General features: G+C 36.5%; 2 protein-coding genes across 2 annotated transcripts in view; both read right to left on the bottom strand.

Annotated features, from left to right (window-relative positions):
* Positions 1 to 36,508, bottom strand: part of dgkb (diacylglycerol kinase, beta) — a 53,972-nt gene extending 17,464 nt beyond the window's left edge. Inside the window, 22 exon segments of the mRNA XM_089120799.1 lie at positions 5,656 to 5,667; positions 11,256 to 11,317; positions 16,542 to 16,699; positions 16,966 to 17,040; positions 18,398 to 18,474; positions 23,447 to 23,522; positions 24,710 to 24,744; positions 24,746 to 24,774; positions 27,520 to 27,618; positions 27,716 to 27,768; positions 27,771 to 27,823; positions 28,065 to 28,110; positions 28,113 to 28,137; positions 28,401 to 28,468; positions 28,942 to 29,062; positions 29,815 to 29,840; positions 30,793 to 30,945; positions 31,960 to 32,114; positions 32,403 to 32,457; positions 32,460 to 32,492; positions 35,136 to 35,267; positions 36,310 to 36,508. Coding sequence (XP_088976925.1) covers positions 5,656 to 5,667; positions 11,256 to 11,317; positions 16,542 to 16,699; positions 16,966 to 17,040; positions 18,398 to 18,474; positions 23,447 to 23,522; positions 24,710 to 24,744; positions 24,746 to 24,774; positions 27,520 to 27,618; positions 27,716 to 27,768; positions 27,771 to 27,823; positions 28,065 to 28,110; positions 28,113 to 28,137; positions 28,401 to 28,468; positions 28,942 to 29,062; positions 29,815 to 29,840; positions 30,793 to 30,945; positions 31,960 to 32,114; positions 32,403 to 32,457; positions 32,460 to 32,492; positions 35,136 to 35,241 — 1,517 coding nt within the window. The 5' untranslated portion in view covers positions 35,242 to 35,267; positions 36,310 to 36,508.
* Positions 36,509 to 38,497: 1,989 nt separating this feature from the next.
* On the bottom strand, positions 38,498 to 71,283 carry agmo (alkylglycerol monooxygenase). The gene is made up of 13 exons (XM_039669670.2): positions 71,035 to 71,283; positions 68,599 to 68,729; positions 68,184 to 68,335; positions 56,297 to 56,400; positions 56,053 to 56,148; positions 53,652 to 53,718; positions 53,352 to 53,417; positions 51,436 to 51,515; positions 50,443 to 50,577; positions 46,311 to 46,427; positions 44,768 to 44,850; positions 44,346 to 44,451; positions 38,498 to 40,241 (listed from the first exon to the last, which is right to left on the bottom strand). The coding sequence occupies exons 1-13, from the start codon at positions 71,155 to 71,157 to the stop codon at positions 40,161 to 40,163; spliced, it is 1,341 nt and encodes a 446-aa protein (XP_039525604.1). The 5' UTR covers positions 71,158 to 71,283; the 3' UTR covers positions 38,498 to 40,160.
* Positions 71,284 to 72,089: the final 806 nt, after the last annotated feature.

Genomic DNA, 72,089 nt, shown 5'->3' with positions numbered 1-72,089 from the left:
AATACAAATAAGATGCATTATGTTTCTAACATCAATCTGTGCCTCTATAATTAAAAGGGAGGTGACGGGCATTCTTCACCAAATTTCACACAGAATGGATTAAATTTATATTAATGGCAACAGCACTTCTTAAATGCCCATAAACAGAATCCAACCAAAATCCTCGCATCAGTCGCAAATCCACAACAGATTATCAATCAGGGGTCGGCGGCAGGAAGACACGCTTTTAAAACACGCTGATGTGCAGAAACTGTGCAATAAAAAATGGCCCCCTCTTCACTGCATCCCAGCCCCAAAAACCTGGATCTATTAGTATAAGCAGGACAACAATCTCTGAATTATTGATTTCCTCATTAGACTTTTTGTCAGAACCATTTAGTGACGTTAAAAATGAGCTTTCATTAGCCACTTGCAGGAGAACCTCGCCGCCTTTGATTTATAATGTGCAACATGGTCAATATACGGCAGAACTGATGAGGAAAACACGGCGCACACGGAGAGATGGGCAATGCACACCTCAGAATAAACGGACACACACTTCTTCATTGTGACGGAGACTGCAAACTCTCCTCCCAGTGTGTACTTACAGTTACACATACATTCAGGACATACTGGATGCCTGGATTAACATATGCTTCGTTATATGTCCAATCAAAGCTGCATTAAAATAAAAAAAACGAATGTCGAATTGATTGGAACACTTACTAATAATTTGTTTCAAATTACCTCAAAGAAAACTTGGTTCTAAATAAATATCTATTCCAAATATGATGTAAGAAACTTCATACAGCTTTATATTACATGTACACTCAATTGGGCATTGTTTAAATGCCATGGCCTACATGAGCATTGTTTCTGACCATGTCTGATGGCTACTTCCAGCAGGATAATGCACCATGTCACAAAGCTCGATGCATCTTTGGGATGTGGTGTGAACGGGAGCTTCGTGCCCTGGATGTGCATCCCACAAATCTCCATCAACTGTGAGATGCTATCCTATCAATATGGGCCAACATTTCTAAAGAATGCTTTCAGCACCTTGTTGAATCAATGCCACGTAGAATTAAGGCAGTTCTGAAGATGAAAGGGGCTCAAACACAGTATTAGTATGGTGTTCCTAATAATCCTTTAGGTGAGTGTAGTTACGACTTAAATATAGTTTGCATACGAATGTAAATTTTATTATTCTTTATGATATACTGTATAGAACAGAAGTGGTCAAGGTAAACTGTTCTTGAATAAAAAGTAAAAGACCAAAAGTGTCTTTTTGTGAGAAAAGTAGAAAAAAACAAACAGGTTTGGAACAAACTAAATAATAAAAAAAAATAAAATAAAAAAATAAAAGCCAAATATGTTTAGCCAAAGATGATGACAATGAAGAAAAGACTAAAAATATGTAGTTCGCAAGACTTCACCTCTGAGTTCCTGTATTGCAAACATTTGAGCAAAAGATCAGGATAGATTGTGCCATGATGGCTCCTTAGTCGATTCCCTCCACTTAACCTAACAAGAGTGCTAAAGCGACAAATCAAGCCGATCCCTTTGCTCATTAGATAATTAGGAGCATCTCATCTCTTCAATCGGATTCCCATCTGTTCTGTTCCCTTTCACCGACGCACACAAGTAGGGCTGATAGACGGGTCACATCTGCACTAAAGACTGTAGGAAAGATCCATGCACACACTAGGAGGGCTGGAATGAAATTTTGGATTATTCTTACATTGAAACCAGTGTAAATGAGGTTACACAGTCAAACAAAGTACGAAAAATGTAGCCTATGATGCGAATCAACATTGTGTCAACTACCGTATGTGTCTTTGCAGTGGTACTGAATACGGACCTGAGGCAAAGTGTGATGGTTGTGCGTTGTCGACCCGAGGCTACTTTCTGCTGCGTCTGAGGAAGGCAAACATGGTCTTGTCATCGATTTTTCTTTTGACACCTAATCTAACCTGTAGTGATGTATGACCTCATTCTCACACTAATTTCTTCTTTATCTGAGGTGATAAATATCACATTGATATAACTACCTCTGTCAGGATTGCTCTGATGCTCTGTTTTGTAGAACATGACACTTCATGTGAAGAGAGAGAGAGAGGGGGGGGGGGTGGGCTTGACACGAGTTTGGGGTGATTCTGTGATACTCTTCAAACAATCTGATTTGGGTTTGTCATCAGTAACCAGATTACTGATTACTGGTTACATTGTACATTGTAAATCAGTAACCAGACAGTTTCTGTTCTCACTGACTTCCATAGTATTTTTTTTTTCCTACTATGGAAGTCAATGAGAACAGAAACTGTCTGGTTACTGATATTCTTCTAAATATCAGAAAAACGGCTGAATGGATTCGAAAACGGTAAAACCCAACAGTTTAACTCTGGGGGAGTTGTAAAATGAGCCTATTTCCCTTTAATAAAAAAATAAATAAAATAAAAAATAAATAATATATATATATATATATATATATATATATATATAGAGAGAGAGAGAGGGAGAGAGAGAGAGAGTATTTATTATTAAGTTTTGTACGTATTTTTTTTCTGAACAATTTCTTTACTGTATTATATACATATAGCATGTGCTGGGTATATTATATACAGACTGTAATCCATTACTGAAAAGTAATAAAATCTGATTACTTTTTGATTCCTTTTGACCCAACTCATTTGTCACATTGATTTGAATATATTAATCTTGTAGCATATTAGCATATAAAAATGCAGAGAAAAAAATATTTCACTCTTTGTTATTAAAAACGTGAAGTGCATTAAACATGTCAGACTTTTTCAAATTGGGGTTTGTGTAGGAACGGCAGTGGGTTCGGAAATTAACGAAAAGGTAATAATTAAGAAAAAATAATTATGTTAAAATGAAACAATTAAAATAAAACGATCATTAAAAATATTATACTATTATATATTGTTTATGCTGTGTGGCCTCTCAATTTTCTTATGCGTGCAATTCCACAAAACTGGAAGACTTTGCAAACATATACAAGCAATAGGCTTTTTTAGAAAGGAAAATGTAAAAAGTCAAATTGGGGAGAATCTTAAAAATGAGAAGAATTATGGAGAATCTGAATGTTTTTAATAATTTACTGCCTTTTTGTGAATATTAAGTATTCATGTAACTAAAAAGTAACCTGTATTTAGTATAGTCTGATTACAAGTATTTTAAAGTGTAATATAATTGAATTACAAATATTTAATATTAGGAATCTGATTACATAAACCAGATTATCCAAATCCATTATGTTGCCTCTTAAAATACCTTGCTTTGGACTAATTCTAAGGCAGGAATCCTTTGTGGAGAAACAATCCCAGAATCCATTGCAACAAGTTCAGTAAAAGAGTAATGCATTTAGCAGGTCGCTTTTTTAGTACTTAAAACCTACCAAAAAACTAAGCTTAAATAGTTTGGTGTGTGTGCTTTTTGGAGAGGTCTGTCATGCGAGTGGAGTAGGATCTCTCAACTCTGAGTGATGGTTAATAGCTGGAGTGTGTGAAGGAGGAGAGGTTCCCTGACAGCTGGCGGCCCTGCAGGAGTCAGTGGCTCCACATGGGGCTGCGGGTACTGAAGAGGTTGCCGGAGATCTCAGCAGGGAAAGGAGGCCTTTCTAGTGCCGCTGGGCTTTATCTGACTACTGGCCATACCACAGGGACCAAGTGCACATCGACACCTAAAACTCAACTACAGCTCTGTTGTGTACAAGTGATCTGTGATACACAACAGTCATCAGTGCACATGTATAACACTCATTCTCTTGTACAGTAAGGGCTTCCCTGTGGAATTCTGCTCCAGTAAGGATGGGGAATGTCTCACAGGCCCTGCAGATGGAGACCAGCATCTGCCAACTGAGTCTAAGAGATGCAACACAGGTAATCAGATGACAGCAAGCCCTGGCAAGTCTACAAACATGAATGAGACAAAACCATAGAGGATCTGGCGAATGGCCATCAAACTGAAATCAAACGCAATGGGGTCTTCCAATAAACCCACTAATGAAAGGGAGGTTGTTGTGATTTCTATATTTTATTAGACTTGTAGTCAAGACCCCCTAAACCGAGACCAATACACTACCAAGACCAGAGGGTATCGAGACCAAGACAAGACTAAGACCAAGACCAATGCACTACCAATACCAGAGGGTATTGAGACCAAGATAAAACCAAGACCAAGACAGACCAAGTCGAGACCAAGACCAAGACCATGACAGACCGAGACCAAGTCGAGACCGAGACCAAGACCGAGACCAAGACAGACCAAGTAGAGACCAAGACCGAGACCAAGACAGACTAAGTTGAGACCAAATCGAGATCAAGTCGAGACCAAGACCAAGACGAGACCAAGACCAAGACCAAGTTGAGACCAAGACCAAGACAAAGACAGACCAAGTCGAGACCGAGACCAAGTCGAGACCAAGTCCAAGACAGACCAGGTCGAGACCAAGACAGACCAAGTCGAGACCATGACAGACCAAGTCGAGACCAATACAGACCAAGTCGAGACCAAGACACACCAAGTCGAGACCAAGTCGAGATCAATTCGAGATCAAGTCGAGACCAAGACAGACCAAGTCGAGACCAAGGCCAAGTCGAGATCAAGTCGAGACCAAGACGAGACCAAGACCAAGACGAGACCAAGACCAAGACCAAGACCAAGACAAAGACAGACCAAGTCGAGACAGAGACCAAGTCAAGACAGAGACCAAGACCAAGACAGACCAAGACCAAGACCAAGACAAAGACAGACCAAGTTGAGACAGAGACCAAGACCAAGACAGACCAGGTCGAGACCAAGACAGACCAAGTCGAGACCAAGACAGACCAGGTCGAGACCAAGACGGACTGAGTCGAGACCAAGACACACCAAGTCGAGACCGAGACCAAGACCGAGACCAAGTTGAGACCGGAGAGGAAAAAAACAGACTAGTGTTGTTGAAGCTAAGCAATAACTTGTAAGATTTTGTTTTGCATTGCCTGCCTATCTCTGTTGATTTCGAAGTCTCCAAATGAATCCATTCTGCAACTTTAAAATAGATAATTACATTTTTAAAAACGAAATTAGAAGCTTGAGTGCAGTTGATAGTTTTGTCGTTATGGTTACACACACAAACACACACACACAACCTTGGCGGTGCGCTCAAAGTCATCTGTCAGTAGTCCACTGCAGTTACCCCAAATCTCCTGAATATCTGATATCGTCGTGGATATTGTAGTATTGTATTGCTAAATCCCCCGACCACTATGTCGGTCTGAGACAGCGAGACCTAGACAAGACCGAGAGGTCCGAAACCAAGACAAGACCAAGACCAAAGACAGTCAAGGCCATGACAAGACCGAGACCGTGTAAAAGTGGTCTCGAGACATACTTCGCTATATTTTATACGAATGTGTTCAAAAGTATGAAGTCAGAAATTTATTTTTAATATATGAAATTGATAAAAGTGACAGAAAAGACAATTATAATGATACATTTCACAATACACTTCCAATACTTCCAATGTTTCCAAATAAACAAAGCCTTGGTAAACATAATAAACTTCTTTGAAAAACATTTAGAAAACTTAACAACCCCATACTTTTGAACAGTACTGTAATTTATTTTGAAAGATGGCGGTCAAATCCAAAATGACAAAAAGCACCATAAAACTTGTCCATTTGACTTATAGGTCAATTAAAAAAAAAAAAAAAAAAACAATGAAATTGAAGTCCAAAACAACACTTGGACCCCATTGACATTCATTGTATGGAGAGAAAAAAAAAAAGTATACTTTTTTTTTTTTTTGAATGATTAAAGAATATCATTAAAGTTTGGAACAACATAAGCATATGTATATATTTTGAATGAACTGCGATCTGGTTGCAAAAATCAGCAGAGACCAATAAAGAAAACAAACTGGTCAAATAAATAAATAAAATAAAAAGAAACAAATTTATATATATATATATATATATATATATATATATATATATATGTGAATACAAGGCTGTAACCATCGTAAATACCGAGGGGGATAATAATGTTCTGTTTGATGATGCGGTTGTTGAAATGGTTGATTCTTAAAGATTTGTACTTGGTCTCTTCAAATTCAGAATCTGTGATTATAATGCTGTATGTGCAAATAACATAGAGTACATCACTTTTCCACGATTTTTATGGTTGTGCAACATGTGAGATCATCTTTTAATGTTATGTGAAGTGCAAAACATCAGGTGGAGTTGTCTGCTATTTCTGTGTGTAAGTAGTGTGTGAACATGAGGAGGTGGGTGGAGCTGGGAGGGGTTTGAAAGTCCAGCAGGGATGGGGACAGGGCCACAGGTGAGATCTCAATAAATTACACTCTGAAGTGGTCATTAATTATAGATGACATCCCAGTCAGACCAGCGATTTCATTTGAAATGAGGAGCAGTGTGCATAGCGCTGGTGCCCTGGGCCCTGGTGCGATGGCTTACATGTGTGTGTGTTTGAGTGTGAGAGAGAGAGAGCAGTGGGTCAAACAGTCATAGCTCCTGCATTAGCTTTTTGATGAGGACCCTCATTACGCTAAACGGCCCTCTATGGTTCAGCCTCCCTCCGACTTGAGGAAAGGTTAAACAGAATAATTAAAGATGACCGCCTCAGGCTGAGCATGTCACCCTTAAGGAGACACTGGTCAGCGGTAGGCTGTTTCAAAGACGCCTTAGTAGAGCTTAAGCGCTCCTCTCTCTGGTCAGTATCATACGGCTAAAATAAATCACTCATTAATAACACTTGGAGTGAATGTGGAAATGGCTACAATGCAATAATGAACAGCTAAAAGCCTTGAGCAAGTCTTTAAAAATTTGTAAGAAATAAAATTTTAGGGTCTTTTTTAAAAGTTTAGGGTCCGTAAGATTTTTTAAATGTTTTTGACGATGGCATTTATTTGATCAAATAGACGGTAAAATTGTAATACTGTGATATTATTACAATTTTAAATAACAGTTTTCTATTTCAATATATTTTAAAATGTAATGTATTCCAGTGATGGCAAAGCTGAAATTTGCTCAGACATTTCTTATTATTATCATTTTGGTGGATTCATTGAGGAATATACATTTTAAAAGAACAGCATTTGAAATAGAAGTACTAAATATAAAAATCTAAATATTTTGTTTTTAAGAATTTCCTTCTTAAAAACAGAAGAATCTTACTGACCCCAACATTTTGAACAGTTCTGATAAAAATAGTACTACATCTACTGTATGAACATGGAAAATCTACTTGTAGTATCCATGAAAAAGAAAAATCAAAAGATTTGCAACAAAAAATAAATAAACATAAATATTCTTTTAAAGTAAACTTATATGGAAAAATGTACTTTTTTCACCACAATACTATAGCTATTATTGTTAGTATTGTCAAATCTGAATTTAATATGGGATCTGCATTAAACATTGTAACATGCTTTCAAACGGCATTGTTTTTTTTGTATTTTTAGATGGCAGTGATGATTAAAACCAACTTAACAAATCACATGGTTATTTCTGAAGACAAGACCCCTCATTTAAAAAGATGGCACACGTAGTGTAATAATAAAGTTCCCAAAGCTGAAGACAACTGAGACACTTTCTTTTCTCCTTTTTCTCATCATCTTGAAGACAGAGATTATCTTGGAAGCGCATGAATGATCAGCGATGAGAGAGAAAGTGTACTTTAACGAGTCCACGCGACGCTGCCATACTGATTGTCTGCTTTTAATCCTCGACCTCATTATCACCCTCTGGTCTTACTCCAGCAGTAAATTAATCTATCTGCAAAGTGTCAAATCTTCTCACTTTCCTCCTGGTAATCACCCGAGGTGCAAATAAAACCAGGGAGCCGGGTTCGCTCAAGACCCCGCGTCCGTTATCAACAAGACGATGCCGTGTTATAATTAAAAACCAATTGGCCATTGTTGGGTTGCACATTAAGCCGATCAAATATTTGTGTCTTCGCTAAGGTCAATGCAATGACATTCAATAACAGGCGGTGTTAACAAGAAAAACATGTTAGAGATTGGAAAAGTTGCATGGAGAAAACAGCCAAAAAGTCATGAAAAAGATGCTAATTTCGGGGCTACGTTATATTATGTTAGACCAATGGCCAATGGCCTAACATGGATATAGACCTATGCTTTCTAGCCTAAAGCAATATACTTAATGGTCTAAAAACATTTAAATGAAGTAACCAGTAATGCACACTTGCACAGGCAAAAAACATTGATCAACTGGACGAAAAACGGGTGGCATTGTCTTACGCCGACTTTTATACTACAGACATTTTTAAAAGACAACATTTTGTAACTGGTTCTCTTAAACATACACACCACACACAAACATATATACATAACATGTACTTTAAAATCCACCTATCAAACTTGAAACAGCTCCCGTTTCATAGAACGGGATCAAAATCCATAAAAACCCTCCAGCGCCTTTAACTGTAAGCCAGATATGCATGTCCTTTGCTTCAGTAATATGATGATTTATTAAAATAGTTATTTGTAAAAGGTCCAAGAAAAATCCAACAAAAAAATCTACAATACCTTCCTAACTATGATCATACATTATTGAGGGAGAAAAGATACTATGAAATAGAGAGAGATCTAAACCCATTCTCCCATGTGAATTATTTATCAAATTCAAATAACAGATGGTATAATTTTCTTAAAATATCTTAATCATTATTCAAAAGACACAGTGGTAGAAAACGGTTCCTGTACACAGACTCTTGTGTGATCAGAATGCTGTTTGATTATTCCCACACAGATCTGAATCCACATCAACAGTCATGCCTTCTGTCTTCTGGCCAATCCTGATTTCCTCAAATTAAAATGTTATCTGCTCGCCAGGTTTGAAAAATAGTATCGCACGTAGAAAGTATAATTATCATTTGATTATTAAAAGACTCTCCTGAAGGTCTTGTGTCATCACGGTGATGGAAAAATGATGTCAAACTACCCAAGCAAATTCAATTACCCAACCAATTACTCGCCTGCGTTCGTACTGACTTATTGGGACATTAAATATTAATGGGAGCATGGATATCAAATTTGCTCATCATTAGAAGGTGCACACATTGTGGGCTAATCACAGATGTTCCACATCACTCAGATCCTTTCAGCAAAGGACGAAACACACAAAGGAGCACCTACAGTACATCTGTTGCTTGAAAGCTCTGCTAGTGCTAAAAGATTAGGAAATAGTACATCTATTTGCATTGAGTAAACCTGTGTCACTATATGTTACTCCAACACAGCAATATGATAAAATAAAAGTGAAGTGTATAATATCTGCCACACTGGCATCAGTAAATGCAGATGCAAAAGTAATGAATGTTTTCAAACAGGTTCCCTTCCAGTATTTCACGTTCGCTGTAGACGGCATGATCCCATTCAGTCGACGTTGACTACATTCATCCGCAATGGGGGGATTCATAAGCAATCGAGACGTTTCCAGGTCTACTATTGGTTTTAAATTTTACACCATTGGTTGAGAAGGGTGGCTTAAACAAACAAGACAAAGCATTAAAAACACCACAGAGAGACAAAATGTTTAGCCTCTTTAGGGAAATCATTTTATTTATAGTTGCCTCTCAATATTAAGCCTTAAAAATAATATTCAGATTAGGGGTGGTATTGGGTAGTAACTGATTACATGTAATCTGGATTAAGTAATCAGATCCCCTAAATTATGTACTTGTAATTAGATTATATTACCTTTTAAAAATACTTGTAATCAGACTACAATTGCTATGTCATACATGATTAAATATTATTCACACAATGGCTGTAAATCATTCAGAACTTATTGATTCTCCCTAATTCTTATTTTTCACATTTTAAATGTTCCTGTTGATGATAAAAAATTGAATATGTTTTATTTTTTTCTTATTTTTATATCACTATGGTAAAATAGTATTCTCTTCAATTCAATGTGATTAGGTCAAAAGTAATATAAAAGTATTCAAAAAGTAGTTTGATTATACCTTAAAATGTGTAATGTAATAGATTATTATACTAACAATTTTTGCCATGTAATTTGAAATCAGTACTGGACTTACATTGCAAGTAATGTACCCAGCACTATGTATATGTATACTTCTCACAATTAATTAATAGTTTGTTTTTTTTGTATTGTTGTTTTTTAAATCAGACTACATCTTATCCACTACTGATGCATTTAGGCCTTATAATCTTGAATGTTGTGGCCTTAAACAGTATTTCTCGATCTATAAGCACATATTAACTTCTAGTATCACATTAAAAACATTCATCTTTCAGACTAAGGGACAGCTTTATTAACAACTTGCTCCATCGCAAATCCGCTTTTGGCATTAAAAAGGGTAACACTTTATTTTGATAGTCCATTTTAGACCTTCTGCTTTATTTTGTTGGTCCTATAAGTAGGCCTAACTTGGTGACTACAAGTAAACTTATTCTCCTAACCAAAGGCCTAACACCTAACCATAACCTAACAGTCTACTATAATATACTAATACTCTAATGACAGTTAGTTGACATGTAGCTGAAAAGTTACTTATAGTTAGTAGAATGTCTAAAGTGACTATCGAAATAAAGAGTAACCAAAAAGAACTGCCAGGACTGTGACAAATAAGCGCAGAAGAGGCTTGGACACGGTTATTTTTGCGGATGACCTTATCTTACAGTATGCATTTTGTAGGAGTTTCCCTTTGAGATGCAAAATTAATGGGAGGAGTGTATTGAAAAGAATCACGCAAGGTGATTTCCTAAGGCTTACGCTAGTCAATTTGCTGCTATTTGCGCCATTATTTAACGCCCAAATATAGCATGTCTTATTCCAGATGCTAAATTGCACTGCTCTTGGAAGATTGTGTTGGTTATTATGGAAATGATCCGGCTGCGTCTGTGGTCTTTAATGTGTGCGTCATCATGCGCTGAACTTTCCACTCCCATTGGCACTTTTATGGGATTGCACTCTCACGCTAATTTGCCATGTTTAGTAAATATGGCTCTAAGAAGGTTATTCTGCTCAAGATCAGATTTTAGGATCCATAACAATACAATCCCACATCTTCATCTAATTTTAGGGAAGTAAAAGCTTGGCAGGAGTCTCAAAGACACACCTGAGGGGGGAGGAGGAGAGTTATCAGGGCATTACACCCGCTGGCGAGCTTACAGATCGAGATGACAGACAAAACAGTGGGAGAAAAGATGCAGTGTTGGAGAAGTGTTTGCTGTTAACACAGTGATAGATAAAGACCGGTACCTGCTGTTCAACTTTTCTCGTTTCTCTCTCATAATGTGGAATCGATGAGTGATGGATGCATCCTACAAAAGGAGAGAAAGGCAAATCAGATCAGTTTTTTATGCACACCGTTATGCCGCCATCAATGTTTCGTGAGCTTCTGACAATGCTTCGTTAGGGGCCTTTGACGTATTAAACTCGTGTGTCAGATTCTCTCATCATCCATCTGGGTCTTAAAATCTTGAATTTGACAAAACAGCTGTGTGAAGATGAAAAGACAACAGATTGAGGATTGCATTGAATGCTTTCATGATGGTTTTATCATGGGCCATTAGCTATAAACAAAAGCCCCGCGTCAGAGACGTCGCAGACAAGAGACGTGTTTATTTTAAAACCAGATGAATGTATTTTAAAACCCGACAAAAAACTAAATTCCTTTCCCCACACAACACCAATTACGGGCCTGATCTCCCTTCCACGTGACTGGGAACAAGTTTGGGTTCTTTGCATAGCATATGTATGCGTGTTAACAGATAAGGTGTTTGTGATTCTTTGCTGGGGTTCTAGCCAACGATGATGAATATTGACAAGAGGACTGAACACGTGGTTGGGCTAATTAATCGCACACATATACAGGATGCTACAGCTCTGCTGGCGCCGTCACAGATACTCTTCCAATCTGACATCTGCGGGTTAGAGGTTCAGATGCACTTGCATGCGATATGTGTACTGTAATGTTTTGTTGCTATGGTGATGTATAGAGACGGTGGTTGGATTGTAAACTGACTATATGTCCTGATTGAGAAATGTAGATTCCGATGGTCTGATCATTTGTAAGGACAAAAGGGAGAAGCAAGACAAACTTGGACATTTTATACACCTTATAGAAGATATGCAGATTTCATTTAGCAGGTGCTGAAGGTTTAAGACTATAGTTAATCGTTTTATAACCAGACAGTAAGTCAACGAGACCAGAAAATGTCTGGTCACTGATATTCCTCTAAATATCAGAAAATCGGTTGAAAGGATTCGAAAACGGTAAAACTCAACTGTTCAACTCTGGGGGAGTTGTAAAATGAGCCTATTTCCAAAAAAAGTGAAGTATCCCTTTAAAGGACAATAGAATACATTTTGATCTTTCTGATATAGAAAAACAATTGCATTCTTCAATTTCCCTCAAAAGGAAGATTTCTGTTTTTTTAGCCTATGTTATCTACGGTTTGGGCTGTACAATGCGTTTTAGGGGATTTTTTTTCTATTTTTTTTTTTTTTATTTCAAAAATCCTTACAAAGCCAATAGGTTTTCTGCACTTTGTGCTGGAACACCTAATAACAATGAGACCTTTTGACGATTATAGCACCACCTATTATCCGATCTTCAAGAAACTTTGCATGCTTCCCAACCATGGGTGCGTTTCCCGTACAACGACTCAGTTCGCTGATTCACTACCATAGTACGATGCATCGTTGGAAAAATCAACTAGAAGTCACGACTGTTTCCCGAAACCCACTGTCGCAAAGCATCGTTCAACCACGTTGGTTTCGCACGAGTAATAACTACTTTTAATGAAACTGTTTGAGATCCAATTAACGCTAGATTTGTTTTATATAAATTACAGACATGCCATCTGAGGACTATTTCTAATAGTTCTCAGTTGTTTTGCTTTATTACTAGACTCAATATTTGGCTCGTTCTTACATAGTAGAGCACGTTCGCACATGCCCACTCTTCGAACACGTTACTTCAAATCTTTTGAAAAACGTAAAGATGTAAATTCCATTTGTATGTATTCTAAATAAAAGACACCGGTTGTGATGTTCTGACTTTTCCTTTAGGATTTATTGGCTTTTGACTGTATTTTGCTACGGACTTGTGGACATGTTTTTTAAAGCGAAAACCATTATTTAATTATATTTAAGCATAAACGTACATCATTAAATAGATAATGAACATAATCTAGCTAACATTTATAATGTATTTCCAGCTGAAATGTTGGATCTATAAGTAAAAAGCAAAGTATTTATCATAATTTATTTAAATAACATTAAAAAATAATGTCGGAAGGATATCATCAGTTCTGCTGTTGTTCATAAATACCAGTAGTGATGATGAACAATGAGGACTGTTACCAGAAATAGAGTCATCAGTGTCCCAATGTGTAGTGAGTCAGGGTCCTTACTGTCCATGCCAGTGCCTGAATTAGTGTACATGATATACTGGTTGAGTTGATTGAGACGCACCCTGCGTCAACGGTGGGAAACTCTGTATATTTGTGCAGTGTGCGCATGTCCAAAGATCAATTCCAATGTGAAGCTTATGACAAATGTGCACATCAACCCGAACACTTTATTCAAAGTTCAGATTCATTTCCGAAAAGTGTCCATGCAAACGTGGCTAATGATACCAAAAATGTATGGAGGGAGATCACTGTACAAAACACAAAAGCCTGAGTGAACTTGGGTGTGCTCAGAGATAAAAGAAAAAAAAAAAAAACTTGCAGAAACTTTCTCCTTTACCTCCCTCTCTTTCCCCCCTAGACCCAAACACACTCATAGGACCATTTGTGAAGCAGCCCCTCCAATGAAACCACCTCCACACAGAAGACCCCCTGCTTGCTCACTGCTGAAAAATGTTTTAGTAGAAGCCAAAAAAATCAATTCCTTAACTGTTGACATCTCTTAAACCCGCTGTTAGTTGCAGAGCAAAGGGAGGCCCGGGGTCCCACCAGGCTCCGTTTTCTTCGACGCAGAAGAAGAAGAAAGGTAAAATGACAGGTGTATCTAAAAGATCGTATTGCTCTTTTCTTACAAACTGCACAATATGAAAACATGAGAGCAAAGGCACGATTTCCCCTCGGCCTGGCTCTGGTTTGATGCCCGGCGCTGAAACCAAGGAGCTTTCAGAGACGTCATCGCATCCGGCGTCCATGAAGGAGACGCCAGATTTCCTTTCATTGACTCGAAAGTTAAAGTTGCCGGCTTGCAGCAGTCAGTCACTCGCTATCTTTCATCTGCCGTTGTCCATCCCTCCCCGATAATTACCACTGCAAAACTCTCGTGACCAAATTAATAAAGGGACATGTGTAATGTTCTCTCATAGTTCACCATTTAGTCCAATTACGGCTTGTCCAGGCAGATGATGTGCCTTCACTGGGAGAGTAATGACTTTGACATGAGCGCAGGGTCATTAGGAAACAGACTACATTATCTTAGGCGATCCTGTGTGATTAGGGACTGTCTCTAGCTTCTGGCTCTGACCGAAATGATAACACCCCCTGTCTAACAGAGAGGGATATTTCAACTTTGGTATTTAAATGGTACCTAATTACCCAAAATATCACTTGACAGGGCAATCAGTCAATGAGACACGCGTTAATATGAAGAACAGCTTTGATTTGAGAGAGTTTTCGTTGATGCGTTGCAGATGAGAGACATTTCTTATACCAACCTTGTTAGACTTTGGATTTTACATTTTTTTATAAAAGAGTTTTTTTTTTGTTTTTTTTTTTGTATTTCTTATATTCATCAACACTTTCTTGTTTTGTTTTTAATTAATGTACTTGCTTACATTTCAATGTCCATTTTGTTTAGGGTCCAATTTAGGGTCTCACTATCAGCTATTAACTATGACTTTTGCCTCAATTAACTTCTAATTGTGGCTTATTAATACAGTAGTTGGTGAGGTAATTGTTAAATTTGGGTATTGGGTAAGATTAAGGGATGTAAAATATGTTTATGTATAATAAGGCATTAATATGTGCTTTATAAGTACTAATAAACAGCCAACATCCTAGTAATATGCATTTTAATAAGCAACTAGTAAATAGTGAGAACTGGACCCTAAATTGTTACCGGAATTTGGTAACTTAAACAACTTAAAAGTTAAAGAACTTGTTCAGATGCTGGGATACCCTTTTTTGGTTTGTTTCAAATGTCTTGACTTACCCCTTTTAGCTCAAATGTTCTTGCAATATATTGTCTGGCAACAGCTGCATTTGTTGGCTGTTTAGTTCCTACAGTTCATATACATAATTACGGAAGACATTGTTTTTCATTTGCATAATCTGCTAAGTAATTATGAGCACGACTTGCTCTGTAATCTCTATTGGTTTACAGTTGTTTTCAAAAGGAATTTGTGTTTTCATGTAAAATGTGATAGGAAAAATATCACTTGATCCCACTGAGATTTGCACTTCTCTTTAATCCAAACAAACAACTAAATTTGTCAACGCATTGAAATTTTAAATTCATAATCATAGTGTAGAATATAATTGTAGCCAAATGATTACTGAGTCTATCTATCTATCTATCTATCTATCTATCTATCTATCTATCTATCTATCTATCTATCTATCTATCTATCTATCTATCTATCTATCTATCTATCTATCTATCTATCTATCTATCTATCTATCTATCCATCCATCCATCCATCCATCCATCCATCCATCCATCCATCCATCCATCCATCCATCCATCCATCCATCCATCCACCCACCCACCTATCCATCCATCCATCCATCCATCCATCCATCCATCCATCCATCCATCCATCCATCCATCCATCCATCCATCCATCCATCCACCCACCCACCTATCCATCCATCCATCCATCCATCCATCACAGACTTGTTTTATGTAAATGTGAACACTGGACAGAATATTTTATAAATCAATACTGATTTATGAAATGACATCAATGACATTGACTAACATTTGTCCAAGCATGTCTCCCTCATTACAATTTCTTCTTTTTTTTTGAGATGTGTACAAATCTAAAATAAAACAGAGCCGTCAAACCTGTAAATGTCAATTACCGTATTTCCCTTGACATTTCTGGATAATGGCTGACATGCGGTCGCCGTAATAAGCATCATTAGATTTCAGACGGCCTGAGATGCATCAACACACGACGTGTTTGATCGCCGTTCGGCAAGACGAGAACCGTGTAGCGTCTGCGGCATATTTCATTCCCAATTGGCAAGCTTTGCTCTTCACTGCAGTGATGAGAGATGGCTTTGTTAATGTAATAGATGCTCTTGGCATTTCAAAAAGCACTCAGCCCTCTTGATTATCTCATTTAGTCTTATTACTTAGGGGCCTTATTCACTTCTTCATTCATAAACTCCACTCACAGTCATCACATACTGTATCATGGTTAATAGACTAGACCAGCACACCGGTCAGACGCGTATAAAGCGAGACCCTCTCTGTTTATTGGGAGGGAAAGAGTACAAGTATGCTGATTGTTAAGGGGTCACATGGGGTCTTCACATCCTCAAATACAACTTTAATTCATTCACTCACCACATCAATAGAGAGGTAATTGTTCACGATGCTGTACGGGACTGGATTTCCTCCTTCTTCTTTGTCTAGGGCAGTGATGTCAATCTTCCACCTGTCCAACATCACTGCAGTGCTGTTCTCAATGTCCGTGAGAATCTGCAGATGTTCTCCATCGTAGTCTGAAACCCAAAGGGTCACATTACAATTTAGGGTTTGGCTCTATTGAGCACCAGCTATTTAAAGACAAGGAACTGACAAAATAGTAATATTTTGATCTAATTAGTCATTAATGTGTAAAATATCTGTGAAAATATTACAGTGATAATATATGAGAGGTTTCCCAAGAACTGATTAGCTCATCAATCCACAGTGCGAATTTATGTTTAGGGATTCCCACAAAGTTTCATTCGTGCAGCAAATTAAAATATTGAAAAGTCTTAATTACCTCCACCCCAGAGCATGCCCCTTGCAAGGTCATTTTCTGTGCTGAGAGGAAGTACATGTTCATAGTTGGTGTGTTAGTTCATGTTCATGTAAAGTATGCCAAGAAAACATCCCCCACACCATTACACCACCACCACCAGCCTGCACAGTGGGAACAAGGCATGATGGATCCATGTTCTCATTCTGTTTACGCCAAACTATACCATCTGAATATCTCAACAGAAATCGAGACTCATCAGACCAGGCAACATTTTTCCAGTCTTCAACTGTCCAATTTTGGTGAGTTCTTGTAAATTGTAGCCTCTTTGTCCTATTTGTAGTGGAGATGAGTGGTACCCGGTGGGGTCTTCTGCTGTTGTAGCCCATCCGCCTCAAGGTTGTGCGTGTTGCGGCTTCACAAATGCTTTGCTGCATACCTCGGTTGTAACGAGTGGTTATTTCAGTCAAAGTTGCTCTTCTATCAGCTTGAATCAGTCGGCCCATTCTCCTCTGACCTCTAGCATCATCAAGGCATTTTCGCCCACAGGACTGCGTTTTTCCCTTTTCACACCATTCTTTGTAAACCCTAGAAATGGTTGTGTGTGAAAAGATGAAGATTTCTTTAAAAAAAAGTGTTGCTCTCATGAACCCAATATTGTGCATCATCTCGTCTTGTGTATCGTCATACCCCTAAAAAAATGTAACTTTCCAAAAACAAAATTGTGGCCAGTTAAAATGCTGAGTGGCTAGAAACTAGCTATATACTATACACACAAACAAACGGCTACACATATACATATAAAGTACACTATCTGAACTAACTAGAGTATATATGCATACAAATGTGTGTATGTATGAATAATGGAAAAAATGGCAATGTCAAAATACTGTGGTTCTTTTCTGATACACTCCTCTGAAAGCATCCAGTCTATTACTCTGTCTTTGTTTTGATTGATAAAAAATGGAGGCAATTTTCGACAAATAAAGGACTAAATGAGGAAACGGTCATCTAAAAAAAAAAAAAAAAATCACCTGCGGAGACTATTCTTCAGATGATATAAATAATATGCCATTTGTTGAAGAAAGATAATCATCCTATTTGCCCTGAAAATACAGATACGAATGTAATAGCTTTAGTTCTGTGAAAAATAAGTCTTTGACTATTTCGACAAATATAACAAAATCACTTCTGTATAAAAGAACCTCTGAAACAACAAGAAAAGCCTTTTTAGCAGCAGATGTCATTACGTTAAGATGTTTAACTTTAGCTTGCAGTTTTTATTATATCTATAATGAAAACTTCCTGGATTTAATTTACAATATGGTAACAGTATGGAAGCCCAGATCCACATGAATCCAGTGTTTAATTGCTCTAATGACCAAAGGCCAAAACAAACAATAAGTTGAAAAATTAGTGTGTTTTGGGTTTCAATTTTCACATCATCTGAACTCACCTATTACATCAAGAATCCATCCAATGGTAGCATCTCCACCACGGGCCAAGACTGAAACATCTCGAAAGAAAATTAATATTAATCAAAAATATTTAACCACAACTTTATACTTGTACAAGTATTGTATTTGAATTAATTTTAGAATTTTTTTTCTAACAATAAAGAAAAGTAAAACTAAAAATATAATACAAAGAATAATACAAAGTACATTTTATATTTAATAAAAGTATATCTAAAAATGGAATCCCTGACTAATATTTTCACTCTGACTAATAGTCTTTTGATGTGGAAGGATGTTAAGAAATATCTAGCTATTCCAAATAAGCTGTCTCCCAAATCTCCGATCGGACTCAATCCGGATCTTCCCGCACCCATACAGAACATACTCTTCTGACCTGGAGGTTGAGAGGAGTGTTGAAGTTTGGTCATTTATTTGATAATAGTCAATTGAAGTCATTTCAGTCGTTAAGGCAGGAATTTAACCTTCCCAGTAATGATTTTTTATAAATTTCTTCAAATTACGTCACTTTTTAGTGTCACACTTAAAAGAAGGCAATATATGATTTTACGCTTTTTCTTCATTTACACTTTGTGATTACACACACACTTTGTGATTACATACACAGCTACACTGTGTGATTTTTACCCCCATCTTGCGTTGAAAATGTATATGACCATCCAGGGAATATTAGTTTCTGTTCCTCTCAATTCCGATTTCGTTTTAACTCCTACAATGGCCAATGTAGTTCAAGATTAACATGGCTTCCAGTTCGACCTCGTCCATGAGTGTTAACTCAAATGTAAACGCAAAAGGCGAAGATTGAATTAACGGGTCTGTCCCTCTTTGGCTAATGTACTTTCAAGATGGAGGGGCAACATGGCGACCGACATTAGAACCCCTCACCCGTATGTATTATCAATGGCATATTATACACTCAAGAGAATACTTTATTACTGTCACGTTACACTAAATAGAACCCAAGCGCAGACAGAAACTTTCTCAAAAACACGGTTGAAATGCCAAAGACCCACGATGGGGCAAACAAACAGAAACTATAATAACAGGCTTGACAATATAACTGGGACATTCACAGACAGATCACAGTACTCACAGAACCAACTGTTAACAAGACGAACCAGCACTGAGGAACAAACACTGAAGGTTTACATAGAACACATAATCACAAAGGTACAGGTGACACTGATGAACATCAATACTAACAAGGGAACAAGGGGTGTGGTAAGGACACATGATGACTATCACAGGTGACACTGATACAACATTAACAAGGAAACGTGGGTAAAAGACAATGCAAACACATAGCCCAAAACAACCGGCCATGTGTTTGTACACAAAACAAGAGACAAATACATGACAATTACTTGAACGAAGTAAACATACATTAATGAGCACATTTTTGAAAGAACTAAGTGTTTTTAGCTAAGAATAAACTAAAAGAGTTACACAGCGTAGCTTTAAGAAGAAGATCTATGAGTTAAATACATTGCTATCTAAAGTTTGTCTTTCAACTTTTGACTCTTTGAGGGTGATATGGGAAAAGGACTTAGGTTCGAATTTTAGAGACGATGAGTGGTTATCTGTTTGTACATGTGTTTTCAATAAAGGTGTTTCAGTTTCAAATGCAGGGCCGACACTGGTACGGTGATGTGTTTTGGGATTGTGATCAAACTAAAGGTTACAGGAAGGAGATCCAGAAAATTATTATAAGATTTCTGGACAGATGTGTGTAGTGTTGTAGTACTCGAGACCAGTCTCAAGACCACTTTTTGATGGTCTCGGTCTCGGACTCGACCACTTTTGTCTTGGACATTGAGGATTCTGGATTTTTTTTTTCAAAGATCATAACTGTGAAAATATCACTAATTTGCCAGTATATTGACCTTTTTTTTGTTAACATCCTTGCTTTTATTGTATGTAAAACATACTGATTCAAATTCAAGCAATAACGTGACTCATTGGTCATTTCTAATTATGTATTTTTGTTACCACGGCCTGTCACCCATGTATTCATGTTCATATAAAAGGTTGGAGAAAAGTGAAGACTTGTTTTACATTTTGTACTAAATGATGGAAGTCACCCAGGAGTATTGAATAAAGATGGTTTATTTTAGCTTTGAGTGTTAAATATCTCTGTTTTTATGGAAATGTGGATCTTTTAGATCAATCTGAGATTTCCGATCAATCTCTTTTGATCATGTTTCACATTTTATTGTGTCATGTAGTGTGGGGTGCTGGTCTTGGTCTTGACTCGGTCTCGCCCTCCCTTGGTCATGGTCTTGGCCCCTTAAAGTATTGGTCTTGTCTTGTTCTCGATACACTCTGGTCTTGGTCTCAGGTTAGGTGATCTTACAACACTAGATGTTTGCATTGTCTCTAAATGTATATCTTCTGAACTGTAAAACTGGTCTGTGCCTTGATGATTTTTGTTTATATTTAGAAAGAAAATGTATATTACTACTATGGTCATCTCCTCAGATACCCTCAGTCAATATGTGGACGAGTTAAGCCGCTACTCTTCCACCGCTGGAGAAACTTACTTTTTTTTTGGTCTATATAATGTCTTTTTTTTAATTGTTTTTTAATACAAAATATTTTAAATTTTTTTTAGATATTTATTTTAAACATTTTTGATATTTAAATATTTTGTATTGTTTTTAAATCAGATACGCCCTGTTGTATCATAACTATTATTTCTATTTTTGTTTCATTTTATGTATATCCAAAGATTGTAAGGTAATATTTGGCTGTATGAGCTGTCATGAGATCCCAGTACCACTGTTGTGTTATTGTAAAAAAAAAAAAAAAAAAAAGTAAAAAAATAAAAGTATACATTATACATATACTAATTTTTCCACCATCTTTATTAACAAATGCAATGCAAATGCAAATCCATCTTTTGGAAAGCAAAGCCTGTTCGGAAGCTAATCAGATCTACCAAGACAATGTTCATTACCACGTCTTCCGTTCCTTCACAATAATAAAGCTGTAACCGCATGAAGGGACCTTACATGGTAGAGTGGCGTGCAATACAAGACTCTCAATTACTTTACTTATTAGGACATGCAGGCTTGGCAAATCATATTAGACAGCAAAAACAGACGACCAATCGCATGGAAAAAGCAACTTTGAGGATGTTTGAGTATGAAGAAACAAACACTCAGTTTGCTCTAATTGTGTTAGCCAGGCCTGTAATTGACAGTTACACCTGACAGTCACCTTGACAAAACAATGTCACATTCTCATCACGTGACTACACCAAGTGCATGTGTTATTTCAACAGATGTGACTGTCAATGCATAAAGTCAAAATCTATCTTTTCCACCAGTACAGAAACGTCAATACATAGCCTACACTTGACCTAGTCAGTAGGACTTCAAACACCATAATCAATTTCAAGTTCAAAAGCAAATTGCCTGACAAGGTCACTAAATGGTTTCTGGAAAGGATTGCTCAGTGGGGTGCATTTATAAAATCTGAAAAACCTGGCTAAAATGAATCAAAGGCTAAAAAAAAGGGGACAGAAATCAGCGTTTTCAAAATATCCTACACAATTTTTTTTAAAACCGTGAATCATTTGATTTGTACCACTGATATAAGATGCTAGAAATCAAGTTTTATTGAGAATTAGTACAATAGCAAAGATTTTTAATGTTTTTACAATAAGGTAATATTTGTTAACATTAGTTAATGTATTAACTAACATGAACTAACAATGAGAAATACATTTGTTACAATATTTATAAATGTATGCTCACCAGGGCTGCATTTACAGTATTTTTGTGAAAACCTTTATACAAAAAAAAAAAAAAACAGGATTCTTTGATGAACCGAAACAGCATTTGCAATAGAAATCTTTTGTAACATTATAAATGTCTTTACTGTCAGTGCAATGCATTCTTGTACAAAATAAATACATTTGCTTGTCACACTTTAGATTAGGGTCCCATTCTCACAATTAACTATGACTTTTGCCTCAAAGTCCTAATTATGCTCATATATTATGGTTGCCCTGTTTCTGCTAAATATAGTGTAATTTCACCTGTGCCATTAATATGTTAATAAGCAGCTTAAAAAAACACAGATGTCAGGGCATGTCAGAACATCTCAAGGACCCCAAATACACCTTGCTCCTCAAGAGGGTCAATAAGCATCTACGTAGTTAATAGTGAGAATTGGACCCTAAACTGAAGTGTGACCTTTTTCTTTATTTGCATATCAGAAATATCAAAATAAAATTATAAAATAATTATACAAAATATAGAAATATAAAATTAGTAGTATGACTTTTCCCTGCCAAAAAATATTTCAAGAATCATATACAGAACCAAATCACTCATTAAATCAAATCAAATTTCTTTGTAACTCATAATCAATTGTTCTGAATTCACACAAATTAATCGAAAACCTACAGTACGAACAGTGAATGAAATCGATTTTCTGTCTACCGAAATATTCACCCCTAGTTAATTTACATGGCAACACCCCACAATAACATTTCCACTTTCTTTATTGCTCTTTAAAATTTCATTTCCAAAATATAGTATCATTGAATATTGTCACAGCCCTCACGGCTGTGCACTTAACTCAAAAGTGACCACATCGCTGGCATACTAATAACAAATTCAGTCAGTGATCACAGAGTCCCACGGTAGCATGCATTTGATTGACACCACCGATGGTATGCGTGATCACACGAGGCCCTGAGAGCGGCAACACACTAACACTAACATGAATCTATTATGACCAGCTGACTGTCAGCACTGGACACTTCCACAGCCCGGCTTTGTTCTCTGCAGTGTTTGTGATGGTGGATCTAACCCTTTAATAATGTCTACATTTGCAACTAAGACACAGACAGAGATTGTCATGCATGAATTAGTGCACATTACCATCAAGCAGTGTCTGCATATACAATATACTGTTAACGTCTGGTTGTCGTAACTCTTATGTAGGATCATAAACTGAGAATGTCCTAGACAGGAGTGAGCATTACGCTTCTGTTAGAATGCTAAGATGTTGCCACTCACCCAGGCATGGGGCCGTTCTTGGCCAGGTTGTAGACTTGACGAGGGTTCAGCAGGTACTGGAACATTCGGAAGATCCCAGATAGGACAGAAGTTATAAACAAATCAATGACTAGGAAAAAATACATTAAATATCGATAAAATCACTTCCATCACCATGAAATCAAAATGGACAATTCTTTTTTTATTATTCTTTTTTTTTTGTTGTTATATTGGCGTATTTATTATAAATGTTTTTAATTTAATTATAATTTTTTTAACTCATGTGCCCTCATAATCTTAAATCAAAATAACTCCCCTCCCTCTTGCGATGACATGTCTTCTCTCTGATGACATGTGTACTACTGACAACCTGTCACTCACATGAGATCGAACAATAGCAAACCACAACCGTCCAACCATCCAATTAATTCCCGATGGACAAAATAATGTCCCACCCTACATTTTTTCTTGTTTGAGAAGCTGTTTCACTCAGATTTACATTCCAATAGGGGAGAAAAGACTATCGCAACTTACATTTTGTGCCGACTTTAAAGGGATGGTTCACTTTGAAATTCATTTGTTTCCGCAGTATTTTCAATTTTGATATTTTTAGGTCAAACCGTTCTTGTGTGTCAGTCATATAATGCAGGTCTATGGTCACCACCTCAAAGAGCATGCACAGAGAAGTCCAAATTAAACATGATTTAATGACTTGTAAATGTAAGTACACATTGATGGCCCAAGACACGAAACGAGCGGTTTGTGTGAGAAAACAAACAGTATTTATATCAATTTTACCTCATGTAACCACAGCCACGTCCAAGTGATCTGAGGGCGCGGGCGCTTTTTGGCTGTGGTTACAAGAGGTAAAAGCGATATAAATACTGTCCGTTTTCTCACACAAACCGCTTGTTTCGTGTCTTAGGCCATTTTGTCACCACCTAATAAGTATTAGACATCATTAGATCTCATTCAATGTGGTCCATCAAGAGGAAATGAGATTTTATCTGGATCTTTAGGATGCCAAAAATGGGTTGTGAATTGGAACTGATTTGATTAGATCATTAGATCCTCATTTAAGTTGCCAGAAATAGAATTGAAACTCAAACAAGTTCCATCAACAAATTGATGGAAATCAGAAAATCCATCATGCTCATTTGACAGAGGCTCCAAATTGACTCTATTGTCTAAATTAGAACAGTAAATTACAATTAGACAGTTGAAATGCTATATGAAAATACTGAGGCGTCAATTTCTTAAATGTATCTTTCACAGCTCTCACCTGTCACCCTTGTCTGCCTCCACTTTTAGGGTTGACATAGTGGATGAATTCCTTGTGATGACGTAATCTACAGAATAAATTGATGAAAAGAATTATTGCATATCCTAATTTAGATTTTAAGTGGATTTAGCTTTTAAATCAGTTGTTGTCAATACCATGTGCACCATTATCAACATCAATTAGAAACATGTCTTATCTACAAAACGTTTGCTTAACAAATCTCGCCAAATATCTCTCATTCAGCATTAAACCTGCAATTTTTAGTGAGCAATTTTATATTTCTCTCTCTTTTTTTCTTAATTATAAAAAGAGGCCTACTACATAAAGTATAACATAAATGTTGTTGAGCTCAGAATAATTATTTATTTATTTATTTTTTTTACAAAAAGTCTTAACATGTCCCAGCCGTGAAAACCCACGTCATAAGATGCATCTAGCAAACCTCAGTAATCAGCTCCATATTTAGTCATTAATGACAGTCTTTGACCATGAGTCACTTTTCTGCACGGATCGCATGATGATTGTGGGGTTTTGGAGCGGAACGCACAAACTAATCCAGAGAGTGTGAGTCGTCTTCCGGTGGACAGTGACTCAGATGAAGCGCTTAAAACAGACCCCATCGAAACAATCCCAGCAGGCCCAGGTGAATTAATGAGCCGCCCGTCCGGCGACGAGTGATCCATTACTTCCTCTAATTATAAATAATAATCCTGATTATTACACTGGTTAGCCGCCGCCAGCCAAGATGGATGGCCCAGGACATGATTCGTCTTTTTTGTTCTGTCATTACTATGCTCAGACAGCGGCTAAGTCACAGTGGGTCACTGTTGTCTCAACCAAGTTAAGATCTAAGAATGCAAACTAGCTTGCACAAAGTGGGATTTTGAGATATAATTGTCATTTTGGCTGAAACTTAAATAATAGTTAATGATTCTTCACTAGGAAGTTCATCATTAACATTATGGGTCACCCTTTATATTAAGTGTCTACAACTACAGTACTGAGTATTTACAGTATGTTAAAAAAAAGTATTGTTAGGTATAATGTACTCAGTGTTCGTATGGGTAAGTTTAAGGGTAAGGAAATGAATTACAGCAGGTAAAGGTCAATTCATGCAGGTATATTATTTTTATAAAAGTACAATGAAAAACATACATAAGTGCACAGTGATTCAAATATTAGTACATACTTAAAGGGATAGTTCACTTTGAAATTAATTTTTGATATGTTTTAGCTTACCTCAAGGGCATCCAAGATGTAGGTGTCTTTGTTTCCACAGTAGTTTCAATTTTGATATTTTTAGGTCAAACCGTTCTTGTCTGTCAGTCATATAATGCAGGTCTATGGTCACCACCTCAAAGAGCATGCACAGAGAAGTCAAATTAAACATGATTTAATGACTCGTAAATGTAAGTACACATTGATGGCCTAAGACACGAAACGAGCGGTTTGTGTGAGAAAACGAACAGTATTTATATCGTTTTTACCTCTTGTAACCACAGCCACGTCCAAGAGGTCTGAGGGTGCCGGCATTTACAAGTGGTTACTTACAAGAGGTAAAAACGATATAAATACTGTTTGTTTTCTCACACAAACCGCTCGTTTCGTGTCTTTGGCCATCAATGTGTACTTACATTTACGAGTCATTAAATCATGTTTAATTTGGACTTCTCTGTGCTTGCTCTTTGAGGTGGTGACCATAGACCTGCATTATATGACTGACAGACAAGAACGGTTTGACCTAAAAATATCAAAATTGAAACTACTGTGGAAACAAAGACACCTACATATTGGATGCCCTTGAGGTAAGCTACAACATACCAAAAATTAATTTCAAAGTGAACTATCCCTTTAAAGACACCTAATATAAAGTGGGTCCACCCTTTTTTATTTGTATGCATTTATCTTAGTTTCATTAGGGATGAATAATGCACAATATGTCACATATCTGTGGCATATCAGTTATCAAATTATTTTTTCAAATGTACTTGATATGTAATAAATGTATTTGTTTACCAATCTCAAAATGAATATCCATTCTGGGAAAACACCATATATTGTGTATTATAATGTTTTGATGCATAAATTCAACGAATGATTTTAGTTGTTACCTGTTTAACCGTTTATTTATTTAGAGAAAACAGCAAACTATCTGAATATACGCAATTTATCCAGTAGGATGTCATCCATATCATATAATTAATAATACATAAAAAATACAAAAAATAAAATATTTGTATATAAGCGCATCCTTAGTTAACATGTCCTTTTTAAGTGCCTTTTTGTCTTCACTTTAACCCTTAGGGGTCTAAGCTGTTTTCTGGGTCCTGGAGGTGTTCTGACATGCTCTGACATGTGTGCTTTTTTCTGTTCCTTGTGACATTTTCATAGCAAAAGTATTATTACACTGTATTCAGCACAAACTCAGCTACAATAATATGTCAGCAGCATGTATGTAACATTTTGTAGTTTTTAGATAATGACGTTTACGCGTGGTTTGTGAAAAAACAAAAAACAATTGTCCATGAAATAAGGTCATAAAACCCATACAGATTATTTATTCACAAGACTTTTGAAAATTGTATCACATAGCCTCAATAATGTCCCTAATTAATATGAGATCTTATAAGATGCATGCATAATAATTATAAAACAAATAGCTAAATAAAAAGTTTTAGATGGATGTTACCTCAGGACAACATTAGGGAAGCACAGTTTAACTTCAGTTTTGTTTGATATAATCTGCAGGAAATGGACACCCTGCTTTTAGTAACATCCCACTCTACAATACGTGTGAAAGTGTGTCATTCACCTGTAGCCCCTGTCCATCAACAGATACAGAATTGGTCCTTTGTGTTTCCCCTCGGCCTCCTGATTGGCTGGAGTCTTTTCTCACAGTAGACGGTCTCTCCTGCAGTTAAAGGTCACATGTAAAGGTCTAAAAGGGCTAAGCTTTCTATAACCATTGATTCCAAAAATAACACAGGAAAAGAAATATGAGATATTACCAGTATAACAGGACATATAGTGTATGGACAAAGAATGTGATCTCTCAGAGCGAGGTCCGCAGTCTGGGTTTGACGTGTGAAGCACACTTGTGTAGGAGGAGAACATACCTTTAACACACATCAGACTATTCAACAGTATTATTTTACGTTCAGACTTATGTTACCGAACAGGCCAACATGTTGAATTGATCAAATAAGTATGTCTACTACTATTATTAAATTGTGTGCAAGTTTCACAAAAATAACTTTAATAATTGGGTAACATGCCTTTAAACATGCCCCAAACATAAAAACTGTGATAATTATTTGTAATGAGAAAGAAAGTGATAAACTTACTTCAATCTAGCACCAGACACAATGAAGGCCCGTAAGACCCTGGTAACAGTTGATGGCTTTCCCTCAACCCAGAAATGATGGATAACCTATTCAAGAAAACATTCTGTTATAAACACAGAATAAAGAAAACAAGGAAAGAAAATACAGAGAAAGGAGTATGTGTTTTGATTAAGACTCATCATTGGTGTATTTGGGTCTCTTTTTAAACCAGGTTAATCATGTAATTAGCAATGCTTAGAGAGAGAATTTCTTTCTAATTTCATTAGCTGAAAAGAAGCCCTTGGTCTAAGCTCCGTGGAACATTGCTGATCCAAGCGTGCCGTTTTTTAAACACTACAATTCGACGCACCTCTGTGTTTTTCTTGGATTTGACGTATGTTTTGATGCAGAGCCACACGTGAACGGTGTACTTGCAGACTATAAACCAGACAGACAGAAAATTAATTCACAAAGTAATGTAGAAATGTTTGGATGATTTGTTACTGGTTCCTAATCTATCAATTTCTATAATTTGAAATATTTGAGTGTGTATTTTAATTATATTTGAATTGCTTATTTAATATCAAACATATTTTTATAGTTAATTTTGAATATATTATTTATTTAAATAAGATCTACTTCACAGAAGCACGAAAATATTTATTTTTTTAAATAATAGAAATTAAAAATATACATATAGTAAATTTAATATTATCATCTCACAACATCTTCAAATCTTTCATTGCATTGTTTAAAGATGAGATATTAAATATGCCAACTTATTTATATTTCAAATGAAAGTAATAACATGATTGTTTACTTGTATTTGTCAATTTGTACTCATCAAATACTGTAAGGCAAAAAAGAACAGAATCATCAAGTGATCAATGTAATAAATGTTGTGAACTAACAGGAACAGCACATGCCTTGCTTTCCCAATCCAATCAACATATTCAGACACAGGTTACAATATGCAGGTTTACTGAAGTCCTTCAGTCTCTACACATGCTGCACGTCACCCTTTACTTTCTGCTAGAGAGAGAGAGAATGAGAAAGACAAAGATGACAGTGAGAGAATGAGAATAAGACATCAACGAGGACTTGACAATGACAATACAACTGTAATGAAAAACATTCACATGAAGGCGATTCTGGAATCCTACTGGGATATGTCTTGAAAAGTGTCAAATATGCATCGTTAACAATTTGGAGGTCTTGCCAAATATCAGACACCAGACCACTAATGCATCTGTCAAAGCATTTAAAATGAGTGGAGGACTCCATCTAGTGGGTAAGGAGAGTGGAACATCAATTTATCAACTGATGAATCTGTTTTTCTGGCTTCTGGCTGGATGGTGGGTAGTTGGACAAATACTGTATGAACTGGTAATCAGCGTTAAACCACTAGATGGAGTATTCAGAGGTTTAAAAGACACTTAATATCCAATAATACTGCATTATTGATCTGACTGCACTGATACTGTTGGATGAGAATAAAACTTGAACTGAATTGAGAAGCTCAAATCGACTGCTTCATAATTGACAATTTTTGCAACATCAAAACGAGCTGAATTGAATCAACACTGACTCGAGCTGAACACTGACACTATTGTCTTCTATATAATTAAGCTTTTATTTAAAGAAATTTGCATCATTGATTGTTATTTTCCTGTTTATCACTGTGAAGCTGCTTTGAAACAATCTCTATTGTATAAAGTGCTGTATTAAGAGGGATTGACTTAAAACGGTAATAAACTGGAGGCACTGCTGGAAAGAGGACTCACCTTACTGTCTAAAAACCTGTTCCCATCTGAAACAAAGAGAGACTGAGAGAGGTTGAAAGAGAAAATACTGCAGTTTACATACAAGGATAATTTATGCATCTGATAGTGATAGGAGCCCTGTTTAGCAAATTCTCTATCCTTCAAAATAGGATAAAAAGGATATCTATGAAATGAACCTCACTGAAATCTAAGCTTTTCTAAGAGGCATCATAAAGTGGGTGTTGCCATAGCAACCAGCAGCTCAGCCAATAGCAAAATCTCTCAAGAAGTCGATTTAATCAGGTTTAGCAAAATTTAAACAAGACTAGCACGTCACAGACGTCCTTTGTGCAAGCCGATTGTTCTTTCTTTCATAATGACTCAGAGGTGCTATCAGCCAGAGGTTATTCGAATCTGAGCATTTCAGCAGTTTGAAATGTCTGTCTGTCCATAGCAACAGGTCTCTGAGCTAGCAGCCTAGAAATACAAATTACAAAAGCTGCCAATAGATGGCAGCACAGCCTCATGTTTTCTGCAATTACAGAACCAAATGGAAACCCAACACAATATAAAGAGTTTGTTCCACATCACAAAGAACTTGCAGGTGTTTAAATAATGGAATAGTTATAGTAGGTGATCCGGTTACACTTTATTTTGATAGTCACTTTAGACGTTCTACTAATTATAAGTAACTTTTCAACTACATGTCAACTAACTCTCATTAGAGTATTAGTATATTATAATAGGCTGTCTGTAGACTGTTAGGTTATGGTTAGGTGTTAGGCTTTGGGTTAGGAGAATAAGTTTACTTGTAGTCGCCAAGATACTTATAGTCAGGTGAATGTCTGTTGGGGGACCAACAAAATGATAGTGATATTTCAAAGCAGATATTAAGCTGACAGTCTACTAATACTCTAATGACAGTTAGTTGACATGTAGTTGAAAAGTTACTTATAGTGAGTAGAATGTCTAAAGTGGACTATCGAAATAAAGTGTTACCGGTGATCCTACATTCAAGTTTGCCTTCTGGTCGTCCACCCTCCAGGAGAGAGAACTAGCAAATCATATCCTTAAGCTGGATTGTGCCGAGAGGTTCGAACAAGGCTGTCACCTTTGGCAGAGTGCAGCTTTAGACCTTAAAGCACAATTTGAGTATGTTTAAAGCGCACTACAGTATGTATTTGCTATGTTTAGGCAAGAACTGAAACTAGAAATCACTGGAATCTCCATTTTTGGTGTTGTCCTGGAATTGTTGTCCTGGAATATTAGATGTTGTTCTGGAATATTGTTGCAGCTCTATTGCAAAGTTATTAAAACTGAATAAAAGAAATAAACGAAATATAGCTGCTTTGTGCAAATGTGGCCAACATTATCGGTTCTTACACTACCAGGTCAGTGAGATTTTTTACATTTTTAATTTGATCAAAAATACAGTAAAACAAAAACATTGTTAAATATTATTACAATGTAAAATTTAAATTTCCATTTTAATATATTATATAATATAATCATTTATTCCTGTGATCAAAGCTGTATTTTCAGCATCATTACTCCAGTCTTCAGTGTCACATGATCCTTCAGAAATCATTCTAATATGATGATTTGATGCTCAAACAATCATAATCAATGATGAAAACAGCTGTGCTGCTTAATGGAAAAGTTCAAAAGAACAGCACTTATTTGACACAGAAATGTTTTGTAACGATACAAATGTCTTTACAGTCACTTCCGATCATTTTTTTTTTTTTTTAATGAAATTATCTTTTATTTTTTTTTTGGTAAGGCAAATTTCCATCACATACATTAATTACAACTTTAGACGTTCCAGTACATAGGTAGGGATGGATGCAGTTTAGACGAGTTTGTCCATTTCGCCCTTCTGAGATTTTAATTTCTGATCCATTTAATGCATTTTGTACACTGTTTTAACTCATCAAAATAAATGATGCATTTTTTTTTTAAATAAGTTTTACAAGATTATTTTCATTTTTAAGTCAGTTTAATTTTGATTGCAATTAAATTTAAGGCAGGAACTTTTTTTTTTTTACAGTGTAGTAGCTTATTAATAGATTTTTGATTAGATATTACAGTGTATTAAATTTGTAGTTTTTCTCAAATAGTTTTGCATAAGGTTTGTACAGCCTGTGTGATTGGGAAGACCCAAATTACCTATGATCCTCTGCTTGTCCATCACGGAGAGGCTTGGCTTGGGGTCTTTGTTGCAGAAACCGAGGAAGAGATGCTGAGAGAACTCCACAGCAAGTTCATTCTCCAGAAAGAGCTTGAAACCCTCAAAGTCAATTTCCTGCTGAAGGTGAATACTCGGTTAATACTTCATACTAACATAATAACTGCATTATCAGGCTGTAAAACTATAAAAAGACAAATTACCTTGAAGATTTCTGGCTTCTACGCAGAATAAAATGACAAGTAAGAGGCATCTTCAGTAAATGGATGGTAAGCAATTATGGAAAGACAATTGTTTCATTACCCAATAAAAACATCATATAGTTTAATGGTTCTAAAATCTGTTGAAATTAGATCATCATCATAACATTCGGTCGAGTACAGCATTCTTAGCATGAATACTGCGATATAATGTGCTTCACAAGAGTTGCAAGAGCTCTTCTGGATTATACTTGGCCAGAATCCCATCTCCATGAACTCCTGGAGAACATCTCTTAGTTTCTTCGTTGTGTCTGTAACAAAGGAGTAAAATAAGAGGAAGATAACAGTTAAGACAGTGATAGGAAATTTAGCTCAAGACATTTAAGGGTCAATGATGTGTTGACGTAGTGCTAAATTATACCCCCAAAAAAACTTTGAAGGAAGATCTTTTGGCATTTTTTGGATATGGCAAGGTTACACTCCCATTCAAACGTTTGGGATCAATACAATTTTTTTTTTTTTTTTGATGCTTCCCTTCCATTTATTTGATGATAAAATACAGTAAAACTATTATATAAATATATTAATGTATTAATAATCGTTTTATATTTTAAAATGTAATTTATTCTTGTAATGGTAAAGCTGTTTTTCCAGCATCATTGCATCATCATAAACAGCATTTTTCCAGTGTGAACTATGAAAATCAATCAATCAATCCAAAACTAATTTGTATTGCCAAACATGCGTAGTTTAGCCGATACGCTATAATAAATAAGCTGTTTTCCCCCAAAAAATGTATTCAGATTAGTGAAACCTCTCCTCCATTGACATCCATTAAAATAAACGGCCTCTGGTCTCCTTCCCTGCATTACTAACGCTTTCTCCTACATCTTGGATGGCATTAGGGTGAGAAAATTATCAGGAAATTTTCATTTTGAGGTGAACTAATCCTTTATTAGGCATTTCAGGGAGTTCAGAAACAGTGTTTACTGATATAAAGACAAATGTAGTGGACCTTGTAACTTTTCAGACCCTTTGCTCAAACAGCAACATTACACAATAAAGAAATTTGAAAGTGTAAAAAAGCATAACTTTGAGGAGATCATCTTTATCATTGAGTCTGATGATGGTAGAGCTCACAACTATCAAACCTGGCCGACATTCATTCAGCTGCAGAGAGATGTACAGTATCTCTTCAATAATGGCCCATATTGTCGTAGTGAATGCTATAGCCAATCACAGTGAGAGAAGCCCAGGCCTGGCACAGGAAACAGCGGGCTCAGGGGGCATCAATTATTTAGATTACTCAATTAAATGCAGAAGATCTCTGTTCTCTGCATATGTAATGAAGGATCTTTTCCTTGACAGTGAATTTGTTATGTGAATGCAAAATGACGGTTTTGGCGACTGTATATTGATCTTTATGTGGTCGTTTATGTGGTGTGCAATAGATCCTTTATTATCGTTATGTCAAGCAGATTCCTGCTATTAAAACTGTTCAAAAATAGTTTTATCTCTTTATCTTAATGGTAAATATAATACATAATGGGTTGACAGCAAACACAGAGATTTACTAACCGTTTCCTCCAAAAAGAGATTATAGATGACACTTCGGTCAGACTGACTCCCTCCACAGCATTAGCACTCAAAGGAATCAATGTTCATCATAGATGATTATATATTTAGAGGAATTAACAACTGTCTGTCAGAATTTTCTCTCCCATAATAGTCTGGTGCCGACTAGATTAGACTGAAGACTTAACCTTAAGCTCCAGACAGGAAATGACATTTCCTTAAGTGACACATGCACAAATGGTGTTAAATGGTTCGATTTTTATTCCTGTGAACTGGCAGCCTGTCATAGTCCCTGCAAGGATATTTAGATGATTTGGAGTATTTTTGGAGATACTGGAGAATAAACCGTCAATGATGAATTGAATTTAAACTACACTGCATAAAAACATTTTTCTTATTTTTCAGTATAAATATCTAAACATTCTTAAACAAAATACATTTTCTTGAAAAGAAAAATTACTTAAGATATTAATCTGCCATTAAACATCAAAAAAACAAACAATTTATAAAACAAAAGAGAAACCAAAATTATTTTCCAGACTATATTGGCTGATATTATTTCTTGTTTGAAGTATAAACTCGCTTAATTTGAATTATTTTTTCATTATAAAAGACTAAATATCTTGAGTAAATGTCTCATCAAGTAAATGTCTCTTGATTAAAGCTTTGTCGCCATCTCTGTTCGAAATCTGCAATTACATTTGCAGAATTGTCAACTTTACGTGAGTTGTGCCTCGGCACGGCACAGCGTGGATGAACACAATGTTTGAGGAGACTGTGAGGCTGTCAGTCGGCACGTGGTGTGGATACTGGCATTCAGAATCACAGATTATACTTTCTGGAAGTATGACCAACATAAGAATTTCACCGGAAAATGTCTACATAATAACAACTAGAAACATCCACTTTTGTTCTAACTGAAAAAAAGGTTAACAACGTCAGCATTGCGAGACTACATTTAATGCACGATGTCCGATATTTATCCTTTTTTTCACATGGGCCGTGAATCTCCCGCGGAAATCCACCAGTACCACTGGAGTTAAAACGATTATTACAACCTTATTGTTTTGAATCGAGCTAAGGCAAGCAGATAGTTTTGAACACTGGCTGGTTATGTACTTGCTCAAAAAACTTTTTGGGATCATTTTAACCCAAAAAAAAGTTACAGACAGGAGCTTTAAATAACTTTTTTTTAAAATGTATGAAAACATTTTAAAAACTTTAAAAAAAAAATTCAAATTTGCCCATTTTAAAAAACATAAATATAACAAATGTTTAATTGAAGTTAACATAACTGAGTTGAACTGTAAATGATGCATTGATAAACAAACTAAACTGGTTTAAACTAACCAACTGAAGAATAACAAAAAAGGCTTTACATTGTGCACAGTCTTGAAGAAGAGAGAATTCGTCCGGGCTCAAGGTGACGAACTTTTCTTCGTTAGACAGACATGCTGCCCGGTGTTCCTCTGCCTCGGTATACATTCCAGAATAAAATCCACCAGCTCAGCCTCGGAGGAAAGAATGAGAAAACTGTCAGTCATCCGCTTTTGACAATGCGTAAAAATGAAACCATATTACCAACGCAATCTCATCCTAGGGCATCATATAAAGAGGCTTTTGACAATGCGTATACATCCAACGCACAAGACACCCTTTAGCGTCAATATGAGTCGCAGATATGGGCCAGAAGGCGCCTCCTAGTGGTCTAACCCTAAACCCACCCCAGACCTAAACCTACCCATAACTGAACAAAGCTCTGAGTGTTATATTGACGCTAAAGGGTGCATGTGCGTTGGATGTATACGCATTGTCAAAATTATAATATCATCTTATAAGCAATACCGATAAATCACACATCAGTTTCTAAATGCATTAAGCTACTATTTTCATAACAAATATTATAGTTTTAGAAATCACATGTGCCCTAAAATAATCAGTATTACCTGTTATTATTATGGTTTTGCAACAAGAACACACATTTAAGTACAAAAGGCCTACTGTGTTCAGAATATTTATACGTTCAGAAACAAAAAGAAGTTTAAATAAAATGAGATCACGCACTCATCCATTCCTGAAGCATTCCTCAAACTGAAGGAAAACTCTGTAACTCAATTCTTCCTGTGTAACTTCCTGTGACAAGAGCAGGAAGTGCCTGGAGCAAGTGTCTTTTTCTGAAAGATAGTCTTTATTTATGAATAAAAGTGCCTGTCATGTCAAGAAACCAAAACAAACTCTTCTCAGCATTACCTCTGGGTATGAAAAATGCATAATGTTGGCCTCGTCTTGACCTTAATGGTTGAAATGCATTATACCCACAAGCCAGGCTCACAAAAGTGACAAATTACAATAGCATTAAATGATCACAAGTATAAAAAACATTACATACAATAATGCATATTCAATCCTGCACCATTAGTCATATCAACAACCCTGGAATAAAAAAGCAATGAAAATACAGCCAAGAGCTCAATCATGATGTCACTGGTAACAGATGGAACATGATTCCCTCTTTCCCACAAACACAAGTGCTCAGTTCGGAGTTGCACTCACCTGATGCTTCTCAGAATCCAGCAGGCATGTTATATCGGTCTGCGAGAATCACGGTGTCCGTGTCTATGGGAAAATGAGCATGAGAGAGGAACGCTGGAGCGAGGGAGAGCGATCTCCTCATCTGCAACAATTAGTTCTCATGCCTCTGTTCGCATCACACACTCCCTCTCCCCTCCTCTTTCCCCCCTTGATCTTTCCATCTTGCCATTTAGCAGGCAGTGGATCTAGGATGAGATATTGGAAGGAAATGCAGCCTTATATGTGTACTTTTACTGGTGATACAGTTGAGAACCAGACTCTCATCCAAAGGACCCCCTTCTATGAAAACGCTGAATAATATTGTATATTAACCTCAACTTCAGTTAACATCAGCAAACATTAAATGACACTAGTAGTGTTGTTGACCTATTGCAGTTTAAGTAATAACATGCTTAGGGTCATGTTTTGGGTTTGCTGTGCGACTATAACAGAAATGGATTCGCATTTGTTTAATGATGACTCTAGAGATGCAATGTAATTAACCAAATATTATATAATTTAGTAATTTAATTCCATTTAAGCTTTTATCAGACTCCATTTTATCACAACCTCGAATTTAGGTAAGATTGCCAATTGGTAATTGGTCAATTAAAGGATTATTAGGAACACCATACCAATACTGTTTGACCCCCTTTCGCCTTCAGAACTGCCTTAATTCTACATGGCATTGATTCAACAAGGTCCTGAAAGCGCTCAGGTAGGCCGTGGCATTTAAACGATGCCCAATTGGCACTAAGGGGCCTAAAGTGTGCCAAGAAAACATCCCCCACACCATTACACCACCACCAGCCTGCACAGTGGTAACAAGGCATGATCGATCCATGTTCTCAATCAGCTTACGCCAAATTCTGACTCTACCATCTGAATGTCTCAACAGAAATCGAGACTCATCAGACCAGGCAACATTTTTCCAGTCTTCAACTGTCCAATTTTGGTGAGTTCTTGCAAATTGTAGCCTCTTTTCCCTTTTTGTAGTGGAGATGAGTGGTACCCGGTGGGGTCTTCTGCTGTTGTAGCCCATCTGCCTCAAGGTTGTGCGTGTTGTGGCTTCACAAATGCTTTGTTGCATACCTCGGTTGTAACGAGTGGTTATTTCAGTCAAAGTTGCTCTTCTATCAGCTTGAATCAGTCGGCCCATTCTCCTCTGACCTCTGGCATCAACAAGGCATTTTCGCCCACAGGACTGTCGCATACTGCATACTACAATCTTTGTAAACCCTAGAAATGGTTGTGCGTGAAAATCCCAGTAACTGAGCAGATTGTGAAATACTCAGACTGGCCTGTCTGGCAGCAACAACCATGCCATTTTTTTCAGTGAACTATCCCTTTAAGTTAACCAATAATATGTGTGAATGCACAGAGCACATAACTTTTCAATAAATAGCTTTTTGAAAGCAATTAACAAAGGCAAATGACTGCCAACTGCCTAGTTGGAAAACGCAACGTAAACGGCACATATTTTATGAACAATCTTGTACAATCTCTCATTTAGACTTGTTACAAGGCTAAATGAGGCCACAAATCCTATAATACTGTATATTTTACTGTGGTCAACATCCCGTGGAAGAGCTTCATTCCAGGCTAGGAGACAGAAAGGACGGGCCTGTTTCTTTCTAGTTCTTCCAGTTGATGCAGGCAGTGTAATGCTATAATCTGAACATGAGTCATTTGGGTCTTTTCTGGAAGCAGAACACCACATTTGTAAGGCTAACAGGACCCATGTGCCATTTCGAGGAGGACAGGCCTGTTATTTTCACCGCATTAAACGTTTTACCTAATCACGTCTCTGAAAATTGTTACCAGTCGATTGTATTGTACTTGTAATGTGGATCTTGCAGCCCGGTCGTAATAACCTGACAAAATATCAGCGCAAAAGAGGTTCGGGTCATTGCTAATGTGTTTTATCCTCACATCAAACTCAATGTGCACGCATGCAACTAACAGTCGGTGATGGCAGGAAAGCCAAAGCTGTCATGTGAATAAACCTGCTAGTTAATATCATAACAGAACATGCATGTGTAGTTTAGACTCCAAAGCCTTTGAACAGAATAACCAATCCCATTTGAATATTATTTTTAAATGTTTGTCAATGGGGACCATGTTACCTAAGGAACAGTTATTCACAGCTCCTATTCAACACACATACAGTGCTGAATATCACTTGCTCACAAATAAGCAAAGCAGGTATACAAGCATTCAAGGGCTTTTTATATGTATATATACATATATATTTATGCAAATGTGTAACATAATTCATCTGAAAGCAGTTGTTTGGGTATGTTTCACCATGTTGCCACTGAAAATACTAAATGTGTTAATATTCTACACTTCTAACATCAACTACTGCTGCTTTAATGAGCAGTAAAATTACATTCAGATTCATCAAACAAATTTGTCATTAATTATTTACACTGCTTAAGCACACCACCACTTCAATCCAGGTGTGAAATCCCTCTCACTGCAGAAATAGTGAGTCACATTCTGCTATTTGTAAATGAGTAAATCAAATGTAAAACAAGCTCAAATGTTTGGCAAAGAACATATTTAAATCAAACATTTTATATATTTTTTACCATCTACACTGTAAAAAAATATGTTCATGATTTGTAATCACAACATAATTTCTTTTGTCAAATCAACTTAAATAATTTATGTGGTTCAGATAACATAATATTTTGAGTTTCTGATGATTAAATCAATCTCCTTCATTGTATTAACTTAATTTTTCCATTGCAATGACCTTAAAATTTTAAGGCAACCAGGTTACTTCATTTTTTAAGTTAAACCAACAATATTTTTTTACAGTGTACATTTACTAAAGTTAATATTGTTATTGTGCTGGGAGGCAGCTTGTTTATGCGTTGCATTATTTGTCTGGCTGACTGTGCGCTGATGTGATCAATTATATAGAATATAATATATGTGATTTATTATACCCAATTATACTCAAGAAGTGGTTCAGTTTTTAAAAATACACCATAAGGTATTCTTTTTTTATTCATTTATTGTCATGATTCATAATAATAATAATAATATTAATTCAAAACAAATACTTTCTTTCAACTAATCGTAAGGGTCAGTGGCTCCAAGCCGCTCTGTTATTCATGTCCTTCAGGAATTGTTCTTCACTGGAACTGTCCCACTCCCAGTCAAAAAGCAATGGAATGATCAATAAACTTAAGTTTGCAACTGAATGAAATGGGGACACAATTTTAGTTGCCCTGCTAGTACCACCTGGTGGTAATTTGTAGAATTACATGAGATCACTCCACAGCTAACAACCAGCCTCCATTGGTTTATTCAGACTGAGTAGTCAAATCAAGATTTTTCCTAAAATATACATATATATATATATATATATATATATATATATATAGCTATAAAATAGGCATTAGTATATATAATGTAGGTATTTCATGTTGTCAGTAAGAGTTCAGGTAGATTATGTATGATAAAACTGGTCTAAAATGTATAACTTTACACACAGTTCTTCAAAATACTCTAAGAGACTTCAATGCATTAAAAAATGGTATGCATCCAGATAAAGCTATACAGTTATTATACATTGGTACCTTCTGTGTTTAATTTACTGCACTATATGTGCTTACATGTTAAAAGTTAATTTCAAGCTGGTTAAAACCATATTGCCATTACAATACATGTCTCTAGTGTGTTAATATCTTCATTCAGACCAATTTAATAGCATCGTTTCAATGCCAAACCAAAATCAGTCTGAAGTTTGTAAGAAGATAGATTCATAAAACTGTGTAACGTGTCAATGTGAGGTTGTTTGTTGTCAGTTGGGGTCTTATCTAGTTTTGTTTCTTCATCCTGTTAGTTAGCTGGTTCACACACTGTAAACTCCAGTAGACTGCAGAGATTAAGACAAAGACCTGCAGAAAACAAACAGATATTTCAATTCAAATAGAAAAAAAGGTTCATATTAATAGGCAAACTCTGTTTACAGAAAACTATAACTTTCATAAACTAGTTTCATAAACTTTCATACACATTTCAAATTAAATTTAGCAAAGTTTTAAATAGTATTATGTGTTTACATTATTGCAATGATTGTGATTATAAAACATTGTAATACATAATATAATGTAATGCATTGTGATTTCTTACAATTTCACTGTGGACTCAATGTATTTGTATCAATTACATTGGTCAAAATCTTATTTGCAATTAAATGTGAGCCCTAAAATGTCACATACCAGGAAAATATACGTAACTAAAAAAAAAAGAATTAAAGCCAAAAGGTCAAGCATGTGGCCAAAGAATCTCCCATGATGCATTTGGAGTTGAGGTTCACAGAAGCCACTGTGGAAACAGGCCAAAAGTGACATTCTTCCAAAAAGCTGTAACCTTAACTGCCCCTCCTTCCTTGCGTTCAAGATCATAAACTGCATCCGAGCTCTAAACGGAGTCCAAAATCATATTCTGTCTATCAGAACTACCTCTCCGATGGGAAATAAATAACCATAGTTTCCTCAGGAGCAGCACAGCTGTTTCCCTCTGAGAGAGAGAGAGAGAGGCATGTCTCTGTGCTTCCTGACCTCCTGCTACCTGATTCCACACATCTAATGACAATGCCGTTTTTACAATGCATGTTGTTTACCCTTATTCATAGAAAAATCACTAAAAAAGTTATTATTATTATTAAATTAAGTGCATTTTGCTCAAGTCTCCTGCTTCTCAGATTTTCTTGTGACCTCCAAAATCTCAAATGTGTCTCAAGACTGCTTAGATTAGTCTTCAATTAGGCTAAAGGTCAGAGGTTACAATAGAATTTCTCCTAAAATTATTACATTCTGTAATATGTAACAGTGCTCTGTCTTTTTAGGAGAAATATCTTAGACAATACTACAACTTTTCTTTGGGGAATCGCAATTGGACAAAGGCCCTACTAAGTACAAATGCAAGAATGATTCACTTTTGGGAACTCCATTCTAGACTTTTTATACTGTATAAATATTCCAGAAACAAATGTATCATAATTATGCCATAAATATTACCATTAAATTCCCTCAAAATACAAATATTAAATAAAAAATGATATGGAACATAACTATACTACAGTACATTGATTTTACTGAGAAAAACAACGACATTTGAGTTGCACCGTGAGGAGCATGAATATAACTTTAAATGAGGTGCACCTGAGGGTAGATGTTTCAATCAATTTAAAAGGCTTTTTCTTTCGAATTTACCGTCGCAGGTTTATTTTAAGTGGAAAAACACAAGGATGTGTATGTTTTGATATACTATTTTTCCCTTCTTTTTACTGCTCTTCTTGCCTCAGTTGACCTCTAGTGTCTCGATTCCTTTTCCCCTCAGCTTTTTCTCTCTTTACTAGAAAATACAAAAGATATATTCTAAATAACAGCACACATTCACACTCGGGTTTAATAAGTAAAAAGTCAAGTCTTCAGGGCAGCTGTTTGGGCCAAATGTGTACAGGACTTATCCGTCACCTTTGTGATGTATGACTAGTGAGAGCGCGTTTTCAATAACGAACAAATTAAATAAACCTAAGCTACTGTATAGGAAACATTGGCTTTCCACACACACAAAGCCATAGAAGCAAAAAAAAAAAAAAAAAACCCTGTTAAACAGTCCGAGTTCTCGTCCGGGGTGGCAGTGCTGACCTATTACTGAAACCCCCTACTGCTTTTGGCAGCCAAACAAGCGCTGACTCTCTGAAATGAAGCCGAGAGACCGAAGCCTGGTTCAGTCCCGCTCCAAACGCTTTGATGCCGGGGTGAAGGGCGTCGTGTCAGCCTCGTGTGACTCTCACTGGACTTTCTGTAAATCAGTTCAATGGGATTCTGAGACAAGGTCCAAGATGGATGGGTCTCCTGAGGCTTGTAAGGAGCGTTCTGTTCGCCACGGCAGCTTGCTTAGCAACCTGAAGCCAATACTCTATATTAGTATTAGCCTTCTTCAATCAAGAGAGGCGATCTTCATACTGCTATCGATTATGTCACTGTTAAGTTCAAGACTAAATCCAATAAATTTGTTAATATATCATATTTCTATATCAGGAATGCCTTTAAAATAACACCAAAATAATACACCAGTGATATTTTCCAGTAGGCTGCATATTTAAAAAATGAATTAACTAGGTCAAAATGTTGGGGTCAGTGTGATTTCTTTTGTTGTTGTTGTTGTTTTTTTAAATTAATACTTAGGTCAAAAGAGACAGCAAAGACTTTTTAATGTTACAAAAGTTAGTATGTACTTCTATTCAAAGAATCCAGAAAAAAATGTATTTAATTGAAAAAACTATTAGGCAGCATAACTACTTTCAACACTGATAATAATAATAAAAAATGAGCAGCAAACCAGTGTATATATGATTTCTGAAGGATCATGTGACTGGGGTATTGATAATTTAGCTTTGCATAACAGAAATAAATTACTTTTTAAAATATATTAAACTGAAAAACAATTTTACATTGTAATAATATTTCACAATAATATAGTATTAACTGTATTTTTGATAATATAAATGCAGGCTTAGTGAGCATGAATGGTACTGTACAAATTAAATATAGATGTTATATTAACATATAATAAACATTACAACAGAAGTCAAATTGCTAAATAACTTTACAAACAAATAAAAAATTGGCTAAGTTCAAGTCTGAAATATAACATTCCCACTCTCTCTCTCCTGACAATTTCCTTTCACTTTTCCTCTATGTTGATCACCTAAAAAGACATTAAAAAAGAATTTTAAAAAATGATTTTCTCTCCCTGTACGCACTGCTGTAATGCTATCTTTTCCAAAATATCCCAAACAATCACAAAGCACCAGTTCAACTTCAAACTAACAGTGGAAACAACTGTTCCCAATCACCAGAAATACTTGCTAACTCTCTTCTTATCAGTGTAATTCGGGCTCAAGCTCCAGAGCTCCTCTCCTGCAGTGTGCCGGGGGCGTCAGGTGCTGTGGAAAGATAAGCTGACTGCAGCTTTTGTGTGAAGCTGATCTTGATAATATTATCTTAACCTTTTCCTTCAAAAAAGTGGGGTGGGTCTTTGCAGTGGTGTAATTTTTGTTTCACCCTTGAGAGATTATTAGCTTTGATAGGTGGAAAAACAGCGAATGGAAAAAAACAAAACAAGCAAGGATGGAAGAATATCACCCCCTACCTGAAATAAACACAATCTGGAATGAGTGTGGAAATGACAGGGCAGTTTTTAGAAAGTGATAATGTTTCAGAAGGATTACGATGGCATTGCTGCAAATAGACTAATGTAAAGGAAAGCAAACTCTTACCCTGGTATGAGGTCTCTATTACCGAAACATACTCAATCAGGTTGAGTCTATGGATACAGAAATCCAACATGACGCTACTTTTGTGTAAAACTGTTCTGAGGGAATTTCAGCACCTGAGCTTACAGATGCACGCTCTCACAGTGAAATGAGCAATTCAGCTCTTGTGTAAATCTAATCAGTCTTCCACGGCGAGCCGCAGACATGGTTAATTGATTCCAGAAACACTCCCTTTGCATAAAGCTTGGATGGTGAGAGGAGCAGAGATGGAGGGAGGGCTGTGAAGAGAGAGGTGGCGCACTAATGAAAGGTCAGCTGAGATGCACGGCCCACGCTGTAAGTGCCAGAAACACACACACAGCAATTTTATGGTCAATTGGGCCATGCATCTGGAGTCATACATCACCGAGGCGTGCAGCAAGACACAGTGCCAGATCCGAAAAACATGCACTCCAACACACATGCATTTAGGATGAAGTTAACATATCTGATAGCACTAGTAAGAAACCACATATTTCTATTACTTCAGCATGACAGTTTGAGTACAACGTTTGAGAAACGCTTTTGCACCATTCAAGCTGCATGAAAAAAATAACTAATCTTGATCATGTTATCCAGCATGTTTTGAGAATAATCCAAAGAGCATCTTGTGGAAGATGGAAATCTGCAATAGAGATTGTGATAATGCCGCGCATGTGTCAGTCAAACTTACCTCGGTTGGAAAAGCCAAAAGAGGCAGCAGAGGTTTAATGTAACCAAACCGATGAAGCACCATAATCAAAACGCATCTCATCGTCTCCAATTCAACTGCATTAGCCCTGAAAGAAAAGGTACAAGACAATTTTGTTTTTTGCTAATGTATTTTTTAATTTTTTACTGTACTGTTTAGTAATATAGCATCCATATTTACTTTGCATATACAGTACATTAATTTTCAAAAGCTGGCCGAATAGGAAAAAACCATGCTTCATTCATGTCCAGTCCACAAAATAATAATAATAATAATAAATAAATAAATAAATTAATTTAAAAAATAATTAATAAATATATATATATATATATATATATATATATATATATATATAAAATAACAGATAATAAATAAAATAAAATAAAATAAAATAAAAGCCGTACCTTTGATCTATCAAGAATCCCAGACAGGTTAGGGAAAGTAATACGTAGGCAGTCAGGAGAAGTACAGTCATCTCAGAAAGCATCTGTAGGTAAGATGGGACAATAATTCAGGTCATTATTTGGAAAAAAATATCCTTATGTCTCACTAAATTCAGTCAAAATATAGGAAGATTTCCTCATGCAACACAGGTGAATACAAGTAGCGTAACACATTTAGGTGTCAGGACAGTTAGTAATGCCACTATGACGCCCCAAGAACTCAAGGCCAACCGTTAGGGAAGTATCATCTAAATCTGAATTGGCACACCTCTATGGATGGATTTACTCTGAAATCCTAATCTGGTGATAATTTGCTATTAATACAAGGAACAATGATAATGAGGGTTTTCTTGACCTTACTCAGCAGCGGTTAAATCAGGTGGGCGACCTCATAACATATTTGATATGACACCAGCAAACAATTACTGACTTTTTCCTGTGTGACTCAAGACAGACTCCAGATCCCAGACCTCAGCCCTGAAGCGCTGGCTCGTTTTTCAACAATTAACAAAAATGGGGGGAAAAAATCTATTTTGATTAGTTAATTTTTAAAGCCTTTCCATATCCAGTTTCAAAAATAACAGAGCAAGAGGGCAGATGAGGGAAGGGGGAGGGGGGATCTTCCCAAATTTGCATTTCAGCAGAGGTCAGTGCACAGACCTTCCATAATGAACAGTTAGTCAAACATCCAGCAGGATTGATAGCCCTGCACGGATGATGCAACTGAAAGATCACGTGGTCAACACTAAAAATCAATGTTTTCCTTCTTTTTAAAGAGGCACAGTAGCATCACTTGTCAATCGCAGTGAATGCAAACAGACAAAGAGATATAAATACACACTTTTATAATATTTCTTGCAAAGCCTAAAGGTCTCAGTTTGCTATTTTCTGTGGAAAAGGGAAAGGAAGTTTCCCAGGGGGCTGGGCAATTTGTCAGAGGATTTGTATTGGTTGCTGGACCGCTGACCGGCTGTTTTATTTGCTGGTGGAGCCAGAGAGGGATCCAGGGGACACTTCACCGAGAGCCACAACTAAAGGAGCACCGCAGAGGTAGGAATCAGAGGAAAACAGGCCGTTTCATTTCAGTGGGGAGGCAGGGTGGGGCCACATATCCTGGCTAACCAAAACTATGCCTGGGGAACAAGGACGTCCAAAGATAACGGACAAGGGCAACTGAACATCTCTGTTTTTAAGGGGGGGGGGTGAAAAATAATAGACAAAGATAACTTCAAAGTATTCTGTCTGTACTAAGGCCTAGTAAAAAAGGCCTTATTATTAAAGGATTTTTAGGATAATGAGAGAGAGACTGAGGTTGATAATAGACTTTGCGAGGTAGCATTAACCACACAGCAAATTAAAAGCCTTTAAAAGATCTCAAAGATGACAATGAAAGATGGGATTCAGATGATAGCTTTGATATTTCAGTCGGGCACATTTCTGGGAAAATCTGATGTCCATTTCAATGGTGAAAGGGAAGAAAAACGGGGGGAAAAAAGGTACCTACCGTTTGATCCATTAACAAGTTGTTGTATACATCCAACAGAAGTATGAACTGTATGAACACATAGGCTTGCATCGAAGAGGACCATGCTGGATCGTAAGGCCTTTCCTCTCCTGTAATCTGATTAGAGAAAGACCAATAAAAAAAAACGATTTTCCACTTTTTTGGCTACCACTTAGCAGAATGATACAATTATCTGTAAGTTCCTTTTTATTAACTATTCTTTTTATTGATTTTATTTGGTATTTTTCAGATGGTTTTTAGACTGTAGAGAGTTTTACATTGTTTCTAGCTGTTCCAAGTTGGTTAATTAGAGCCATCAATTGGTTAAAATGATCTAGATTGTAGATCAGAGGTGGTAGGACCAAGGTCAACTTGGTTAGCGCTAGTAGGACCAGGAACAAAGCAACTACCATGCTCGAAAAACCAGATTGACTACCTAACTCAAATTACATCACTGTTTGGATCCCGACCTAAAATAACTCTGCTACATACATCAGTTGTATAGGCATGAATCACTGACAATTTGATCACTGTTGATTTCCTAAGCATTCCTGAGGCTGTCTCAGCTGCAGACACGTGTGGGTTTCCCTCACACCAGAAACCCTGGTGTTCTGCTTTCCCTCAGAAATCAACACATCCGAGCCGGTCTCCCTCGCTGCTCCTCTCCTCCACTCCACAGGAGAAACAACAGGCACACCCCGGTCTGCATCACCGAGGGCCTTTCAAGATATTTCTGTCAAATTCCTTCTCTCTCCACATGTTTAGGATCACCAGGGCCTACTTTGAGGTGGCTTTAATTGTAACATGGTGAGCGCGACAGAAAGAGAGAAAGAGAGAGAGAGAGAGAGAGAGAGAGAGGCTTTCTCAGAGTGTGAAACTGCGTCAGTGAGTATGTGGCGCAGTTTCAAAGCAAACCGCCGCTCTCCTGATGAGAAGACTTTAAAACCTTGTCGCAGGCCTGCTGTTTGATCAGGCCCAAAAAAAGCCCGCTTTTTAAAGACGAGTGAAAATGAGCCTATTGTGCTTCGGTTTACAAAGGCGGTTAAGATTCATTTGGCAACGGCACACACTTGTAAAGCCGTGTTTGAAACGTAAGTTTGTTTTTATGTGAGAACTCAGGGAGTCATTTGGGAGACCTCTTTTCTTTTTACAGAAACAGCAGGTAGTAAATGACAAGTAAGGCAAGGAACAAAAGAGTTTCCAATTTAAAGATTAATGTGAAATTTTCTGCCCCATTAGTAGAAATGGAACCGTTTTTCCTGAGTGCTAACTCCATTGGTCACACAAACTGATGGTCCTGTCCCTAACCCATACTATTGGTTGAGCACATTATGTTTTTTTTTTAAATCACTATTTTCTATTTTAAAATGTCATTTATTACTAGGGATGGGTACCGAAACCCGGTATTAAACGGGCCCCGGTACTGAATTTTGAAAGACCGCTGTATCGATAAGCTCGGACGTTATCGGTTCTGCTGTCGGTACTGGAGAAATTAAGTAAATACACGTAAGTTGGGCTACTATTTATTATTCCTATAAAGAAGTTATCTTGAACATGTTTCGCCAGCCATTTCTATATCATAGTCTGTGATGCAAATTTGCAATTCGCAGTTCAGAAGAGAGAGAGAGAAGAGAGAGAGCGATCTCTCACGCAAAGCCACAGCACGCGCAACACGACAGCCCTGCTTAATGAGTGACCATGAGGACAGAACTAACATTCAACGTGGTTACACTTTAGATCTGGGATAATATAATATATATAGATAATATATTATTCTAGATCTGGGATATTATTCTAATATATTTTGTATTTTGGCTTCCAAAGATTATAAAAAGAAGGTATTTTAGATAAAACCGTTAAAAAAAAACGAGACGATCTGTCCTTTACTTCACAGCACTGCGGAGCGCTGTCAGTTCTTCCTAAAACCCAAACGTAACCGTCAGAATCAGCACGATCAGCGATTGTTGCAAAATGCTGTCTTCTACTGTTGCAAGATCAAAAAATGGCTATTAAAAACACAAAAACCTGCGCAAGAGACGCTGTTCACAAGGCGGTGCGCGCTCCGAAACGGACTGCCTATTGGGCTCGTGCGTCCTTAACTATCAAATATACATAAAAATGTCAAAATGACCAGCTCTGAGATTAACTTAAACACAGTTTATTCACTTAAACACAATTATGTCTTAAATGGACGTAAATAATAGGGAGAAAATGATGGTGCATCAGTCCCCATTAGATCTGCAATCGGTCTTAAAGGGGCAGCAGTCTAATAGCCCAAACCCGCCGACGATTCAGCCATTAATGCAAATCAAACAACAAAAGCCAGAGAAAATCACTCACAGCTTTTGAATGAGTAACTTTAGATTTAATAAGCATTATTCTATCTATGATAAACTATACAGTGCTATTTTATATTTGATTACTAGGTTTCTTTTCAGATAGAAACAATTACCTGAAAAGATGTTAGTACACCTTCCTGAAATTAAAGCACTTTGTATATAATTTGTATCTTTGATTAATTGTATTCTTGTGTTTGTACTTGTTTTTTTCTTATGCATCCTTTTTGTATTTAACAAAAAAAGCCTGCACACAGCTGCATAACAAAAATATATTTTTCTTCGTTTTGCTTTTTCTATTTTACATTTCAAAATATAAAGTTTAATTATGTTCTTAATTCTTAAAAAAAAAAAAAAAAACACCAAAAAGAACCGATAAGAATACCGTTAAAGTACCGGATCGATAAGCGGTATCGGTAAGAGTAGTAATACCGATAAAACCTTAACGATACCCATCCCTATTTATTACTGTGATTTTTCATTTTTTTTTATTTCCAGTTTAATTTTTAGCATCATTACTCCAGTCTTCAGTGTCACACGATATTTCAGAAATCATTCTAATATGCTGATTTGCTGCTCAAGAAACATTTATTATCATCAACGTTCAAAATATTTGTGCTGCTTAATATTTTTTGTGGAAACAATGTAAAAGTCTTTTCATACATGATTGAAGGATTCATTAAAAAAAAAAAAAACTGACCCCAAACCTTTGAATGGTAGTGTATGAATTAAAAACAAAATTATACCAATATATGAAGAGTTCAGATGCAAAAGCCTCTAAATGCCATTTGAAATTTTCATCTTGAATGATGATTTTTATCAAACTTGTATATTTAAGTTCAGTAATTTCACTTAAATAACAATTAATAGGTAATTGTCATTGCCATTTAAGTGAAATTACTGAACTTAAATATACAAGCTTGATAAAAATCATCATTAAAGAAGAAAATTTCAAATGGCATTTAGAGGCTTTTGCATCTGAACTCTTCATATATTATGTTTATGAGTTCTTAAACTACAGCAATTTATTTCAATGTAGGAATTTGATTATAATTTCTCATTTCATTTCGGCCTACTATTTAATCAGAATATAGTAATGCCTGGTTCAGATTACCCAATTTTAGCCCAGTTTTGGCACGATCCGTTTGACGTAGGGTGTCGTGGGGATTCGTAAACGACAATGGGCGTCGGGACGCAAGATTCGATCGTATCATCTCGTATCGTGTGTCATAGTGGGCGACAACCTCTGATGCTTCACGACATCACGACAAAATACTAGCGTGTTGAAATTTTTTAACGGTCATCCACGACAGTTCCGTCACATGTATGAGGTTGACCAATAGGAGCACAGAAACTTTCAAAAATAGACGATGGTGCTAACGTTAAAACTAAAAGTAAAAATATATATAAAAAACAATATTTTACCTCAAGTTCTCTTTGGAGGATTGACGGCCCATACTGTCCTCTTCGAGTTATCCAGGAACGTGTCTATTGTCGGGTTTTCTTTCTTTTTTTTTACTTTTTTCTGAACACAAGACAGCCAATACAACACTCACCGCTTCATCCATTGTTCGTTTACGTTCGTTTCCGAAAGTCACTCGCTACTAGTTTTGCCTTCTCGATGAGATCAAGCACGCCGTTAAAGACGGCATGCGATGACTGGTCAGAAACGTGTAGTCACGACAAAAGAGTCAAAATCGTGTAATCTGGCACATTGACTATCGTAACAGACAAGAAAAATTGTGTAATCTGAACCAGGCATAAGAAATAGTAGAGTAAAAAACTGAGTTTCACACCTGGGGTATATCAGCAATGTCTCCCAGTCTTGGCTTTCCAGGAGTCCAGCCTGGCCCTTTAAAAATGACGGACAGCTTATTTGAAATGCCTTCAGCCTCCCAGAACCTCTGCCACAGGTATGGGTAATAAAGGAACTTGAGAGGGGAAAGAAAAGAAAAAGAAAGAGTGTTTAAACCATACATGGCACATGCAGCCGTTATACTAAGCAACCTCTTTAGTGCTGCATTACCCAAAAACTTTTCACTCAACTATGACGTGAAATATTATCCTGTTGATTTGTATTTTATACTTTTCATCACAGTCAGATTTTTTTATTTTTTTTACACAGTTTTTATTTCACCCAAAGATAAACATTTTTCTTATTCATTTTATTCATCATCATCTAGTCCTCGTGTCTAAATGCTTTTTGTCACATACATCAGACCGCTCTTACTCCGGACCGCCACAGGAGAGCAGAGAGAAAATAATCAAACACAACCTCCATTTGGTTTTGCAGGACTCTTTCACCTCTCCTGAGCCATATGTTTAAAGTGAAGTAATAATGTTATGGTTACAGCATGGCTTTTCCACTCGCCCGGTAATGTGAGCAGAAGCCGGCTCCCATTGACTCTGCTCAGATATTTACATCTCTAAAATTAGATTGGTCTGATACACTAGAGTCCATTATGTGAAACCCAATTCATCTCCAGTGTTGATATTTTCACCAGTCAAAGGTCTTGATAGAATGAGGGGGTAAATTAATCTAAACGTTTGGTCTATAAATGATTGCTTACATAATATGATCACTGAGCCCATGTATGTTACAATGATACCATAGTAAAGAAACTAACCCAAAAAATTACTTTTTTAATCTTAGTAAATAATAACTTACTTTAATATATATATATATATATATACATATATATATATATATATATATATATATATATATATATATATATATTAATATCAAAAAATCTTCATTGACATTTTCATGGCTGTTGTGTACCAACCTCGACAGACCAGACTTCAAATGTGTTGATTGGGTGTGTGAGACCATAGACAACTTTATCACTTTCAGGAGTGAAAGTACCTACAGTATACAGAAAAGAGCAGATCACAATAACAATAGTACAATTCACAAAAAGTGACAGATCATCATTTGTGTTTTTAAGTTATAATTGACCCTACTAATTTGTACTTTGTGCCATTTTTATTCCCATTTTTATTTTTATTTTTATACATTTTTATACATTATACATTTTTAATTTTATTCAATTAGAAAGCTTACTTAAATATATTGCATGGTTGCATGTACCACTAGATTCCTTTCCCAAATGGCGCACTTCATGCGGACTTTCGTTCTCGTGGACTTAAATTGCGAGTGCTCGCTGAGTCTACGAGTCCATAGACTGTCCCATTTAGCATTTTAATGCTCTGAAGTGTGCTCAGCAGCGCCCCCTTTGTACCCTTGAAGTGGTCTTCTGCGAAGCCTGCATAGATGCACGCTCCACGCACTTTAACTACCCAGGAATTGGCGAAATGCCAATCAGAAAACGCATGGGATTTTGCTCACGGACTGCAAATATGGTGGAGAAGAGAAAAGTATCATTATGGGTTTTATGACATAGGCGTACATTTGTCTAGTTGTTACTTACAGTGTAGCCCTCAAGTGGGTCATGGGTCATCTATACGACCCCAATCGAGGCTCAAGATGCATTTATCCCGCCGGGAAAATAGCAACAGCGCCGGGATCCGCCCACAAAGTTACTTGCGCTTTGCGCTCAGATCGTTAAAACAGGGCCCCTGGTCTTCAGGGTCAATATGACCCCACATTGAAATAAATGGGAAATGTGAAAAAACTAAAAATATTTTCTTCATGCGTCACAAAAAAAAAAATCCGGCATAAATCTGAACATTTTTACACAGAAAAGAAGGCCTAGTACTAGAGCATAAATGCAATGTATCATTTAAAAAAAAATAATAATAACATCTCATATGCTAATGCTAAAGCTAATGGTGTAGTTGAGGAATTGTGTGGTATATGGATACAAAAGTACTTTATATCTCCCTCCAAAAACACAGCATTAATGAATAGATGAGAAGTAAACAACAAAAATAATCTATTATTTGTATGATTAAAAATTTATATTTTTTTGTACAATTACTCAATCAATTGTTGCCCAGAAGTGTAAACAGGAAACGAAGACCATTTGAAGGTTAATATTATCGACCAGTGGTTGATATCTCAAACTTTAATAATAGCGTGTTAAAGAATACGATCGCATGATTCATTACATAAATAGAACCGAATGTCATGGCTTTACTGAGTGAATCCTGAAACCTATAGATTTTTCTTAAACTCATTTTCCTTTTGTGTTACATCTGAACAATGCATCATGTACAACTTTATTTATCATTTACATAACCATGACATCTATTCTAATGTCCAGGTGGCATTTACAATTATAGAACTGTAAAAGCAGGCTGTGTAGTTCACAAGGACATAAGATTTGGGGAAATAAAATAAATGCTGTTTTTCGATGCTAAAGACTGTAATATTTTTTTAATGATATTTGTGATATTTTTCTTAACATAATTTCTCTGCATGGAAAGACATCTTGCAAATACAATAGTAAAAACAACAACAATCGGCAGCATATCGACCAGCAGCTCCTGTCCTACAACAACCAGACCTTCTTCCTGTTTCCGGTCTGTCCCAAAAATACCTCTCAATGCACCCTCGTGGACTCACGCTAAGGGCCCTATAGGTCTGCACTACATAAAGTCACCGAAGTGTGGACTCTGAGGAAGTCCACAAGTCCAGAGTGTGCCATTTGGGACAGGGCCTAGTAGTGCATAGATCAGGCCTGTGCCTGTCAACAACCTATTGGTCGACATTTCGAAAGCATATACAAACAGAACTTACCAAACATCCTGTCCCATATGATCAGAATTCCTGCATAATTCTTATCTATGCAATACGGATTTCGCCCTGCGGAAGCATGGTCAAATGTTAATGATTCACTACATAGATAATGACTAGTCGCTACAGCATCACCGTTTTTTTTCTCAAATAAATCATATGAAGTATTAACACAGTGTTACTTATGTCACATGATAAGATCCGACAAAATTGGCTTCGCTTTTGACCCACAGTGATAAACCAACAGCAATGCATTATGGGAACAGTGCAATGCAATTCTACTGTCAAAGTTAAAACACTTACCATGATGAACTCTATGGTGGCTGGGAGTATTTAGGATCCACTCCAGAGGTCCAAGATCTTTGACCAGCTAGTCATAGAAAAAGTTGCACAAGGTCACAGATAATATTCTTACAGACTTCCAAGCTCCAGAAATTATGCAAAGCACCATAAAATATGTGACTTGAGTGCTACATTACATAGCAATTTCAATGTTATTCAACTGACAATCAGTTGATCTGGTTCACAAAAAAAAACTATTGAATAGCTGGGTTTCAGTCACGGGATTACGATGACCCGCGGAATTCAGATGGAGGGCAGGGAGTGAAGAGCGCAATGGACGAGAAGGAGGAAAGTACGTACTGTACTGCTTTACACGCTATTACAATAGAAAGATATAAACAAAAAATCAAACATATGTTGGACGTGATCCTTGCGTTATGAAGAGGAGCAATTTTTCAACTATCGAGGCGGTAGATATCAGCAACTACCTCGTCTTACAGACATATTTCGACTTTATAAAGTTCGGAAACATTATACATTACACAAACATAGCCACATAAGTTGTATTAACTCACCTTTGACGAAGTGATCACTAACGTTACACACGGGCATTTTCCCATTCGGCTCCTCCCGATTACAGACGTAGGTTTTCAAGCCGTTTTCCTGAGTTTTCGGTCAATTTCTAGCATTTCCCCCCCTTATGAACAACAATTTTTGGTACACGATAAAAACTTGTGGTTTGACTGATTTATGTAAACGATAAACGACGCAAAACATAGGCATTTTGAGTTTGTTCTAAATACAGCAAATCACTTCCTGCCCTCCATTTGCATTTCGCGCCATGGCAACGCAGTGGAGTGACGTCATATGAAAACAAGCTATTGATTTGTTCACAAAACTGATCTGGTACCCAAAGATCACTGATTCAAAGATCCATTCACAATGGTTCATGACTTTCCGAAAATTATCGATTAATAAGGACTTTAAATTGGGTTCACTTTTACAGTGCTTTTGTGATCATTATTTGAAAACCTACTTGGACAAAAATGACTAGTACAATATTTGTGTTCCAGAGAAGAAATAAAGTCATACAGCTTTGGAACGATATTAGGGTAAGTACATGATGACAGACTTTTTGTTTTCGGGTGAACGCTCTCTTTAACCTCATTAACAACTTTAATGCACAAAAGGGCAACAGCAACAGGTCGATCCTATATTCAGTATGTAAACCACAGACAAAACCCCCAAAGACAAATGATCATGGGTTAGCCCATTGTCCTCCTTTGACATTTTTCATATGGACAGGCAGACAGAATCGTAATATTAGTCTTCTACACAACATGTGATTAATTTTCCCTATTGAGTGGCTTGTCTTTATCTTGGCATTACATGCTGAAGAAATGTGCTCTTCAGGGATTGTGGAACCTTGACTGGTTCAGATGTTCACGAATGTACTTGGAGACATCATTAATACACAGTGTTTTCTTATCTGATGAGCTCGGTCGAAACTCTGCTAACTACGGAAAGAAAAAGGTGGCCAGATTTTCCAGATGGAAAGAACAATATTTATAGATTGGATTTAAAGCAAACATTACATTAGATTAGAAGAAGAATAAAGAAGCCATTAAGTCTACTCATAAATACACGTGTGCGTGTCTATGCGCAAGCTTTATGGTGAGTTAAATGCACACATACACATTCAAAGCCTCATTTTACCAGGTTATAAACATCAATTTCAGCTTGATGGAGAATATATCGCAGGTGTTAGGGCTGACCGTCAGGTTTTTTACTCAAGTTTTTGATTTTTTGACGTCTGCAAAATGGGAACAGCTCAGCATAAGTGAGCACCGTATTTCAGTGGGCCATTATTTCCATGTAATGAGAGATCTGGCAACAGCTGAAATTTATCTTAAAAGAAAAGAGCTCCCTCACGACTTAACTCGTGTTCTAATGTTGGATGAGGGCTGGGAATTCGACGCCAATAAATTACATGACATCAAAAAAAGCCTATAAAGGGAGCATAAATTATACCCCTCAGAAAATTGGAGACGTGAAGACTGTTTTCACTAATAGAGCTCTACAAGATGGAAGTGATTCCAAATCCATTTCCCAAACGATCCCAGAATGTAAAGCCGATACTGAAGCCCATTTAAATGGCAAATGTAAAGCTTCTGTTTGGAATATTTCATAAAATCTCAAAATCTCATTACTTATGATTGACTGTGGTATTCATAACCACAGAACGGGCAAAACTGCAAACCTACAAAAGATTAGAGTTTTGAAAATGGCTAAACTAAGTCTACCATGCTGTGAAAGTAACACGAAACAGGTAAGAGCAAAGAAATGGCATAAATTTATCACATAATGTGCCACAATTTTTTTTAAATGTACTAAACTAGTAGTAATGACAAATCCACAGTACCTCAGTATGAATCCAGAACTGATACAGCAGGTTAAACTGTATGTGCACTGCAAACACCGACGGAGGGACCATCAGCGCCAACGGAAGGTAAAACACCTGGTAAAACACATCAAATGTTATCACTTCATAATAGGTCATTAGCTACACGGCTAGAGCTCATTAATTAATAACTGTTATGTGATCTATCATGCATCATTCCAGAATTATCATAGGTAAATTAGGGAGATGCAGGTTCATCATATACCCATGAGGAAAACTGCTGAGTGACAGATTGGCGTAGTGCTGTTGACAGATTGTAGTATTCAGAACTGTGGTGAACCTGATGAGCGGCCCACAGGAAGTTTAACTCTGAAACGACAAAAAAGGAGAAAGACTTAGTGACATTGTTGAAATAATGTGCAGAATCCGAATCGATGATAAGCAGCAATGCATTGGACTAATTTCTATGTTTTGGCTTTAGACATGTTTTGAAAATGTTGATAGTTTTTAGTTTTATTTTGCAAGGCCACAATCTCTTCTTTGGCAGAAAGATTTGCCTGCTTCTGAATATTCACCAGGAGTAAGAACAAGTAACCTAAATCACAATGAGACTCCTTTTGGAAATATTCTTTAACATTTCTTAAAATAAAAATTACATTTAAATGGAATATTTAAATAAAATTCATAAAAATAATTAAATAATAAAATCAAAATCAAATTAAAATCAAAGTCAAAATTAAACTCAAAATCTTCTGTAGAGTCGGGAATAGTTTCTTTTATTATTTGTTTTTACATTTTCTAATAAATTTAAATAGAATACATTTTTATTTAAATGAAATTCATAAAATGTAATTAAATAATAAAATCAAAATCAAATCTTCTTCTGTGGAGTCTGGAATAGTTTATTTTCTTATTTGTTTTTACATTTTCTAATAAATTTAAATTGAATACATTTTTATTTAAATAAAATTCATAAAATATAATTAAATAATAAAATCAAAATCAAATCTTCTTCTGTAGAGTCTAGAATAGTTTATTTTATTGTATTAATTGTTTTTACATTTTCTAATAAATTTAAATAGAATACATTTTTTTTATTTAAATAAAATTCATAAAATATAATTAAATAATAAAATCAAAATCAAATCTTCTTCTGTTGAGTCTGGAATAGTTTATTTTCTTATTTGTTTTTACATTTTCTAATAAATTTAAATAGAATACATTTTTTTATTTAAATAAAATTCATAAAATGTAATTAAATAATAAAATCAAAATCAAATCAAATCAAATCTTCTTCTGTGGAGTCTAGAATAGTTTCTTTTCTTTTCTTTTCTTATTTGTTTTTACATTTTCTAATAAAAACACATGGTGTTAAAAAAATAAATTAATTAAAAAATTAAAAGTCCACCCTCAAGTCTTCTTTATATTCTGGTCCTTTGATACAGCTTGGGTTCCTTCTTCAATGAAGTCTACAGGACCGGCGTACTTAGCAGCCGTAATGAGAAGACCAACACTGTCAAATCTCTTTAGGATTTTTCTCTGAGATTGTCGAAGGCCTTGTGTAAGTGTGAGGTCCATCAAATCTAAGAGCTGGTGAAGTTCCCGGTGAAATGCTGTGATCCAGCTGAAAAAACACATCGTGGTGAGAGCATAAGAACAAACCCTTCCTCCCTGCCAGTGGGGCTCTGCTGAGATGTTGGAATCACCAGGCCAGTGGCAAAGTGAGCAGTCGAAGCTCTCCATTGAGAAAACAACTTCAACCAGTCCACTTAATCCAGATAACAGGACCAGGAAGAGATGCTTTCAGTGTGTATGAAAATGAAAACGGTTTTTCAAACAGGTTCCCCCAAACTGCTATTGATTGAACAAACAGACATCAGTTGTTGCCGTGTCAGGATTCTCAAACCAACAGAAAAATGTTCCAATAGTTTATTTTATGGTCTCTGCACTTCAAGCTAGTATAGAATTCGATTTAAATTCCAAACTTTAAATGAAGTATTGCAAGAGCTAATACTACTTTGTTATAAATAACACTCTGCTTTGAATCACGAGATGAAATCAGAGTTTTTTCTCAAAACACACCCGCGGAGCTCCAGTCAGTGTTTGAGAGTGTGTGAGCCCATGCTTTCACCTCCTAGGGCAGAGCAGTGTAAGATTGATGTGGGGTGTCACCGGTAGGAAGTATGTTCAGCTAGGCCTCATTGCAATCCGTGTCCTCGTGCGCAGGCCTCGGCTGGAAGCCGCATAGTTTGGCAGGCAGTATTCAGAGGGGAAGAGCTTTAATGATGAGAACCTATGCCACAGAAAAGACTTTCCCATCATGCCTGAAGACCACGGTCTGCTCAGACACAGAGATCCTGTTCTTTTCTCAAGAATACAGGGATAAACAACATTTAGTTGCACAGAAACCAGTGTGTACTATAAATGGATAAAGAAAAGCATTAGTTTGGTCTCAACACTCAAGGAGCGATATCAACAAGGGTTACTTGGGTGCTCTTGGTGCTTGCTGGGGCATATCTTCTATTCTAGATCTATTTTTTTTTTTACTAAACTGGGAAGGGTCACAGCACTTATTGTTGTCCTAATGTTAGTTCTATTGCTCTCGTCATTTGTAAGTCGATTGAATGCAAATGTAAATCTGCAAATGGACACTTACTGGCCCAAGGCAAACTATTATTCTCTCTATATATATTAACATCCAACCCATGTCATGTCATTCTCAGAATGTACATTTTTATGGAAAACATAATCATCACCTTCAGGTTCAGGGTCTATTGTACTTAAATAGGTTCTTATCTATACACTCTGGTATGGATGCAAAGTACAGGAACAGAAACATACAGACTCGTGTACAATTACCAACACAACATAACTGTGCTGTAATAGTAGATATAAGGGTGAGAGGCCTTAAAGGAGTGGTTCACTTTTAAAAAAACTTTTGCTGATAATTTACTCACCCCCATGTCATCCATGTCATTCTTTCATCAGTCGAAAAGAAATTAAGGTTTTTGATGAAAACATTCCAGAATTTTTCTCCATATAATGGACTTCAGTGGGAACCAAACAGTTCAACGTCCAAAAGACTGTTTCAGTGCAAACTGTTCAAAGGGCTTTAAACGATTCTAGACGATGAATAAGTGCCTTATCAAGCGAAACGATCGGTCATTTTAAAAAAAATTAACAAAGTTTAAGTTTTATAAGAACTCAAATGCTCGCCTTGCTCTGTTCTGTGATGCGCGTTCGTGACTCTCCTGTTTGAACTCATTCATCAAAATGAACAAATCTTTTCCCGAGTCAATTCGTTCATTTCGTTCGTTGAATGAACCAAATGACACGAAAAAAGATTCGTTCATTTTGATAAATGAGTTCGAACAGGAGAATCACAAACGATCATGTTAAAAGTGAACTACTCCTTTAACACAAGGCCCCATAAAATGAAGGGTTAAACTAACAAGAAAATACACAGATTATACCATTGTGCATTACAGTGCACACTTTCAATTGTACTGCCAAAACATTTTGAAAGGAGAAATAAATTAAATCTCTCTACATGTAAATATGTTAATGTATTTTTAAATGTGCTACACATGTGCACATTCAAACAACCTATAAATATACCTATAAATAACTATAAGAGACCAAGAACACATGGCAGCCAAGTTCTTTTCATCACATGCATTAAATATTGAGTTTTCCCTTGTCATCTAACATGTGAATACCTCCTCAGCTCTAGTGCCGAGGCCCCACATGATGCCACGGGCCTCACTGAGCCTCAGCGTGGCGAGAGACTGCATGCCATGTCGCTCAGGTTATCAATGAACTGTGAACGTCTGGGCAGAGTGGACAAGCTGTCAGCGAACAAAAGACGCCAACACAAACAGTCACAAACCCATGTCGGTCTCCACAATACTTCCCGATGTCTTTGCTCACACTCAAAACTCCTGCTGGAGACATTTGTTAAAAAAAAAAAAGGGTGGTATATTTTGAATTACGCTGCACAGGAATAATCATGGCTGATTTTCGGAAATACTTTATACTATTATAAAATATGTTAATATACTCTTAGAAGAAAAGGTTCTATCAGCGCTACATATTTGGAGCCCCTAAAAGGTTCTCTACAGAACCCTTTTTAAGGGTTCAATAATAAGACTTTGTAACCAGGAAAAAGGTTCTATGGAACCTTTTGGGTTCATTCATTATCATTTGTTTTGTCCTTTCCAGATTAAACATTTCATATTATTGAGAAAAATCAAGACCCTAAAATGAATTTATGAATGCATGTGAATGATCTCAAAATTCAAGATATGGCGATTAGAAAATGTATATATTTATATAATTTTATGTAGTTAATCAATATTACACGAAGAGTGCCATTTCAGCTTTTCTCCTCCAAAAATCAGCATGATTAAAATGTGATATGAAGTTAATAATTTAATTACAACTACAAAATGTTTCAGAATAATTTAATTTATGAATGAATAATAGCCTATAAAGAACCTTTGTGCCAAAGGGGTTCTTTCTTGTCATTATAGAACTTTTTTAGCATAAAATGTTCTTTGGAGCTGAAGAACTCTATGCTTCATAGAACCCCAATGAACCCTGTTTTCTAAGAGTGTAGAGTAAACTTACTGTACATTTTAGGTAAAATGTTGTCTAAAATGTTGTAATTTGTTTGTGAATCACACAGCTGTGCTGAATGTTTTTGATTCACTAAAAGTATAGGTTTAGAAAAACGACAGATGCCTTCGCGTCCTTAAAGGAGTAGTTCACTTTTAAAAAAAAACTTTTGCTGATAATTTACTCACCCCCATGTCATGTCATTCTTTCTTCAGTAGAAAAGAAATTAAGGTTTTTGATGAAAACATTCCAGCATTTTTCTCCATATAATGCACTTTACTGGTAACAAAACGGTTAAAGGTCCAAAAGACAGTTTCAGTACAAACTGCAAACTGTTCAAAGGGTTTTAAACGATTCCAGATGATGAATAAGGGTCTTATCAAGTGAAACGATCGCTCATAAAAAAAAAAAGTTTAAGTTTTATAAGCTCAAATGGTCACCTTGCTCTGTTCTGTGATGCGCATTCGTGACTCTCCTGTTCGAACTCGTTCATCAAAATGAACGAATCTTTTCCCGAGTGAATTCGTTCATAGAATGAAACAAATGAAACTAAAAAAGATTTGTTTATTTTGATAAACGAGTTCTAACAGGAGTCACAAACGTGCGGCACAGAAAAGAGCAAGGTGACCTTTTGAGCTTATAAAACTTAAACTTTGTTATTTATTTATTAAATGAGCGATCGTTTCGCTTGATAAGACCCTTATTCATCGTCTGGAATCATTTAAAGCCCTTTGAACAGTTTGGAGTTTGCACTGAAACTGTCTTTTGGACCTTGAACTGTTTGGTTACCAGTAAAGTGCATTATATGGAGAAACAATCCTGGAATGTTTTCATCAAAAACCTTAATTTCTTTTCGACTGAAGAAAGAATGACATGGACATCTTGGATGACATGGGGGTGAGTAAATTATCAGCAAAAGTTTATTTTTTTTAAAGTGAACTACTCCTTTAAGAGATGTTTTTGTGATGCTTGAGTTGGGGAAGGCGTAACACGAAAAGGAACGTTTGCACGGTCGCTTTATTGTCGCTAAGTGTCACTAGTGTCGCAGAAGCTACACGCTTAACCTTAAAGAATAACAGTCAAAATCAAGTTCAAAAGAACATTGCAATTAATTGGAAAATCTGTATTTTTTCCTAGTCTTACTTCACTCATGGCATATGGTGGAGGAAGACTCCTATCCTAAAGGACAAAATCTGACACAACAAGAGACATCCCTCAGACTGGCTTGGTTTGGCTTCGTCCAAAACTGACATATGCACACACTTGCCTACAAACACAAGTGGCTGATTTGCTGGACATTGTTGATATTATTGCAGTGTCCCAGGGGTGCTGGTTTTGAGCCCTGGCTCCACATCCTGGCCGGTTCGATTCTTTTGTACGCCCTCCAACCTGCATGGCCGGGGACTTCCAGAGACAAGAGAAGATTTATGAAGCCCCCGTGGCCTGGGGTTAAACCCCGCCGCCTTCCACCAAGAGGATTCCTTTTGAAAACAATAACATCCAGTCCCGGCCTCCTTTGGGACGGCCCGTGGCGGCATTGACGTGATCTGTTTGTCTTGACAACTGCCGGCTTCTGCGTAAAAGTGTGCCACTAACTGCATCCCTAACATGATATCGGAAGGTTGCATATGTAAACCTATGTGCTACTGCAACATTTTGCTACTGGAGAAAGCAAACTTTTTTCTTTTTATAACTTTTCTGATTCCAGTTACAAATGAAAAATGTGCAAATAAAGTCCAACCCTCCATAGAACCTTGCTCAGTACATCTTTACAAGGTTACATCAGTCGTAATACTAACTCATTTTACCCCAAGCACTTCCAATGATGACAGCCACAAAGTACCATTTCTAATATGATCAAAGCTTACTTTTGGAAAACCCAGTGGCTCAAGTGCAATAAACACCTTTCCCACTGAAAAACATTGAACGGTGTGAGGTGATAAAGAATGTAACATTACGTAATGCCTTCCATAACTTGTTTATAGTTTCTATCCAGCTTTATGACCCTCTGTATAAACCTACAGCATCTAGCCTCAACCTCAACCTCAAAATAAAGTAAAAAGACATGAATATGACACTTCTGCTAGACTGCACACCAGATAAAAAAACGTGTCTTAGAAACCCACACAATATCCTCCTTGGACGAACCAAATGTTTTTCCAAACTATCATTATTCAAATGTCTTTATGTGACTCTAGTGAATGAAAAGGAGAGGGAATTAGGGAATTGAAATGCATGTTGCTTTACAAAAGTGGGCTTACAAGTAAGACTCCAGATCCAAAGACCTGCAGGACTTGTAATTAATCTAAAAGACGTCATGCTACACATCTACTGTAGGAAACACAGAATGCAACCTTAGGCCAAACTAATCACCAAAACCAAGGTTATTTAAGCGAGTCTGCCATTAAAAGCAATCCAACCTGACAGCATTACTGTAGTAAAATCAATCTTCTCAAAATTGAGGATGCAATGATATGTTCACTGGAAAAAAATGAAAAAGGATATAAAACAGGGTCTACTACTGTAATTACTAATTAGGGTAAACTAATTAAATAAAAATGTGAAAAAGTTAAATTTACATGAATTTCAGAATGTCATAATTGGTTTGTCTCTTTTGCACAAACACATTTTGTTGTAAAACCTGAAGATTGTGTTCTCCAGCATGATATTTAAATGGATAGTTCACCCAAAAATGAAAATTAAAGGGTTAGTTCACCCAAAAATGAAAATTAAGTCATTAATTACTCACCCCCATGCTGTACCAACCCCGTAAGACCTTCGTTCATCTTTGGAACACAAATAAAGATATTTTTGATTGAATCTGAGGGCTGGATCACTCTTCCATAGACAGCCTGAGGGACTGCCTCTTGACGGCCCAGAAAGTCATTAAAAGAAAAGGTTTAAATATTCCATGTGCCTACAGTGGCTCAACTATAACTTTATCAAGCGACGAGACTACTTTTTGTGCGAAAAAAAAACGTAAATAACGACTTTATTCGACTTTCCATTACTTCCTTATGGGCGCATGCGCGAGAACTGAGACGAGACCGTTCTTCTTCGACTACTTTTTGTTACCGGCTGCTCACCGCTTAGGAGTTTTACCGCCCCCTACCGTATAAGATGATGTACTGCTTGTAAACAGAACGTTTTGCGCCTCCGGCTATATCAGTACGTCATCATATACGGTAGGGGGCGGTAAAACTCCTAAGCGGTGAGCAGCCGGTAACAAAAAGTAGTCGAAGAAGAACGGTCTCGTCTCAGTTCTCGCGCATGCGCCCATAAGGAAGTAATGGAAAGTCGAATAAAGTCGTTATTTACGTTTTTTTTTTCGCACAAAAAGTAGTCTCGTCGCTTGATAAAGTTATAGTTGAGCCACTGTAGGCACATGGAATATTTAAACCTTTTCTTTTAATGACTTTCTGGGCCGTCAAGAGGCAGTCCCTCAGGCTGTCTATGGAAGAGTGATCCAGCCCTCAGATTCAATCAAAAATATCTTTATTTGTGTTCCGAAGATGAACGAAGGTCTTACGGGGTTGGTACAGCATGGGGGTGAGTAATTAATGACTTAATTTTCATTTTTGGGTGAACTAACCCTTTAAGTCATTAATTACTCACCCCCATGCTGTACCAACCCCGTAAGACCTTCGTTCGTCTTTGGAAAACAAAATGAAGATATTTTTGATTAAATCTGAGAGGTGGATCACTGCTACATAGGCTGCCTAAGGGATTGAAACTTGACGGCCCAGAAATTCATTGAAGAAAATGTTTATATTCCATGTGACTACAGTGGCTCAACTATAAGGAATGGAATATTGGAATGGAATGGAATATTAAATGGAATATTTAAACATTTTCTTCATTGACTTTCTGGGCCGTCAAGTTTCAATCCCTTAGGGTGCCTATGTAGCAGTGATCCAGCTCTCAAATTTAATCAAAAATATATTTATTTGCGTTCCTAAGACGAAAAAGGTCTTACGGGGTTGGTACAGCATGGGGGTGAGTAATTAATGACTTAATCTTCATTTTTGGGTGAACTAACCCTTTAAGAAGAATACAAAGTGCTTTAAATGGGAGTATTTTGCTTGATTAGTGACCCAAGAAAAAGTGCAAATCTTATTCATAGTTCTCATTATTTGACCTCACAACATTTCTTTGTTTTCAAAATCCAAAAACGTATTTCCATGTTTAAACTACGACCGATAGCAGTTGAAAGTAGTAAAACCCAAATGTGCTCTCAGACTTCTGGAGCCCACCATACATCTGTCATTGCTCATGACTCATGAAACTGAGAAATGAAAGACTAACTTGATGGAGCCCTAATGCAGCAGAAGCCACCATAGCCTTCCTAGCCCATTGGGCTGCTTCAGAGTTCCTGAACAGGGGGTTAAGCTGAGGTTTTGGTGGGGCTCTTTGGAAATAGTAGCATATGCAGACCTGAATCACAGTTGGTATGAGAGCGGCAGAGCAAACAGAGCTGTCAACGAGTCGGCCGCATTAAATCTCTCTCCTACTGACGCCAATGAGTGTGGTGCATATGATTATGTGTAGTAAAACACACACTAGTAAAACACACTGGGTAAATTGTGTAAATACAACTAGAAGAAATATCAACGATCCAAATTGCAACAAATATAATTTTGTTTTAAAACAAAAGCACATGTAGACAGTGCAAACAACCGCATTACCTATATTGCACACTGGGGACCGCAGCTATTTTAATACACTTCTCTGTCTACAGATTTTAAAACATCTTGATGCGTAAAAGGATCTAGAAAACCATTAACCTAGTCCGGGCTAAACCATAAACCTCGTCTGGCCTACGTTGCCAAAACCGACCATGCGGTCGGAAAGCCATCCCCGCTACAGTGGAGTGTGGCATCGCTGTAGAGGAAGACATGGAAAGGCCAAACACCACTAAGAGTCGCAATAAAGGTTTGCAGGCAATTGGAAAATAAGGCAACATGTGGAAAAAATGTGACAGAGAATGACAGAAGAGAGGAGAATGGACGCATGCAATTAGCTCACGCCGAAGCAGACGCCTGGACAACATCAAAAGCCACCAAGGCCAAACGCAGCCTTTGATTTATGAGGAAATGAATTTCTAACTATATTAAATGGCTACTTCAGACAAGGAAAAACAACTACTTTACAAACCAGTCTTAAACTTAAGCTTTAATTTAGTTTTAAATGTCATTCAGGGCAGTTGTGATAAATTATGCAAAAATTGGGTTCCTACTATCCAATACGGATTTTAAATGCTACAGATATTACAGCATTTTTAACCAGATCGTAATAGAATCAAAAAAAAAAGGACCTGTGTAGGAAAAATTTTAATTCATAAAAAAGTGTCCCCATTTTACAATGGCACTAATTAGGGTCAGTATAGTTTTATAGCGGTCATATTTCTGCTGTTATGCCCATAAAATTGTTTTTTCATGCTAAAGAAAAAAGATTTACAGCTTACAAGTCCCAAAAGAATAGAGCTTTAGATAAAAGCCAACTGAACCAAAATTGAGTATGAAAGATATTCGGAGATCATTAGCTAAACCTTAAGACCAGCTGTTAACCTCTCAAGTTAGTGGTCAGAAGTGAAATCTGAAATAACAAAGGTGGACATGTGGTTTAGTCCGAGAGCTGCTGCTCACAGGTTTCTGGTCATTGCAAATAATCAATCTTTTACACTCAATGGACATAAAAACACATTTTCTTTCACTGAAAACACCAATAAAATATAATGCAATAATATTAAAATTATATGACATGATTATTTTGAACAAGAAACATTATTTTGAGTTGTCCTCACTCAACAAAAATAAGTATGACCACAGTATTCAAATTAATCAGTAAATTACTCTCGAGTCAGTTCTTTATAATGAAATGGTCAAAAGACTGGAAACAGAATCCCTTACGATTCCCATTGCTACGATCACTTTTCCCATTCTTCTCGAAGTAATATTATCTGGTTGAAAATGTATAGCAGCTAAACTAACTACGATCCTTAAAAGACAGGCCATTATGTCTGGGTCTTTTATGAATTATAATCATACCATATCCAAAAGAAGTCATCTTGGACAGCAATGGGATTGAAAACTAGACAAATAATTTCCTCTGACTTCAAAAAGTACAAATTGGGCACAGGAGACCTCTGACATAAATGACATTTCCGACTCAGGGCAAGAACTCGGGACAATGGAAAACATAACATGACAGCCACAAGCACCTCATCACTTTATTTAGGGGGCCAAATGAAGTCTGGAGAGATGTAATTAAAAAAAACATCCTGCCATCATATCAACATTAAATCCCAAATGGATGGAATTGGTGTAGCATATGGTAAGCATACTTCAGAAGCGAAGGGCAGTGGCCTGCTTTTACCTTTTTTATTCGGAAGAAACTGAAGTCAATGCACTGGCCTCTGCCTCTGACACAGTGGATGTTTACTTATGGAGTAAAAGAGGACATGGGGCAAATTATTGAGCAATGTGGATTTGAGAAGAAAAAAAAAATGGTGTGTAACATTGTATTTTGGTATACCAAAAGTAGGATTAGGATTTCATATTCTCCAAGATCCACCATCTCAAACGGTTGAGAAGCAGATTTACAAGCTACAGTATGGTAACAAAGTATATTTACTGGCAATGCTATTCTGTGATGGCTGCTATTGAAGAAAGAAGAAAAACACCACAGCACTCAAAGATTACAGCTGTGACAACGTTATCCTCCGTTTGGACACACTTCTCACGGCTCTCTGCTGAACTCTCATGCTACGCAAACATAAGTGTCTTTTGCAATCGCCTAGTTCTTGACAGATTGATATTTCATATGCAAGGCCAAAAAAAAAAAAAAAGCATTTAATCTAAGATGCATTTTCCACATCTGGATTGAAGACATACTATACTGTATATAAATGTGTTTACTGAAATATGGAAAATTAAACTCCTATAGAGTCTGGGGTAAATCAAAAACAGTTGCTTTTCCAAGTTATGAACTTGCAAATGTAGCAAGACATACGATCCTTGAAGACACAGGGGTCAAAACAACATTATCATGGAACTAAACCAGCCATTATGTCAAGAACATAAAAAATAACATCCATATATAACTTCAGATACAAATAATGCTTCCTAGAGTACTTTAGTTTAAACATGTTCAAAAGCTAGTTTCGTCACAATGAAAAACTCAATTCACTGATAATCCTTCCTGAATTAAAAACATTAACTACGACTAAAATCATACAAATATGGACCACTTTTATGGCACTCTTTGTTTTTTTGTCATTATATCACTATAAACTGAATGAAAGGATTTTGAAAATGACTATTATAATGGCTCCTATTCCAGTTGGAACTGAAATGTGTAAAACTGCTATTAGTACTATAGATTAAATAATTAAATCCTATTAAAATTCACAAGATAAAAGCAGCACACCCTGTAAATTTTGGAATGTTATGACCTTCCATTTTTACATTCAGCGAACTCCTTTAAAGCAGATGGATGGATATAATAGCAGTGCGTTTGGCAGGATATCCACATACCATGGACGAATCGATGGAACCAGTAGTATCCCATGTCCACACCAAGAAACGCAAGCCACCACGTCCAAGCTGAATCCCAGGGAAGCTCCAATAAACGGAAGTTGTTCCAGACATAAATATAAGCTGACACCTCCAAACTTCTCATCATGAGCCTTGAAATAGACACACAGAGAGCTGAATTAAGTCATATCCGTAGAGCTCATGTCATGAAGTCTATTACTGCACAAGAGAAACATGAATTAACATTAGTTTTGTGATCAATTTAATTCAGTGCTCAAAACACTGCACAGTCTCGTTGTAAGGTAAAGTATTATCGGATGTACAGAATGACTGTCAACAAAATTGAGTTCTGAAATCTGTGATTCATAACTTCTGTGAGGTAAATCTGACACTTGGGAAGTTGTTGTCAACTTACTGAGGCAGACGAGACATCATCCCTGCGGACAAAGATGTGATGAAATCGTTCATCTTGATGCGAGGGCCATCTGTCTTTAACCATCCCAACACAATCTCCAATGTTATCAAACCAATGAAATACGGTGTGGCCTACAACACACAAAAATCATAAACTTGGTAAATTTGGTCAAAAATCACGCTAGACCTCTGTCAGCAAATAAATAAAGTATGTGCAATGATTCTGTAGCAAATTCATGGGATAAAAGAAAATATGTATTATATACAGTATATATGTGCGTGTGTGTGTGTGTGTGTGTAATATATTAAATATTATATAATAAATATACTAAACTATATTATATAAAATATACAAATACAAAAGCACTAAAAAAATGAAATCAATCATTAAGTGCTACAAGTGAAATGACCAATATGACATAATAAACTGTACTGTGCATCTCTAAAAAAAAAAAAAAACTTGAATTCAATGCAAGTAAATGAAAAAATTACAATGCAAAGTGTGTTGGATTGGAGTGGAATTATAAGGACGGTCTCTCTAAACAATCATGTCCATCTTCTGAACATCAGACACATTATTCAATATTATAATTTGCCAGCAAGGTTTAATTTTAAATATTTGGTTCTGAGGTTCAGGATTTCTTGAACTTGGATTACCCATCAAAAGCTAGGGCAAATCACAAACGACTAATTAAAAACTTAACAGATGCGGTGCTGGCAGAACTCTGGGTCACTCTTCGCAGAGTGAAACCCTAGACTCACGACTCACTTTCTCACATGAAAACACAAGCCCACTGAATTGAGTTCGTGTGTGTGTGGAGGGGGGAGGGCAGGGCTTAACAGAGTAGATCTACAGGTGGAACTCGGCATGTGTGTGTGTGTGTGTGTGTACATGTGAACTGAGGCAGGATAGACCACTTGGGAACCCCTATCACACGCAAACCTGGACACATCTGGCTGCCGACTGCAGCGAATCTAGAGCTGCTAGTGCAACGAATATGAAGCTTCCAAAAACTACAAACCTATTATGAAACCTATATGAAATTCAACCTACGAGTAATTCGATTTTTTAACGTCAATGAGCTGCTTTATTTGCAACAAGAAAAGTACAAGTGCACTTGAATTTTGAAAATGGTTATTAGCATGTTTTTTAACTATACATAAAAAACTAAATGAAAACAGCTATTTAGCCCTTCAGTGACATTTTTAAGCTTGCAAAAATTGTTAATAGTTGAATATAAAGCTGTGATTGTGGGCTCGGATCTCACCAGGAGGAAAAAATAACATTTGTGAAGCAGATGTTAGTATTTTAAGTTTTTTCTTCAGCTTTCTTAATGGTCATATTCTGGACTTACATTTTATTGTTTCAACTAAACATTTATTATCTAACAATGGGCCTGCAATGACAGTTTTCAATCAAACTGATCAGAGAAAATATCTAAAATGTCAAAACACAAATCCATGTACTGACCGAGACAGAAAACAGAGAATTTCTATTCTCTCATCCACACACATCAAGAGTCAGAAACTTCAAATAAAGCGAGGCAATTTAACAAGTGCGTGTTTGTGACAGAATTACAACAATTAGGATTCCTGCAGTGTGGTTGATTGCAATTTCTCTATTCATGTGTTTATGGAGGCCTGTAAAAATGTGAGTGTTTTACCTCAAATAACAAACATGTGTTGATTTGAGTACAGCCAAACCAAAAAACACACATATGGGCCTGTTAAAATGTGAGAAGCGAGCACCCTGCTGCAGGGCTTAAAAAACCCGGACAGGTGGCAGACTTATTTCCAATTGTTGCAGGCATGGTGCTCACTGTTTTTGCAAATTGATGAAAATCAAGAAACCACACAATGTGGAATTAAGGCATCATTTAAACACTTAGAATTAGACTTGTTGTTAAACATGGGTGAAGTCTCCATTAAAGCCAAAAGAGCATCATGTCAGAGTGTCTGAAAGTGTTTGGAAAATTATCAATACTGAAGAAACCATGAGGCTACAGACGTTTTGCACAATACTACTGACCATATGAATTGGCATGAATAGAAAAAATTAAAAATCCCCGAATACGAAATTCGTACCTGATCCAAAACTTTTCAACCATCGTTGTTACAGCAGGGCTACATCACCATACAGAACTGCATCTTTCACTGGATGCCTACTGTGTTTTTCTCCAAGGTTGCACGATAGGCTACTTGTGCATTTAACAAAACATTTAACTCGAATTAAGTTGTAAAACTTGGTAAAACAAACAAAAGAGTATTGGTTTAAAACATGTAAATGCAAACCTCACATAAGTTATTTAAGCTCTGTTGTGTAAACTCAGTCGAACTCTCTCATGAGTGTTGTTGTTATGAAGCTCTAATAAGTAGCAGTAGCCTATATAATCTCGTATTTGTTTTCACATTTTTTTAATAATGACGTTAGGCTTACCTGATTAACATATTTCGGCACCTCTTGTACAGTGGCGAATGATGATTCATTAGGAGTCATTAAACTGAACAGCATACGAACTCCCTGAGAAACAGTTACATTGTTTACTTCCCCTTGCGCCATTGTGCTTGTAAGTGGTAAAAATGAGGATAAATCAGTGGCTCCTCTCTCTGCCGGATTAAACACAGATGTTGTCTTTTGAACGTTTATAAACACAGGCGTCTGGACCTTTGAACGTTACGGAAACGCAGTTATGAAAAGAGATTATGTAACCGATGACACAAGACAATAAGGAAGCTATGTTACTTGCTGCCTTCACGTGCTATCGGAATTATCGGACGCCCTATTAAATCAAATTTAATGGGAATGAGCTCGTAATTCAGAAGTGTTAAAGATAGTATAGGAAATTTCCGATAGCAAGTGAAGGGAGCATATTCCTAGCAAGCACCTTGATATATCAATCTGACGCAGCAAGCCTTAGGCTATGCTGTATAACATCATTGTAAATTCAGTTTGGACAGCGATTTATTCCAGTGTTAAATGGGTGAAAATAAGAACTGAAATTGATTTAATGTTGGCCAATATGTTTGACGTTCAATTTCTACATCAAATCAATTTGATTTGTCACTTTAGATGTCAAATGAGTATATATTGTAGGCCTATTTGGGATACCACTCTTGCAACTGCAGAATTTAGAAACTAGTGATTTGCTTTTTTTGCACAGTTCTCTGAGTAGCCACAAAATGTTTTATGTATCCTTTGTTTTTAACTGTTTTTGTGTTTCTGTGTTTTGTCTTGTTGTAATCCACATGCAGCAATCTCTTTATCCAAAGACTAATTTCTCCTTAGGGAGACAAATAAAGACACTCTGACTCTGACTCAAATTTACATCACATTAACATCAATAGTATGTTTAATTAGGATTGATATAAATGTATGGCATATCAGCTTGGTTAAGTTTAAATAGCATACATTTTTCTTAACTGAGGCCTTGAAACGCATCCATTTGACGCATTTCATTTTGAACCTGGTTGAATTTGTTTAGTGTCCATTAT

This window comes from Pimephales promelas, chromosome 16, assembly GCF_988280905.1.
Source record: "Pimephales promelas chromosome 16, fPimPro1.hap1.1, whole genome shotgun sequence".
Lineage (NCBI taxonomy): Eukaryota > Metazoa > Chordata > Actinopteri > Cypriniformes > Leuciscidae > Pimephales > Pimephales promelas.
Note: the sequence above shows the minus strand (reverse complement) of the source record. Positions and strands in the feature narration are given on the sequence as shown.

What these genes read in the sequence shown, in the direction of transcription:
- agmo (XM_039669670.2), bottom strand. Translation starts at nt 71,157, where the DNA reads ATGGCGCAAGGGGAAGTAAACAATGTAACTGTTTCTCAGGGAGTTCGT. An exon ending in CATATGGGACAGGATGTTTG is followed by an intron (nt 51,516 to 53,351) that starts GTAAGTTCTGTT and finishes TGTATACTGTAG; the next exon opens with GTACTTTCACTCCTGAAAGT. An exon ending in GGATTCTTGATAGATCAAAG is followed by an intron (nt 44,452 to 44,767) that starts GTACGGCTTTTA and finishes CTTTTCTTTCAG; the next exon opens with GGCTAATGCAGTTGAATTGG.